The sequence below is a fragment of the Vigna unguiculata genome, chromosome 4 (assembly GCF_004118075.2).
Source record: "Vigna unguiculata cultivar IT97K-499-35 chromosome 4, ASM411807v1, whole genome shotgun sequence".
Lineage (NCBI taxonomy): Eukaryota > Viridiplantae > Streptophyta > Magnoliopsida > Fabales > Fabaceae > Vigna > Vigna unguiculata.
In genome coordinates this window covers 6,554,713-6,626,801 of record NC_040282.1, presented here as the reverse complement: position 1 = coordinate 6,626,801, position 72,089 = coordinate 6,554,713, and the positions used below count along the sequence as shown (strand labels likewise).

At 35.2% G+C, this 72,089-nt stretch overlaps 2 protein-coding genes, 1 non-coding gene and 2 pseudogenes across 3 annotated transcripts; 3 read left to right on the top strand and 2 right to left on the bottom strand.

Annotated features, from left to right (window-relative positions):
- Positions 1–14,191: 14,191 nt before the first annotated feature.
- LOC114180430 (receptor-like protein kinase FERONIA) lies at positions 14,192–18,677 on the top strand. Its single transcript, XM_028066749.1, has 3 exons — positions 14,192–14,254; positions 14,683–14,727; positions 17,718–18,677. The coding sequence occupies exons 1-3, from the start codon at positions 14,192–14,194 to the stop codon at positions 18,675–18,677; spliced, it is 1,068 nt and encodes a 355-aa protein (XP_027922550.1).
- An 11,152-nt stretch (positions 18,678–29,829) lies between these two features.
- LOC114182794 lies at positions 29,830–29,936 on the bottom strand. The gene has a single exon (XR_003604230.1). It is a non-coding gene; the product is annotated as a small nucleolar RNA R71 (small nucleolar RNA).
- Positions 29,937–42,141: 12,205 nt separating this feature from the next.
- Positions 42,142–50,674, top strand: LOC114180981 (annotated as a pseudogene).
- A 7,529-nt stretch (positions 50,675–58,203) lies between these two features.
- LOC114180429 lies at positions 58,204–59,433 on the bottom strand. The gene is made up of 2 exons (XM_028066748.1): positions 59,392–59,433; positions 58,204–59,307 (listed from the first exon to the last, which is right to left on the bottom strand). The coding sequence occupies exons 1-2, from the start codon at positions 59,431–59,433 to the stop codon at positions 58,204–58,206; spliced, it is 1,146 nt and encodes a 381-aa protein (XP_027922549.1).
- Positions 59,434–64,020: 4,587 nt separating this feature from the next.
- Positions 64,021–66,952, top strand: LOC114180979 (annotated as a pseudogene).
- The last annotated feature ends 5,137 nt before the right edge of the window (positions 66,953–72,089 follow it).

The window sequence follows — 72,089 nt, the reverse complement described above, 5'->3', positions numbered from 1 at the left end:
TGGTTTTTAATTATGGTTGTTGGACTATATTGGATATAATAAAAGTTTTAAATTTCCCACGTTTTTGGGAAATGATGTTTTATTAAATGTTGAGTATTTTAATATTTTCTTTATTTATTATTTTAAAAATTGGTAATATCTGATCGGGATGTTACAAAATGCACCAAATTTTGAATGAAAACATGAGGTGGTTTTTGCCTTTGTAACTACTGCCATCTTCCAGAGTACACTGCATCTCGCACAAAGTTCCAAAAATTGTGTTCTACCACTTCAATTAAATCTCTTTGAGTTTAGAATCCAACACAACAAGAACCAACGCATTTAGAAACCTGTAGAGAAAGTTATGATCAAAACAATAGACAAAGGTCAGTGCTGAAAAATCAACATTTTTCCGCTAGCGCCTAGCGGCAGTAGGCTAGTGCCAAGCGGCAACGTGACAGTGGAAAATTCTCCTCTAAGACGCGCCGGGCGACAATAAATACCGTCGGGCGATACTGCAGCTTCTGAAAACAACCTAAAATATCACATATATAAGCTAAGATTGAAAAATAAAAGAAACTAAAATGCCAAGTGAGTGCAATAAGCTTCAATATGAAGGTATAAATATGGAGTTATCAGTGCATCACATCCCAACGTTAACTGAGAAGAAAAGAAGAATAAAAGAACCTGATTCCAGAACAAAGATAAAAAAATATATTTTATTACACAATACGTAACCTTCAAGAAGAAGAATAACTTAACCTACAAGAAGAAGAACTGCAAAATTTTTCATGCACGAAAACATATAAAAATAAACCTTTAAAAAAATAGAGAAATAATAAAAATTATACCTTTTGAAAATGAAACCTTTTAGAACTGATATCTATCCTTTTGCTTGAAAACATCATGTTGATCTTCAAGAGCTATTTGGTCTTCTCTTCAATAGCTTTTAAAAAATTTAGAAGAATAAATCAAAGAAGAAGAAGAAAAAATTGAATAAAAGTTTAAACTTGAACATAAGTAGGAGAACATAAGTGCATACAAAAAAACTAGTCTACAAAAAAAATTACAAAAAAATCAATTACGAAAGAGAAGTAGAACAACATCGGAAACTTTTTCTTTACGAACAAACACTCTAATCTAACGTTGGGTTAAAGAATACCTAACCTTGAAGGTGATGTTTACTGAATAAGAAGCATTAGAAGATACTTTGATGAATAAAAATTGCAAATATGAAAACAAAGTTGGGTTAAAAAATGAGTACATACAACCTTTGATAAATAACAATTGAACATATGAAAACAAAAAAGTAGAGTAATAGCCTCTTTTGAAGAAGATGAATAGAAAAGTTGAATTTTAAAAACAACTTTATACAAAAAATTAGAATCATAGTATATTCTCATATTAAAAAAAGAACCTTTGACCAAGTAACCTTTTGATCCATAAGAATCATCTCCATGTGTCCTTTTGATATAGAAAAATCTTTGTTTCCCACAACCCAGAGATCAATAATTTTGACTGCTAGTTTCAATGTTTCCCTATTTCCATCAATATCTTTGATCATATCAAGTTTCCTAGCCATCTGCAAAAGCAATATATATAGACATGAGATCCAATATATAACTAATAAAAGAACAAACTTTGACAAAAACAAAATCAAGAAAGGTTGAAGCTTCAAAGTTACAAAATAAAAATACTATGACAAAAAGAAGGAAACAACTTTAAACCAAGAAAATAAATGAAACCTTGCAACTTCAAAATAACAATATACAAAGAAAACCAAAGTAACCACAAACATAAGGTTGAAGCTTTCAACCACAAAAAATGAAGAAAGGTTGAAGCTTCAACGTTGAACCAAAAAAAAACAAGAAAGGTTAAGAAAAATATTATGATAAAAGGAAGGAACTAAATTTAAACCAAGAAAATATACTACACCTTGCAACTTCAAAATAACAATATACAAAGAAGATTAAAGCAACAAAAAACATAAGGTTGAAGCTTTCAACCAAAAATAATCAAAGTTGAAGTTTTAAAGCAAGTTGAAGAAAAAATAAATTTCAACCAAAGAATATCAAAGCATCTACAAAAGTAACCTTTCAACCAAGAAAGGAATGAACTATCTTTCAAGCAAGAAGGAAGAAGATGAATATGAACACAGGATGTAGAAAGCTTTGAATATTGAAGGAAGAAGATGAGTATAAAAGGAGGTGAAAATAAGGATGAAGTGAATATGGAGTATAAAAAGAAGGCGTACATGTGTCCAGCAAAGAATTGATGTGCAAAATTATGTAGAATGACCAAAAAACCACAAAAATGGACATGTGTCAAGAAAAGAAATTGTGGTATTGAAATAATTTCATTAGGCTTAAGTTTTCTTAGTTATATAGTAGATTTCCAAATTTTGATTTAATAAATTTATCTTCTTTGTTTCTATGTACTACAACTATAAGAAAACAAATTGGTAGGGATATTACCCAAATACCCCTATCTATTATTTTGACACATGTCTAAAGTACTGACATTTGGTCATTTAGTAACTCTATTTAGTATTTTGTCACGTGTCCAAAAATTCTGACTATTTTAATATTGATGTTTCTGTTTCTGCAGTTTCCCATTTCGAAATTCAAATTCTTTCAAATTGAAATCCGTAATTGAAGGGGAACACTATGGATGAATGACCGTGATTCGACTTTGGCTTGGTTTAGAAATATTTTTTTTCGTTATTGGAGTCAATTTCCAAAGTGGTTTTATATTACATTATGCATTGTGCTTTAGAATTCTTTGTTTGCCAAACCGTGGAAGGAGGAAGATGTCTCTCTGTTATTTTTTTTCAACATCTAAGATTTTCATGTTCTTTATGTTTCTTGGGAGCTTGAAGAATGAAGATTATGTTGTTCTTCTACTTATTTCCAATCACCATAAACTTGAAGGTAAGGTTCTTCCTACTCCTTCTTTGTAGTAGCGGAGGATGGATTAACAATGCTTTTGCATTTTGGGCCTCTACACTCATACCTCTTACCAAACTTAATGTAACATCCCGATTGGATATTACTAATTTAAATAAAAAGAAATCAATATTGAAATTTAAACCACATTTATTACAACATCTTTCCCAAAAAAATTGGAAAATTTAAAACCATACTTTGATAGTATAATAATATTAAGGTATAATTACTGATTTGGTACCCCAACTTTTTCGTTAAGTTCAATTTGGTACCCAAACTTTTGGTTTGTTCAATTTAGTACCCCAATTTTTTAAAGAGATTTAATTTGGTCATCTCCGTTAAATTGAACCAAAAATTTAAATTGGGTACTAAATTGAAAACAACTATTACCACTGCCACGTGTCATGATTGTAAACTGCCACATGGCACGATGATAAACTGACACATCACAATTTTTAAAATTTTTTGAAAAAAATTAATGTTTTTGAAAAAAAAATATTTTTAAAAAAATTAAAAATTCCATGGCTTGACATGTGTCCTGTACGGGCACGGTGTTAACTCCAACTTAACGGAGATGACCAAATTGAATCTCTTTAGATAATTGGGGTACTAAATTGAACAAACCAAAAGTATGGGTACCAAATTGAACTTAACCAAAAAGTTGGGGTACCAAATTAGTAATTATACCTAATATTAATAATTGTAGAAAAACTCCAAGTTTTTACATTTCCAAAACTGATAAATTAAATTCGGTTACAATATGAACAAAATCAATGATAAAATAAAATCCCCAAGCAGCTCTGCTTCGACGCTATACCTCACCAGTACCACCTGCAACATCCTCTACTCCCGTGTAACGAACTACACGGTCATTACCAAACACAAACAGATAAGGTGAGCTAATATATAAACATATATACAATTCAAAAATATATGCATACACTCATCAAAGGAACTTTATCCTTTGATTCCATACCACATGGCCACCACCATGTTATCCATGTTTTATGTGTTTAGATGAATACCTCAAGGTGCACCTACTTCCACACCTACAAGCCATAACTTGTAGAACACGTGCGGGAAACCTGCTACGGACCACACTCTATAATGTTAGTTGGAGTTCCCAATACAAACCATAGTTTGTATTTGTCCCAAGACTACCAAACTCGCTAGCAAACGCCGAAGACGACAATCTTCCTGGACCTATCCGTACGAGCCACAACTCGCACACTCACACCAGCAACACTCGCTAATCCGAGCCACAACTCAAGGAATGCTCGTGTCCATCCGTCATCCCGAGCCACAACTCAAGAGGATGCCATTCTGAGTCACAACTCAAGCAATGTCACGTGTTTACCCTCCATCCCGAGCCACGACTCAAGGGATATCATTCTAAGCCACAACTCAAGGAATGCTCCAGCAAAGTCTATCCTTAAGGTATCACCCAAAGCCTTGTAGACCACACACATCCAAAGAAACAAGCCACTAATCGTGTCAAACTATAAATCTCCATTGTCAAAGGAAACCACTATTCCAAGCACACCATACAAATACTTGGCCATGGACCCAAGATATATCATGCTTCCACAAACTTGTCCACTCATGGTCCTCCTCTACGAACCTTCCCACTCGTAGTCCAACTCTACAGACCTCCCCGTCCATAGTCCAACACACGTGATCAAACAACTATGAACCTCCCCGCTCATAGTAGCCCTCAAGTATGAGCACGAAACATACGAACATCCCCGCTTGTATCCTCATACGAGAGCATCATAATATGAACCTCCTCACTCATATTATCATGTGTTCACCACCAACCATGAACATAACCGCTCATGACACAATCAAGCAGCTCCTAGTCCAAGCCCAACATCACAAACACGCAAAACACAAGCCAATAGAACACATTGCTCTTTACGCTATCGCCTAGCGCTGCCTAAGCGCCGCTTGGCGACATTCCAACACAGATCGCTTGGCGAATACCTCTCGCCACTAGGTGCCAGTCAAATCCTGACCTACTATTTTTAAGGCTATTGCCTGGCGAGTCACTCCTCACCGCCAAGCGCCATGCATTCCAAGGATATCCATGATTGTCCTATCACCTGGCAGCCCCCCATTTGCCGTCAGACACTATACCATTAGGAAAACCATATTGGTTTTAACACCCAAAATAGAGTAAAATCAATCCTACTATTATAATTATGCATATCAACAATCAAGAATATAGACTTCCAGAAATCAACATGACTCACATGCACAATCTCAATTTAGATGGCTTTAGCATACTGTACACAAGTATCACCATATATCATATGCATCAATCCCTACATATTTATATATATACTCTACAATTTAAATCCATTCTAGCATTCAATTCCAACTTATGAATAATGTATGGAATTCAAACATAAAGCAATAACACTCTAACAACTTAAGCACATGATTCTATGCACCAATACAAATTAATATAGCACTTCACACCTCTTATGCAACAATTTAATTTATATTGATACACATGCATTCACAAATAAACCAATTCTCAACATGTGACTAACCCAAAGAAACATTCAAATTCATAAAGAGTTACAACATAACCCAATCATGCTTCGAACTCATGCCACATTTGTAGTTACTTGAAATTATCAAGAGATTATTCATGCATTTTAAAGACTTCCAAACCAACAATCATGAGTAACATATATCTTTACCTATAGCCCCCCAAATCAAATCTTCATCGTTCAAAGTAAAGAACAACATGTTATGGATCACTTGTCAAAATTACACCTAAATTGGACAGTTAACGAACCGGGAAATGCAGATTTATGAAAATTGTGTACACCAGAAAATCGGTGGCGCCCAATGCCCAGAAATCAGGGACCTGGCGCTTGGTGGTATACAACTAGCGCCCAACAGTTCCTACTGCACGAAAATACGAAAAAAAGCGTTTTTCATGAAAAGAACACCAATACACATGGCCTGGCAGCAGCTCTTCGCCGCTAGGCGGTTCTTAACAGAAACCCAGAAACTGAGTTGTTTTAACATGAGTCACCTGGCGGCTTTGAAGACTCACCAAGCAGTTTTTGGAAAATTTTTAGAAACGCAATATAACCAAGAAAAATTCACAACTAGTCATCTAGGCTTATCATATAATGAACAATTACGTAAATAAATATTTAGCACGAGGTACAACTCCCCTAACCTGGAATCCAACTCCAATTGCACTCCTAAATCTCCCCATTACACAAAATGATTCCCTTTGGTTCCTCCTGCTTGGCACTCACTTTGCCTTCTAATTCTCTCTTAGTTCAACCTTTTTATAGTTTTGTTTGTTGATTATATGAAAGGTGCCTACTCCCCCCCACCAAACTCACTCTTCCTCTCCCTTTTTAGCCCTTTAATTTTAGTTAATAAAACTAAAACGAAAATTGAATAATATGCCATCAATAGCCATTACTCTGGTGGTTTCAGCTCATCAAGGTCCATAATTTCCACCCTTCTGACTTCTCCACAGACGACTAGGGTTTTCCTTAGGGTTTTTCCTAGCTTAGCAAAAATAATAAACCTAAAAAGGAACTATTTAGCACTAGCCAAGATTCGAGAACTCACATCCATCCCATTACCAAGCAAATGCACAACCATCAAACCAATTCGTATTTCATGATAATTCTTACTCATTTAAGAATATAATATCACGCACCATGGTCAAACATATTATTTAAAATAATGAAACAATTAAATAAGCATATTAATGACTTACACATGACTCAAACTTAAGTCCTCCTGACACAATTAAGTACTCTCAACCACTTAAGCTAGTACTGTTCCACATCATATAAACTAGCATTAATTGTCATAAAGTCTCTCACTACCCGCATTTATTGATTAATTATTTATTTAATTAATTAAATTTCTCGGGTCTTACACCTAACCCCTCATCGCAACCCTACTAAAAAAATTCATCCTTTTTCATATGTACTATGCCATTCATCCTCATGCTGCCACTAAAGAACCCTTCAAACCCTCTTCCACTCTTCTCCATTTTGAACCCTAAGAAACACTCTTCTCCATTGTTTCATGTTATAAGGTTGAAACTTGTTTTCAAAGATCTATAACCATATTTGGTTTTTTTCATTTCATGTTTGTTCTATTTTATGGTTTTCTTACTCCCCTTACTTTCATTGTTTTTTGGTTATGTTGGTTTCAGATAGGAGGACCCTGATTGAGGTAAAATAGTAGGGAATTTCGTCTTGATTGTTCTTTATCTATATTTATATAAATTTTCCTTCTTTTAATTTTTTTTTAACATACCACTATTGTTATGATTGTTTTTACTCATTTTTTTCTTCTATAATTCATTGACCACTCTTTTTTTCCTATCTCATTATTATGAATATACCATTTATTTACTATGTAGGGTGAAAAACACAAAAGTAAGTATGTTATTTTTTTAAAGCTTACGTATGAGTGTTTCTTCATTCATGTTTAATTTTTATTTAATTCACATTTGATACATTGTTATTTCATTTTTTTTTTTGTATTTAGTTAAAAAATTACTTGCATGTATTTGGAATTTGGTAATTGCTTAGAAAATGAAATTTAGCCTAAAATCTCAATAGAAGTGTTTCTTTCGAATGATTATGCACTCTGACACTATGTACAATTCATTAGATTTTGGCCTTATGTTTTATTGTGTTATGAAATTCATTGGTGCATAATGTATGTTACTTATATACTTATGTTGTTTTGTATTAAAGGTGTTTGTATTAAGGTATAACAGTACGTGTTTGCTAATTTATGATTTTAATTTATTCTTCTACATTTCTTCTGCTTCTCTTTGTATTGTGTGTGTGTTCTGCAACGAGAAATTAAAACACCAAGGATGTGAAGATAGTGAATATTGACTAATATTGATTTGATGTAGAAGCCTCACCAAGGATGTGAGGAAGAAGGCATGGTCGTGGAAGGGGTCGAGGTAGAGGTATTGCAAAGTACTTTGTTTCACTAATTGACTATACATGCCCGTATTATATATAGATTATGGAATGATCATAAAATTCTTTCTTTAGCTTTTGTTGGAGTTTCTCTAAAATGTAAAAACTACTTATTAGGAAAAACCATGTTATCCTAAAGTAAGTCAATTCTCATTATGACTAAAGGTTGGTCATTTTCATGGTGCAGATTACGGTGCTAGAAGATATGGCAATGAAAACACTCCTCTTCTATTTAGTTAATAAGTTTGCAAAGACAATTTTTTTGAAGTTATATGGTTTTACTTGCAATTTTGGCCTATAGTTGGTTGAGTGAATTACCAGTATTTTGTTATTGTGCTCACAAGTTTGTTTGTTTATACTTGGGTTAAATATGTTTTTGGTCCCTCAAGTTTCATTGAATTTTGGAATTAGTCCATCTTCGAAACTTTATACCAATTTAGTCCTTCGAAACTTTGGTAGCATGTCACTTCCTGATATACTTATGTGGTTGAGCACCAAGCAAACGTTAGTATATTTTTTGAATTTTTTGAATGCTTTAATGTTGTTGCATTGTTTTTTAGTGTGTTTTTCCTATTAACTTTGAGTTTTTAGTATATTTTTTGAATACTTTAATATTGTTGCATTGTTTCACAATGTGTTTTTTTTTGTTAACTTTTGTTTTAACTCCATAGTGCATTGAATAACTAAGTTACAGGTTTTTTTTACTCTGTTATTGTATTGTGTAGTTTCTTATTAGTTTATTTTCATACATGAATTTTTATGGTTTTAAATTGGTATTGAATTTATTATGAAGTTGGTATTTTAGTATTTATGTATTCTTTGTTACTGTGTTTCATCTATTAACATTTGTTTGTGATTTTTTTAGTCAATATTAAAATTTTTTGTTCAATGTTTTATGGTTTTAGCTCCATAGTGCAAACAAGCAAGTTACAGGTTCTTTTATTTTGTTATTGTATTCGGTTAATGATGGTATGGTTTAGTTGTTCAACTACATTGATAATTAATAAGTTATGGATTTAATTAAATAATTATGAATGGATGGAGTTTATTATTCAAAGAACGTGATTACAATATATAGTTATAGAATTTTTTATGAAAATATGGTGGTATATTTGTCATTGTACATTAGCTTGTACATTAGCTTATGGTAGTTATTTTTGAAAAATGTTAGTCATGGAAAAAAGTTATATTTGGTATTTCTGAATATTACATGCTTGAGCTTCATATTCCGGTGAAAAAACAAGTTATAAGTTTTTTTATTCTGTTATTATATATGATTAATAATGTTGATAGGAAAAGGAAAATATACGTATAGTTGCTTTGAAGGTGATTCCAATAAACAAATGGAAATGATTATGCAAGCAAATGGGTTTCATATGCATGACAAAATGATTAAAACTTCTAACAATTTAGACTCTAAAAATTAGCTAAGAAAATAAATTAACTAGTTGAAGAATATTATCAGTGATTGTTTCTTTTTATTTATATTTCCCTTTATTACACTCCTACTTTTCTTTTCAGCTTTGGCAAAAAATAACATTTTTTCCATCTGCAAATTGGATCATGTGAAAGAATTGAACACTCTTGGTATGATTAATTATACCTCCAATATGATATTTTCAGCAACTTAATGGTGGGATAAGATTTGGTTGTTAATTATTTATCATTTTATTGTGTCATATGTCTTGGCTGATGTTATGGTTTTTTTCACAAAACTCAATGGCTACCTACTTATTAGTTATTGTTCCTGGATGAGTAATGGTATTCACTCAATCACAAAAACTCCTCTGCCCCAACTAAATGTATTATAATATTTATTCCTTTTTTAAATATTATAGAGCTATAGGTATTTATTAACTATAGAAGATATTTATGTTTAGCATAATTTATTTATTGAAACTTTTTTCATAGACTATATTTTAAAGAAAACGTCTTTACTTAAACGGCTTCAACTTAAAATTTTAAATTTGTATACCTATTCTGTTTTTAAAAAATTGAAATATAAAAACTAATTACAAATTTCGAAAACAATTATAATATAACTATTCTGTTTAAATAATTTAAAGTAATATTCAAAATTATTTAGTCAAACTTTTAAGTAGATTCTAAAACAATTCAAAAATTTAATTGTTATTTTTATCTTTTAATCACAAGAAATATTCATTTCAATTAATTATGTATGTTACCATCATATAATAAAATTTCTTGAATTCATAATTATACATCTGCTTAACTATTATTATATATTTTAATATGAAAAAAAAATTGCATATAACAATACAATTGTTTAATTCTATTTTATAGTATTCAACTTTTTATTTCTATATTACACCTATATTTAATTATAACATTTAAATATAAATATTTGAATAATATTTATTCATTAATTGTTTTTAATTTTCTAACTATGAATGAAATGTTTTTTTTCTTTTTTCTCTTTACCTTGAAATCGTTTAAATTAATGCATTTACAATTAATAATCGTAAGATTAATTTCTAAAGATTTTTTATCAATTAGTTGATTTCATTAATTATTTTAAATTTCTCTAATTATGAATATATATTTTTTATTAGTAATTGGTAATACTATTATTTTTGTTATTATTATTTGAAGCTATAAATATATTTTGTTATAATTATTCTTCTAATTATTATACATAATTTTAACCCTTAGATATAATAATATAAATAAATTATTTATTTAAATATAATAATAATTATATTAACACTTTTAATATAAATTAAAAAAAAATAACGATATGTGTGAATTTAGAAAACAATCAATAATCATATGATTTGTTTCTAAAAATTTTTCATTAATTAACCAATTAATTTCGTTCGTTGTTTTTAATTATTTAATTATTAATGAATTTGTTTTATTTCATATTGAAATCCTTTAAATTTATACATTTGTAATTAATAATTATATTTTAAATTTATACATTTATAATTAATAATTATATGATTAATTTTTAAAATTTTTTATCGATGTGTATTTTTATTATAATACATATCTTTTTTAAATAATATTAGTATTAGTGTTAGTATTTGTATAATTATTTTTTAAATATTATTGTTATTATTATTATTGTAAGCTTTTTATTATTAGTATTACTATTATTATAAATTTTAATATTAATTTTATTTTTTTTTAACGAATCATATTTTGCAATATATCTACGTTTTTACTTTAACAACAATTTTTAATACATGTATATTTCTTTAAAGTTATGTGCATCTATTTACAAATTTTAATATCAATTTATTGAATTTGATTTATGCATGCATTTACTTTCATTTTCTATTAGATTATCATATTTCTAATTATTTGCATTTTTTTTCTTTGATTGATTTTTGTATATTATTTTAATATGCAGTGCAGCATTGAAAAGTGTTCTGTCATGATTGTTATCTGTATATTTATTTATATTTATATTATATTTGTATTATTGTTGTTATTGTTATTATTATTATCATTGATTTTTGTATGGCATTCGTGATGCATAATATTAATATGTCCACGTTTATTTTAACAATGACTCTTGTATATGCATTTCATGTCATTCTAACTTTTTTAATGGAAATTACATGTCACATATTATATATATATATATATATATATATATATATATATATATATATATATATATATATATATAGATGTCAACCGGGCGGATAGAGTACGGGAAGTATCTCCTCCATACTCTAATCAGTAGATAAATATCTGTCCCGTATCCGTTCCCATATCCGTCGAGTATATGTTATGTGGGTACCCACGTATTTTTTTCATATCGCATATATCCACGGGTACCCGTGGGTATTTACAAAATTATTTAAAAAACAAAATATTTAATCATAAATTTAAATAAAATAAAATAAAATACATTATTGTCATAAATTTTAAACAAAGTTCAAATAAACTCAAGTTCATACAAGTCCAAATAATTATAAAAGTAAATATAAAATGATGTTCAACACAATGAAAATCCTTTAATTAGGGCTTTGATCAACAAGTTCATTTCTCCGATTGATTCCTGAAAACTAAACAAAATAAACGAATAATAAACTTCAATTGCCACGTGCCAAGTATTCTTATTTTGATTATATCATTTGACAACAAGCATACCATAAACGTCATTGTCTATATAGGATTTGATGTATATGTCCAATTTCAAAGAAACGAAAGAGATGTGTAACACCCTCTATTTTATATTATTTATATTTAATTTTCTTGTTTAAATATATAGTATGAAGTAATTTTATGATTTCATAAGTAAATTGACAAACGGCTTTATACAATGTAAAAGATGTTATCTTTTGGGTTCTAACTACTTCTTATTTTGAGTTGTGTAAGTAAAATTGTGATTAAGGCTTCATTAACCATTGGATTAGGTTGAAATTTTTATAGAACATTCTTAAAATATAGTTCTTCAATATGAACGGTGAGATTTTGAATTGGAGGTGTATGCAAGGAGCAGTTACTTTCGCACTTTAGTGTAAAAGTAAGATCTCCAGCTGCTGTCCAGTTCTGATTTACCTTGGTAAACATTTTATTCCCGCTTAGTTAACTATTAGATCAAGATGAAATTTTTACACAGAGTTAATAAGACATAGTACTAAAGTTTGACCGTTTGGATTTGGATTTAGAGGTCTGTGGTTAGAGAAATAATTCTTGCAGTTTGAACTAGCGTCAGTTACGTCCTGTTTTGGGTTATTTTAGTAAAAATTTTATTCCCGTTTTATTAACCGTTGGATTGATCTTCAATTTGTTCGACCTGTTTTAGAGACATAGGTCTTTAGTTTCACTGTTTGGATTTACAAATAGAGCTGTTTGATAAGAGATATGAATTTTACACTTTGGAGTGAAAAGAAGTCTTCTAGAAAGTCAACAAGTCTTCTTGCAACTACCATGAAGTCTCCTACAATGGGAATTTACCAAGCTTCTCTCTATGGTCAAAATAAACTTATCCTCACTAAGGAATCTCATAAATTTACCATCAATACATCCTTATCCCTTTGTCCAAGATTTTTCCTATAAATAGGACTTCACTTTACACATCTTCTTCACATAATCCAAAACAATAGAGAAGGAGAGGTCTAAACTCTTGGGAGAAAATTGAAGTAGGATAGGGAAATCCAGAATATTGAGGTCTTCATTTTCATCTTAGAGTATAATTAGCATCTCCAAGATATGGGGGGTCTATCTCAAATCTCTAAGTCTTTATCTTAGCAAGTTTTCTTTAAGTATACAATCTATATTCTTAATTCTTAAATTTTTATACATTATCTTGAAATTTTGAGTTGAAAAATGGATTCCTTGGGTACGAAAACCTAGGGTTAGGTTCAAGAATCATCTCATTTGGAGTTTTACACAAAAAGTTATAAATAAAACAAGTTTGCTATTTTACTTATAAAATTTTATACGAAAATTATGTTTTAATTATGATTACTGTTTTGATTAATTTTCTGTAAAGTTATTGTGAAATAATGATTTATGCTTGGTTGTTAATTTTAAATTCTTTTTAACTTGGTTGTTTTTACTATTTTGAAAATTGTGACAAATAAAAAACGCAGTTGTTATGCTGCCAAAATTTTGTGAAAGTCTCAAGAATTATAAAGATAATGCGAAAGGATGATTGTAAATTAAAGTACAGAAATAAAGAATAAAAAGGACTGTATGGATAGTACAGAGATACACTGGGTATAGAGTCCAGAGAAAGGTCTGATAGACCTAGGAGAATCGAGGGTGGTGATATAGATACCCTGGATTAACATATATAATTAGCCGGGTATTCGAAAATTCACAAGCCTCACACTCTATTCTCGACCGTCCTCTTGACTATACTTTAAGACCAGGAAGGTGGAATAACGTACACGTTGTATCCGTGAGAACGTTTAGCCTGCTGGCACTATCCATATTGGCGTAAGACCATTATGATTCAGAAAAGTCTAATGGCAGTGTTTGGGACCCAAAGTATATAGAGAAAGAATATGAGATGAATATACTGATGAGTTGAAACTCGAAATTCTACGAATATGATTATTAAAAGATTGATAATGAGGATTTTGATATCCTAAATTTAAAACATATGGAAATTATTATTATATTGTGAAAATTATGAAGATTTAAACTTTGTGAAAATGTTTCATTCAATTGAAAGTTTATTCAAATGATCATATTTTGAAATGTTATGATGAAGCTTCAGACTTAAGGGAAAGACTCACCCTTACTTTCTTTATTTTTCAGAGGAAGAAATTGCAGACCTAGAATGTAATAATGAGATTGTCTAGTTTAACTTTTCATGCAAATTTGGATTATGTTAAAGCTACAACTGATATGGTGTAACTTGTTTGTTATGTATTTCAAACTAAAAGCACCTTTAGTTAGTTGTAAAAGTATAAACAAACTTCTATTACAAACACTTACATGTATGTTAACATTTTATTCGCATAAATATCATGTCTAACATATGATACATTAGACAAGTAAAGAACATCTAGTAGCACCGGGTTTTAGTTGGGGTGTTACAAGATGAGTGTCAAGGGGTGTACCGGCAGTGGTGGAACTAGGATTAAAATTGTAGGGGGGCCAAATTAGATTTGTTATATATAATTTTTCTTTAGAAAAAAAACTATTCATTTTTTTTCTCTTCATTTCCTCTCCTTAAAACAAACACACATAATAGTAGAATTCAAAAAAATATTACTATCATTCGCTATTATATCATGCTATTATATCATGATACCAATTCATGAATACTATTTTAGATAAGTCATTTGTATCTCATTAATTTGATTTGGTGGTATTGTAAAATTTGATGTCGTTTTTCCAGATCACGTTCTAATGAATTTTTAAATTCATTATATGTAACTCTGAGAACTTTAGAGATTTGTTTTATATTGTCTTAAATTCTTGGTTCTTATTAAATTTCTGGTTTAGTTAACGTAAATGCATCTCTTTTTCATCTTCATCACAAACCTTCCTCTTTGAAAAAAAGGAATCATTTTTTTTACTTTTTATCATAATCTTTCTAATATAAATTTATCACCTCTCACCTATTTAGAAAAAATAAAATTTATATTCACAAATCACAATTATCACACTGCAAAACATAACAAAACTCATACTACTTTAATTAAATAAGAAATATTGTATAAATTCAAAACTTAAAAAAAAATTACCATAGATGGCGAAAAACACAAAATCCCTAAATTTCATAATTAAGAGTTATAATAATTTAGGAAAAAATTATAATTAGGTTTCATACCAATTTCATAAAAGAATCCCTAAAATCATAATTAGGGTTTATATTAATTTGGAATAAACTTAATTTGGAAGAAACATCCTAAAAAGTATCATAAACTAATTAACATACATAAATCATAATAAGATACTAACCTTCATTTGTGAGAGATCATGCAAGAATGTATACATGAATCTCAATCTATGTGTTTTCAACCTCTATTTCCCAATCTATCTCTTTGTATTTATCTCTCTTCACACACTTTCATGATAATTTACATGGTGGAAAGATCTTATAGTTAGAAAAAAAAACCCTAATCTTTTTTATAAATTAATGTCTCTGTTAAAATTTTTTATTTTATCTTTTATTATAATTTTCCATAATATAATCTTAATATAAATAATATATAATATAATTTTAAAAAATATATAAATATATATAAAAAAAATTCAAAAAAAAAATGGGGGAGTCGTGGCTCCCCCTGTCATAACATAGTTCCGCCGGTGTGTACCGGGAAGCAGACAACGTACCAATTCTTGAAGTTCGAAGAATGAAGACAGAAGACAAGATGTGCAACTTAGAAAAAATTAGGTCAGAATGTTTTTTATTAATATATATATATATATATATACATATATATATATATATGTATATACATATATACATATATATATATATGTATATATATATATATGTATATACATATATATATATATATGTATATATATATATATATATGAGGGTATTTTTTTGAATTAAAGTTTAGCAGGTACGGGTATCCACGAGTACGGATACTATGATATCCATTTGATCTGCAGATACCCATAGGTACATATTTTTTTTTTACATCCCATATATATATATATATATATATATATATATATATATATATATATATATATGTGTGTGTGTGTGTGTGTGTGTGTGTGTGTGTGTGTGTATGTGTGTTTGTATTTTCTTATTCTTTTTGCAACTAGCTTACCCTTTCTCTCTATGTTTGCTTCTTGCTTGGCTTTTCTTTTTGCAACAATCACAATCTTGGTGTGAGCAGATGTGGAAACTTGTGGTGACCGTGCGGATGACAGAGACAGTAATGTTTAGTGTAGAAGGTTGATTTTCATATATACATCAGTCGCATGCTCTAATTTATATTATAATATAAAATGTTTTATTTTAATAGTTTTATACTACTAAAATAGAATGTTATATTAATATATATATATATATATATATATATATATATATATATATATATATATATATTCATTCATATGTGTGTCATTCTTTGAATCAATCACAAATAAATCAATGAAATACTCTTAATGACTACTTAAGATTAATATGATTTATTACATTATTATTAAAAAGTTCTACTTATTTATAATTATATGATTAATAATTATAAAAATATGCCCAAAATTTCAATATTTAACTTTCATATTATATGTAATTCCAAAATTTAAATATTATATCGATAAAAAAAATATAATTATATCATTTCATAAAATTACGTAATTAGACCATCCAAGCTAAAAAAAAGTTTTGTTCACTTTGGAATATGTGTTCCATTAGGAATTTATCTTTAAACATTTTGGAGGGTGGAAGGAGGAAGAGATGTGTAAACTATCTTAAACCTCGACTTTTAAATGATGTCCGACTAGAGGTTGTTAAAGTGAGCCAATCCGGCTCACACTGGTTGGCTCACCACGAGTTGAGATAAAAATGAATTAGCTCAACCTAGCTCACTTTTTTGCTTAACCAAAAATTTTGTAACTTGATGTGACCCACCACTGGTTGATAGGTTAGTGGGTTGACTCACTTACAAGATTTTTTTTGCATTTTATTATATATATTTATTGCATTACAATGAGATTGAATTGACTAATTCATTTTTTATAATAGTGAAATCAAAGTGTTCACCTAATATTCTCAAATATTATAATAAAGATAATAGTTAAAGATTAAAGTATCAACATACATAACTTCACAAAAAAAATTAATTAAACATTCAAACTATTCAAATATTACACAAAAGAATTTAAAAAAATATTGGTGGGTTAAGTGGATCAACTCACCTTCAATCCAACTCGAACATATTTAATTCGGAAATTAAGTGAGTCGGGCTCAATTCAACCCACATTTGAAAGAAACTGATTTTCTCTCAATTCAACCTGGCTTGAACCTATGTGGTGAGCCGGATTAGCTCACGGGTTAGAACCTATTTTAACATCTCTACATAGGACTATTGGGTAAGGTCAAAGGAAAAATATTAATTTTTTATTAAATATTAAAAACTGTAAAAAAAAATGAAAGATAAATGAATGATTATATTTTTTCTTTTATTACAACCAGAGATAGGTAGTAGTAGAGTAGTGTATCATTGAGTGTGAACTTTCTTTCAGGCTGGCTTTCGTAGCAAGGGTAACTTATCAAGGATGATAATAAGTCTTGGTTCTGTCACTCTCACAGCAAACCATGAGGTTCAGCGCAGTCATATTCTTCCTTCTCCACCTCTTTCCACACATCCAGATCATTTTCATCCCAATTACCAACATGATTCAAAACGAGATGATAGTGGTCTACGATTTCATGGGTCGTGGCACCCTAAGCGATCATCTCTACAACACGGATAATCCCCCTCTCTCGTGGAAGCAGCGCTTGCAGATATGCATCGGCGCAGCGCGTGGGCTGCACTATCTCCACACAGGCGGGAAGCACACGATCATCCACCGCAATGTCAAAACGACGAACATCTTGTTAGATGATAAGTGGGTGGCGAAGGTTTCAGACTTTGGTCTTTCAAGAATTGGGCCTACAGACACAGACAAGTCCCACGTGAGTACCCATGTGAAGGGAAGCTTTGGCTACATAGATCCCGAGTATTACAAACGATTTCGCTTAACGGAAAAGTCTGATGTTTACTCGTTCGGGGTTGTGCTCTTTGAGATACTGTGTGGTCGTCCAGCTTTGATTCACAGTGCGGAGACGCAGCAGGTGTCGCTTTCTAATTGGGTGAAACATTGTGATCGAAATGGGACCATAGCAGAGATTGTAGAGCCCGCGTTGAAGAAGAAGATTGCACCAGAGTGCCTGAAGAAGTTTTGTGAGATTGGGATGAGTTGCTTATTGGAAGATGGAACGCAGCGGCCGTGCATGAAGGATGTGGTTGCAATGCTGGAGTTTACGCTCCGGCTACAAGAAAGTGCAGAGCAAACGGCAATTGAAAAAGGAGAGGAAATTAGTGAGGATAGCTTTTCTACTACTAACTTGAATGTGACTACTACGACCAATTCCACCAGTGAAGGCAATGGCTACAGTAATAATACGGTGTTGTCTTGGACCCCTTTCTTGGAGATTATGGATGGATCCACAGCCGCGCTGACCCAATCCATTAAACGCAGACCTCTCACAGGGATAATAAAAAACAAAAGATGGTGGGATTACGTACTAAGGTTAGACTTCGCCATTATGAAAGAAAATCAATTATACAAAGTTTTGTATATTTATACAAATATTTAAGGGTTAAATATGTTTTTAGTCCATCAAGTTTCAGCGAAATTTAGAATTAGTCTCTCATCAAAACTTTTGACTAATTTAGTCCTTCATATTTCAAAATGCGTGAATTTAGTCCTTTTAACCAAATTTTGTCAAGTGTATTTGACATTTCAAGCACATTTCTTGATAGTATTTAAATTATTTACATTGTTTGACACATTTTTGCTTCAATGTTAACTTAAATACTATCATGAAATGCGCTTGAAACATCAGATAAACTTAACAAAATTTGGTTAAAAAGACTAAATTCACACATTTTGAAAGATGAAGGACTAAATTGGTATAAAGTTTTGATGAGGGACTAATTCCAAAATTTACTGAAACTTGAGGGGCCAAAAACATATTTAACCCAATATTTAATAATACAATACTAAGTTTTGTATACTTATCCAAATATTTAAGAAAAGAACTCCCACATACTAAATACTGTCCAGCATGATATTGAAGATGAATAGAATGTTCAATGGCTTAATACCTACGACCTAAGTTTTATAAAAAGTTTTGATTTAATTAAGAGATCTAATCTAGAAGATATTTTAACAAATGATAAAGGAGATTATATTTTATTATCATTTTTGTATTTTGTAATTTTCTTTTTAAGAGATACATAATTTGTAATCACTTTATTTTATAAATAGAAAGTCACACCCAAAACTAAATTGCTTAGATTTTCTGACTTAAAATTATTAATTTTTAAATTAAATTATTCACATTCTATATTTAATCTAGTTTAGGGCATTCAGCTTTTTACTTAAATAAATCAACATTCATAGTGAAGTTTTGTAAAACTTGATCCCAGATCTTGACAAAAAAAATTTGGAGAGGCCAAAATGATATAATTATTTGATTGTTAATTAGTATAATGCTTCAAAAAATAAAGCTCATATATGAAAAATTGAATCATTATTAGTAAAATGATTCAAAAGACGTGAAGTAAAATATATCTTATTTTCATCTTCACCCATATCTTTCTTTTTATTACTTTTAAAAAAAAAGAATCTATTATTTTATTCTTGATCAATATATCTATTTTTAAAAAAATATTAATATTAAAAAATAATTTATCATGATGTAATAAGGAATTGAGAGACATAATTATTAAAAGAAAAATATATTACAATCAAGTCACAATTAAAAATTGATTATGAAAAAACACACAATACATTATTTTTTCTTTTATATTCATAAAAAATGAATATAGAAAGGCTCATGAGATAAAAAATAATATTAATAACTCTTAAACTAATATTTTATTATCAAGTGAGACAATAGAGTTACAATTTTTTTTAAAGAAGAAAGAGAACAAATGACAAATTAGAGCAAAAATAATGAATTTGTGTTTAACTTTCTTTTTTTCTTTAAAAAAATAAAAAGAAAACATATAAGAGTGAAAGATGAGTACAATTGTGTGAAATGTTAGACAAATGGCATCAAGAAACGGGTTGAATTGATGTTTTACAAAAAATTGTCTTAATGTCTATATATACTTAAGAAAATATCTTTTTTTATTATTATTAATTAAGTGCGTTACCTGAAGCGAAAAAAAAAAGTAAAGGAAAGAAGAAATTCACACTGTAATTTATACTAGTCCAAGTATAACCAACCCTACATCTAGTTCTCAGTCACCTCAATGTGAGAATGACAATCTCAATTCACTATCTTTAGAGTATTTCAATTACATCCACAATGACCTAGTGAAACATGCAAAAGAAAAATTCTAAAGATTGATAAACACTATCTTGAGCCCTCTCAAGATATGGCAACACCTCCCTTGAATCACACAAGGGATGAAACATCTTCTATGTACAAAATAAAGGATGAAAATTACAATTAATAGTGTGTTGTGCTTTTTCTCGTTCTCAAATTGGGTTATTTAAATAGTTTTACTTGAGTTTGCGGTAAAAAAAAATAATTCAATTAATTCAAAAATAAAACCAAATAAATTCAAAAATCAATTTTTATTCTATGTAGAAAAGATGATATTTAGGAGAAGATATAGTCAGAGGATACTTGATTTAAAAATCATTTTCAATTCAAAAGATATTTTTATTTTTGAAAATTGGTAGAAACATAATTTAATTAATTTAAATAAAATCAAATAAATTCGAAAATCAATTTTTATTCTCTACAGAAAAGATGATTTTTAGGAGAAGCTATAGTGTAACATCCTGTCAGGATATTATGGATTTTAATAAAATAAAGAAAAAAATAAATAACACATCGCATTTAATAATACCTCATTTCCCAAAATGCGGGAAATTTAAACTATTAAATAAATAAAAAGTACTCAAATCCATAATTCTCAAAACCAGAGTGTTATAAAACAAACACTCGTATGGGTTTACAACTCATTTCAAACCATTAAAATAAAATAGAAGATTCCTGAGCTATCCCCTCTCCGCAGCTAAGCTCCACCAGAATCACCTGCATCAACATCATCTGTTCACGTGTACCACGTACACGATCATCGCCAATCTTAACAGATAAAGCATATAAAATAGCATACACATATATAACACACACACACACACACATATATATATATATACATATATATATATATACATATATATATATACATATATGTATATATATATATACATATGTATATATATATATGTATATATACATATATGTATATATATATATATATATGTATGTATATATGTATGTATATACATACATATATACATACATATATATATATACATATGTATATATATATATATATATATATATATACATATGTATATATATATACATATGTATATATATATATATACATATATGTATATATATATATATATATATATATATATAGACAACACATTCTTCCCAGATGAATTCCAACCCATCTAATTCATTCCACCTGGTCACAACCAGGTTATTCGTGTCCTACCTTTTCTAGTGATTACTTCAAGGTGACTTGCTGCCATACCTATCGGCCACAACCGATAGAGCACATGTGGGAAACCATGTTACGGATCATACACTGTAACGCCAGGTGGAGTTTCCAAATACGAATATAGTTCGTAACGTCCCAAGACTTCCAAACTCGTTAGCTAATTACTGAGGAGGGCAATCCATCTGGACCCATCCGTACTGGCCACAACCAGCACACTCACACCGGCAACACTCGCCAACCCGAGCCACAACTCAAGGGTTCCTCGTGTTCATCCACCATCCCGAGCCACAACTCAAGAGATGCTATTCTGAGCCACAACTCAAGGAATACCACGTGCTTTAACCCCTATCCCGAGCCACAACTCAAGGGATACGTTCCGAGCCACAACTCAAGGAACACCAGCAATCCCACCTTTGAAGCATCACCAAAAGCCTTGTAGATCACGCCTACAGAATCAACAACCTAGAGCTGCAACAGTAAAATCGCCTAGCGAGGGACACGTGCCGCCAAGCGCTGCTAGCTCCCAGACCGCCTGGCGGGGGACGCGTACCGCCAGGCGCCAAACGCCCTGTTGCTCATTTGTTTCACCGTCATCGCCTGGCGCATCATCCATTGTCGCCAGGCGCCACACCCTCTGATACTCACTGGAACTACAACTATCGTCTGGCGGTTTAAACCCACCGCCAGGCGCTGTATTAGTACCTACACAGTTATGGTATCTGAGTATTTCTGCACAGATTTAATTCTTCACTCCAAGGATCAATCCTCACTTTGCCTTTCATCAATCCAGTTGAATCGCTCTCCTAGTGGCTAACTTACTATCCAGTTTCCTACTTCTATCTAAGGCCAACTATCCAAGTGCACAAAATTGGTTTTCTTAAGAAAACCTTATTCATCACTCCATAACACAATGTGCCCATAATACTTATTACTTACTATCACAATTGCCTCAATGCCATATTCACTCTCACAATTATTCAAAATCCTGATTCTCAATGCACCACACATTAGCCTGGCTAAGTCTTAAATCTCTAATATCAAACAGTTTACTTAGCAATCATTTTCATCCCATTGAAAAATACATTCTTTGTTCCCTCGAACTGTTTTCCCACCTGGTTATACCCTTCATTACTTTAGTCATCAAATTTCCAATATATCATGGTTAGGCTTTCGTAATAGTTACACTAGATACTCTCACTTACACACATCTCCTCATCCATCCATCATTCTCAAGACTATACACTACCAACCCCAATCAATTTCCCAATATTCACTGCACATCAAAACCTCCAAAACAGAACTACACCTCACAGCCACGCAGAGGTGTTATCCCTGCGCTGGCACCTGGCGACAAGCCCCGTGCCGCCAGGCGATGCATGCCTTTTTGTGCAATTCCCAGGATTTCATCACCCTGTGCGAACTCTACAAAAATTTCAAATTCCCAGTTCATCAATCTTCCCACTCAATTCCCCTCTATTATATATTTAAGATTAATAATTCTATGTTAAACATAAAATACACAAAATTTCATTGTGTTGACTTACATAATTCATACCAGTATGAAAACCCCAATTCTCGAACCCGAAAGTCATATTCTCAAATTGTTCATTCAATTAATTCCCGAACGCAATGGTTCCAGGTTTATATGATACCCAAACATTCATGAATCCTTAGAACATGATTTCTCCACGATCAGAATCCTTCCAGAACACGAAAAACATAAAAATCGAGTCAATTCAACTTGCATCGCCGAGCAGGTGTTCATCACCGCCAAGCAGCTCATCCAAAAACCCAGAATTTTGGTACAACGTCATGCGTCGCCTGGCGGCCGGGAACCCAAAACCATATAAAAGTGCATGTGCCGCCTGGCGACTATGAATTCCTTACTCAACCTCACCAATCTCTATAACTCGTGCTCTCTTTTCAGCCCGTTGGCTTAACGTGGCGGTTAGGGTTTCTACATCTTCTCTTCTTAGCCAAGAAAAGAAAGCTTAATTTAGGTTTCACCAAGGTTTGAACCCATAACCACCTAATCACAAAGCAAGTGCACAACCAATTCAATCGATCATGTTTCATGCAAACTAATATAATTTATTTATTATATCATTCCAAACATGATCACATATATAATCAAAACAAAATAAAAAAAATAACACGTAAATGGCATACATAGGACTTAAACCCAAGTCCTCTCACATAATTAAAGTACTCTCAACCACTTGAGCTAGTACCTTTCCACATCATACAACTTAGAATTTAATGTCATAAAGGCTTTTCCTACCCGTATTTATTAATTATTTATTTATTTAATTAATTAAATTTTACGAATCTTACATATAGTCAGAGAATACTTGATTTAAAAAAACAATTTCAATTCAAAAGATATTTTTTTTAAATGTAGAAACATAATTTAATTATGTTTTAACCTTAATTTATTATGTGCGTGAAAAAATGATTTCACTTGTGAAGAGAAATGATTTGGCTAATAATTCCTCTTATGCTTCCTTTTTATCTAGAGTGACTTGACACCCCAAATACTCTATATCTTTATCTTGAACTTTCCTTAATCTTGTAGTATTTTTGCTTGAGTATCCATCGAAATCTCTAGCTTTCAAAGAGGTAGTGGTGACATCATTTTTGCTAACATGAAAAACTAAATAGACAATGAGAAATAAAATAAAAAAATATCTTAATTGTTATGAATTAATGATTGTCCATTGATTTGATACATTTACTCATATGATTGATACTCATATGATTCATTACTCTTTATGTAAATATTTGTATTAACTAAGTTGATTTGTTTCCTTTATGGATTACATGTTGTATCTATAAATATGACTCTTTCTTTCAATAATAATATACAGAACAATTGCTCCCTATTCTTTCATTGTTTATTCTTCCTTCTATTCTATTTTCTTCTCTCCTTTATTATTAGCTTTATTTCATAACACGTTATTTGTCTCAATCCAGACTTTTCCTAATCCTTTCTCTATTTACAATTTTACCTTATATTCTTCTTCATGTGATAAGAATTGTTTGACTTTATCAATTTTCTTCTCTGTCTTATTATTATTATTTTTTTATTATGATGGTGATTATTATTATTACTATTTTATGTGCTAGTTCTAAACATGCGAAACATTGCAAAATTTGGATTTGTGACCCTTGATATTACAAAGAAGAATTACTTATATTGGATATTAAATGTTGAAATACTTATAGATGCAATGGGTCTTGGTGATACCATTAAAGAAAGAAATAAATAATTTGAGCAACTAATTTTTTCCTACGAGAACAATATAGTGAACAGAGATTTCACAAATATTATGAATCTATTTCATGTCTTTGTATGGCTGAACAAAGCAATGAAACTTTTGATGAAAAATCATGAGATCCATCCAATCTGCTCCATTCCCATAAGTGAATGCAGCAATAAATATTATGAATTTATTTCATGCCTTTGTACGGTTGAACAAAGCAATAAAGCTTTTGATGAAAAATCATAAGATCCATCAATATGCTCCATTCCCAAAAGCAGTGGCGGATGTTTGTGGTAGCAGGGAGGGGCCATGCCCCCCCCCCCAAAAATTTGATTTTTTTTTTTAAATTTTAGGTATTTTAAATTTTTTTATATTATAAATATTAGATAATATATTATAAATTAATGATGATTAAATTAAATATTTTATTTCTTTTATAAATATAATAATTAATGTTAATAAATAATAAAATATAAAATCAAATATAATAAAGAATAAAGAATACAAAGATTTATCAAGATGTTTTTATTATTATTTTTCATTATGGTTTGAGCTTCTTATAAATCGTTTTCATTTCTTATTCTTAAATTTTTTTTCTTTTGTTTTTGAAGAGAAAAATATCTATTTTTTGCTCTTATTTCTCTTTGTTCTCTTTCATTCACGAGGAGGAAAAGAATTAGGTAATTCTTTTATCTTACTTGATAGTGAAATATTAGTTTAATAAATTATTTAATAAGTCTCTTTTATATTAATTTTTATTTTATGAACATAGAAGTAAAAGTATCTTACTGTGTGTTTTTTTTATAACCGGATATTGTGGTTAATTATATGACTTGAGTTTCTCACAAATTGTTCTTATCTCCCATTCTCACCTATTTTCTTTTGTTTCTTAAGAGAAAAAGATCTACTATTTTTGCTCTCACATATAAGTTGTTGTCTTCCATTCTCGAAAAAATAAAGAAGAATGTAATTCTCTCTCGTATCACATGATAGTGAAATATTAGTTTAATAATTATATATTAATTTATTTAATGAGCTTACATATTAATTTTTTATTTTATGAACATAAAAGAAAAAATATTGTACTGTGTGTTTTTTATAACTGGATCTTAAGTGTGGTTTGATTATCATCGAATTTTCTTTTGGTATTTACATCTCTAAGTTTTTTATTAGATTATGAAAAATTATTTTTTAGTCCTTTTTTTTAAATAGGTATACAAAGTCTTCCATATATTTATTTGTAATCTTTTTTTTAGTTATCGTTATACTAAATTATGTATTCATTTTTATTATATTAGTGATAATAATTAAATGTATAAATTTTGAACGTATTATTTTGGCTCCCCCATCATTGTTGGTCAAGATCCGCCACTGCCCAAAAGTGAATGCAGCAATACATATTATGAATTTATTTCATGTCTTTTGATAGAAAATAATGAAACCTGTCCAATTGGTTCTGCTCCATTCCTAGAAGTGAATGCAATAATATTTTATTTATATGATCATGATATTGATTATGGACATGGTTATAAAGCAAAATTCAAAGACACATTTTTTCACCAAAAGTGACACAATAATGTGAAAAAAGGGAAAAGAAAAATGTGAAAATATTGGCAAATAAGATGAAAGTATATATTATCATTACGATAGTAAAAGCCATTTGAGTTGTACTTGTCATACACCAAAGCATCTTACAAATAATAGAAACACATTTTGCTTATGGTGATTCTGATTATGGCTATATGGATGTTACTCATCTTGATATTATTATTTTCTTTGCTAAACCAAATGGAAGCATTGATCACCTCATTGGTTATGAAAGTGTTAAAAAAATCTCATATTGATATTTACGTTTATATAAAGAAAGGATGTTTGCACTAGTACCAAAGGATATGTGTCTTATTGATAGTGCAACAACTTATACAATTCTCAAGAGTAATAAATTTTTATCTTCTTTGGTAATGCGAGATATCAATGTTAGTATTATTTATAGTACAACAAATATATTTGAAGACTCCAGAAGAGCTATTATACTTCTACCAAGAAGTTGAATAGAAACTTATTAAGTTTCAAGGATATTTTTCTAAATGGAAATCATATTGAGACAAGAATGAAAAAGATATGAAATATCTTTATGTCTCTACGATTGAGTTGAAAAAAAAGTGTATTGGAGAAATTATCAACATTTTCTTATGGTTTGTACTATACATATATATTAGTACAATTGAAATGCATGTCATGGTAAACTAGAAGTTTATGAGATCAAAATGAATTCCTTTTTGACATGATCAGTTGGATGATTTGTACTACACATATATTAGTACATTTAAAATGCATGTCATGGTAACCTAGAAGTTTACGAATCAAAATGAACTCCTTGTTTGGTATGATCAGTTGGGTCATCCGGGATCTATTATGATGCAAAAAAAAAGGTTGAAAAACTCATGTGGACACCCACTTAAGAGTCAAAAACTTCTTCAAACCAATGAGTTCTCATGTACTATACATTCACAGAAATTGATAATAAGAACATTACCAGAAAAAATAGAAATGAGTTAATCGCATTTTTAGAACGAATACAGGGTAATATTTGTGGTCCAATACACCCACCATGTAGATCATTTATATAATTTATGGTTTTAATTGATGCATCAACTAGATAATCACATTTGTTTATTATCAACTCGCAATCAAGTATTTGCAAAGTTATTAGTACAATTAAGAGCTCACTTCACAGATTATTCGATTAAGAAAATTTGTTTTGATAATACTGGTGAAGTTACATCTCATGCTTTTATGAGTATTGTATATCAATTGGAGTTGAAGTTGAGCATTCAGTAGCACATGTTCATACTCAAAATAGACTTGTAGAATCATTACTAAAACATTTAAAATTGGTTGCAAGACCATTACTTAGGAGAGCTAATATTCCAATGGCTACTTGGGGATATGCAATTTTGTATGTTGCATTATTGATTCGCATCAAGCCAATAAGTTATCACAAATACTCTATTATGTAGTTGGTTTTTTGTTAGTGACCTAATATTCTCATGTAACAATTTTTGAGTGTGATGTATATGTTTCAATTTTCCCACCAAAAAGGACTATGATGGGTCCTTAGAGACGATTAAGAACATATGTTGGATATGATTCTCCCTCAATAATAAAATATCTTGAACTATCAATAGTTTGACTTATTTATAGTTTGACTTTTCGACTATCACTTTGATGAATAAGTTTTTCCAACATTAGGGAGAGAAAGAAAACAATTGGAAAAGAATATTGGTTGGAATGAATTATCATTATCTTATCTTGATCCTCGTACAAAAGAATGTGAACTGGAAGTTCAAAGGATAATTCATTTACAAAATTAGTCAATCAATTACCAAATGGTTTTACTGACAGAAAGGTAATCAAATCATATATATCAATTGTTAATGCTTCAAGTATATTTGATATTAATTCATAACATGCCTGAATCGTGGTAGGCCTGATAGTTTCAAACACATGTTTGAAGCGTGGTAGGCCTATTGGTTCCAAAGATAAAAACTCTTGAATGAGAAAGGGAGCTAAAATGCAAGATGACCTAATCGAAAAGGTTGAAATCCTAAAAGATTCATTTGACATAATTAATGATTCAGTTCCAGAAGAACCTCAGGTATCTAAAATTGTTGAAAATGATGAGATGTCAATAAATTATGTCATGAATCATATATTATGGAACCAAAATAAAGTCAACATTGACGAAACTTTTACATATAATATGGCGATGAATGCTATGAATGACAATGAGGATCAATAACTAGTGATCATCGAAGATTGCCAACAAAGAAATGATTGGCCAAAATGAAAATATACAAAAAACATAATTATATTTGCTTGCTAAACAAAATGCTTTTAGACCGATACTTCGCACACCTAAAGGTGTCAAACCCGTTGGGTACATATGGATTTTTGCGCAAAAATCAAATAAAGAATGATGAAATTGTTAGATACAAAACACAATTGGTTGCTCAAGGTTTTTCACAAAACCCATCTTATTGAGTATTATTAAAAGAAGGATATAGAAATGATCCTATGTGTGCTTGTATTTATATGATAAGATCCAAAAATGAATTTGCCATAATTATTGTTTATGTAAATGGCATAAATATTGTTGGAACTCCTAATGAGCTCACAAAGGCAATTGATTTCTTAAAGAAAGAATTTGAGATGAAGGATCTTGAAAAGGCAAAATTTTTGTTGAGATTACAAATTGAGTATTTAAACAAAGGTGTTTTTTTATACATCAAGAGACTTATATAATTAAGGTGCATAAAATGTTCTAAATGGACAAGTCACATCCATTATGCACTCTAATAGTTGTGAGGTCGTTAGATGTTGATAAACGCTATTCTTATTCCTTAAGAAAATGATGAAGATCTTCTTGGTCCAGAAGCACCGTATCTTAATGTCATAGAAACACTAATGTATCTTGCTAATTATACTCGATCTAATATTGCATTTGCTGTAAATTTGTTAAGCAAGATATAGTTTTCAACTACAAGAAGAAAATGGTTTGGAGTAAAACATATACTTCCTTACCTTAAGGTTACTACTAATATGTGCTTATTCCATCCAAATGATTCAGATTCAGACCAATGGGTTATGTATATGCATGTTATTTTACATATTCTCACAATGTCACAATGGTTGATCACAATAAGATGTTTGTTCACATGTGGTAGCACAATGGTTTCATGATGGTATATGAAACAAACCATAGTAGTAACATCGTCTAATCATACATAATTACGAGAAAATCATGTGTACTTGAAGGCCTTTCCTCATTCCTTGGAGGGCAATGCAAAAGATTAGTTGTATTACCTTGCACCCTAGGTCCATCACGAGTTGGGATGACTTGTAGATATTGTTCTTAGCCAAATTCTTCCTTGTGTCCAAAACCACAACCATAAGAAAGGACATTTCTAGCATCAAGCACCAGTCTAGGGAAAGCCTCTGCGAATATTGGGAGAGGTTCAAGAATTTGTTTTCTAGTTGCCCCCACCACTAGATATCTAAGCATATGCTTCTTCAGTATTTTTATAAAGGCTTGCACCATATAGATAGAAGCATGATTGATGTTGCGAGTGGTGGTGCTCTTGGTAATTTGACCCCAACAGCAGCGAGGCAATTGATTGAGAACATGACCTCTAACTCTAAAAAATTTGGTGCAAGACATGATGCCATAGTTGTTAGAAGGGTTCATGATGTAGGAGTTGTTGAGTACACTAAGAAGTTGGAGACCAAGATTGATGCTCTTACCACTTTAGTCAATCAACTTGCTACGAATCAGAGGACTACACCTTTTACTGCAAGAGTTTGTGGCATTGCACTTTATTTAATCATTTCACATATTCTTGCCTCACCTTGCAAGAGGCCAGAACTTGTACACCTCCTGATACTCCTCAAGCCTATGCTGCCAACATTTTCAACAATAGGCTGCCCCATCAACACTAGCAGAACCATGATTTGTCCACTAACAGATACAATCCAAGTTGGAGAAATCACCCCAATTTTAGATGGGGCAATCAGCAACAACAACAAAACCAATAGGTACAAAATGTGCAGCCACCTCACCAATAACAAAGAGTTACACATGCACACAATGGCCTAGTTCCACCTATTTCTGGTGGTACCCCAACTCCTGTTGTACCTTCATCTTCTACTTCATTGGAGGAGGGTGATGATCCTTCAAAATATGCAATTCTAGTAGGATACAAGAGCTTTAATTCAGAGTTTGACAAATCAAATGAGGTAGATGATCGCCCAGCTAAGCCAAGCACAAGCTCAGAATTTTGACAAGTTGTCATCACAAAAAATTGAGATTCCAAGAAATGTGAGTGCTATCATATTGAGATCTAGGAAGAAGATTGAAGTTCCCACTCCTTGGCCTACACCTGAAACAGAAGTTGACCCTGCCACACTTCAAAGAAAACATGATGCTCGTGCAACCGGTCCTTCCACATCTAGTGTGTCTTCTACGCCTTCCACCTCTATTATTGGCCTCGCATCCCCTATTCCTTTTTTACCAAAAGCCATTTCAAGCAAGAAGATGGAAGAGGTTGATAGAGAAATTCTAGAAACATTCAGGAATGTGAAGGTGAACATACCTCTGTTGGATACCATTAAACAGATTCCCAGATATGCAAAGTTCTTGAAGGAGTTATGCACGGACAAGAGGATGCTAAAGGGAAATGAGAAGATTAACATGGGGAGAAATGTGTTAGTGTTGATAGGTAAATTTGTTCCTCATATTCTTGAGAAGTGCAAGGACCCAGGTACATTTTGTGTACCTTACATCATAGGTATTAATAAATTTGAAAATGCAATGCTTGCTCTTGGTGCTTCAATAAATGTAATGCCTATGTCTATTTTTAATCTCTTTCTCTTGGACCCCTGCAACCTACGGGTGTGGTGATTCAGTTGGCAAATAGAAGTGTTGTCCACCCTGTAGGTTTGGTTGATGATGTTTTGGTTCATGTTGGTGAATTGATTTTTCCTGCTGATTTTTATATTCTTGATATGGAAGAAGGATTTTCACATGGTTCTGCACCAATCAAGTTAGGCAGGCTATTTTTGAAAATCGCACGAACCAAGCTTGATGTTCATGCAGGTACTTTGTCTATGAAGTTTGATGATATTGTGGTGTGATTTAATATTCTAGATGCCATGAAACATCCTTCTGAGGACCACTCTATTTTTCATGTTGATATCATTGATGATTTGTTGATGGACATATTTCTAATTTATACCCTTTGCATTGCATAAAATATTCATCTATGTTTGAATTGTCTGAATTTGCATGCATTGGTGTTGATTCTGATTTATATTGTGATTCTGATTCTGATTTTGATGTTGATTCTGAGTTTGACTCTCTACTTACTGTACCATATGATTTTGATGTTACACGGTCAGAGTGCACTAACCATGTTGCATGAAGTACATATGCATCTGATTGTTATGTTGAGGTATAGGTTGTGGAACCCATTTCCCCCTCCCCTCTGGTTCCTGATATTCAGCCAGCACCCAACACTCCATAGTTAAAACCTTTACCAAAAAACCTCAAGTATGTCTATTTGGAAGATGAGAAAAGACTACATGTGATCATCTCTACCTCCCTCACTCCTGAGCAAGAGCAAAGGTTGTTGTAAGTGTTCAAGAAGCACAAGAAGGTCATTGGGTGGAGATTGGCTGAAATTCCTGGTATTAGCCAATCCACGTGCATGCACATGATATTGTTGGAGGATGGAGCGAAGCCAGTGAGATAGCCATAGAGGCGACTCAACCCCATCATTCTGGAAATTATAAAGAAGGTGACCAAGCTTCTACAAGTTAGGATCATCTACCCAATTTCAGACAGTCAGTGGGTCAATCTCATCCATATGGTTCCTAAAAAGATAGACCTCACAGTTATTAAAAATGAAAGGGATGAGTTGATCCCAACTAGGGTGCATAATAGCTAAAGAGTTTGCATTGATTATAAAAGGCTCAATCAAGCAACCAGGAAAGACCATTTCCTACTACTATTCATTGACCAGATGCTTGAGCGCTAGGTAGGTAAATCTCATTACTGTTTTCTTGATGGTTTTTCTAGTTATTTTCAAATCCATATTGCTCCCGAGGATCAGAAAAATACCACATTCACATGCCCCTTTGACACTTTTGCCTATAGGAGGATGTCTTTTGGCCTATGCAATGCCCCTGGCACATTCCAACAGTGCATGTTTAGCATTTTCAATGATTTTCTTAAAAACTGCATAGAGGTGTTTTATGGATAATTTTATTGTGTATAGATCCTTTTTTGATGCATGTTTAGACAGTCTGGACAGAGTTCTGAATAGGTGCATCTTGTAAGACCTGAAGAATTTAAATAATTAAATAAATAATTATTTATCAAATGCGGGTAGTAGGAGCCTTTATGACATTTAATGTTAATTTTTATGACGTGGAAAAGTACTAGCTCAAATGGTTGAAAGTACTTGATTATGTTGAGAGGACTTGGGTTTGAGTCCTATGTATGTCAATTGTATGATTATTTTGATTGTATTATTTTTATGGTGCACTTAAGTATGATAAGTGATTTTAAATTCCTAGATTTATAGGAATTATCACGAAACATGAATTGGTTGAATGGTTGTACATTGATTTGACATTGGCATGGTTGTGGGTTTGAACCTTGGTGGACGAGAATTGAAAGTCCTATGTATGTCAACATTGGCATGGTTGTGGATTTGACATTGGTATGGTTGTGGCATTAATGTGAAGGAGTTGAAAACCCTAGCCGTCAGAAGGCAACTAGGAAGGTTGGAAAATCATCCTAAACAGCCATTGAATGAGCATTAAGCTCAAGTTAATGTAATTTTCATTTTTCTCATTAAGGCAATTAAGAGTGGGGTGGTAAAATGAAAATAAGAGTGCAAATAAGGTGAGAGAGTGCCTTTTGATGAACACCTGAAAAGCCACACTGAAAATAGAGAGTGGAGGGAGAATTAAAGGCTAATTGAAGGGAGTTTAGTTGGAGCAAGGTAGAGGAACATGTTGCTATCACCACAGGATCTAAGTGACGCAAATTTGAGTTAGGAAAAGAGGTTAGGGGAGTTCCACTTTGTCTATTAATTTGAGTTATATGATCGTGTATTATGATTGATGATTGAGGTGTATTTTCTGCTATTTTTACCTTTAGTTTTCGCATTTCTAGAATTTTTCCAAAAATCGCCTAATAGCGTTGAAGACCCGTCAGGTGTTACACGTTTCCAGAACCCAATTTTTGGGTTTTTCCTATGAACCACCTAGTGGTTGGAGGCTTCCCGCCAGGCAATGCGAACTGGCTTGCCTAGTTTTCTGTTATATTAAAATGTTGGTGATGCTTGGGAGGAATACCCATATGGAATTGCACGATTGTCGTTGTGATTGATTGTATGAGATTACATCATTTGATGACAATTATGTGAACATGTCTACATTGGGAATTTGGGTTCATGTTAGGGTTGGGGATGAAGAGATATGATTTTTGGTCTTTGATAAGTGTGTGGTTTTTGTGAAATTAATCTTAATTGGAATATGCCAGATATGTATAATCGATTGAATACTAAATGAGTATGAGAAATGCATGACAGAATTGACATTGGGGGAATTGGGGTTCTACAAATGTGGGAAATATCTTAGCATAACCCAGAAATGTATGCACCGCCTGACGACACATAAATTGTCGCCAAGCGACACATCAACATAGCAGGATGTTTTGATTTTTGTTATGTTATTCGCATTCTTACGGAGTTTATCTGGTAGTTTTGTGTCTAATATGGATAATTGGACAAAAGGTATGGGAATAAAGTACTTACATATAATAGGATTGTGTCCATGCATAATGGTGGGATGCATGTAAGCAAATGAGTGTAAAGGTAAGCTTGCATGAAGTGAAATGTGTATAAGGTTTGTTCTGGAAATTTGTCATAAAGTGCTGAAGTGAATGTGGGATGAAATTCATTGTGGTATATTTTAATTGGATAAAAAATGGTATAATATGTGTTAAGTGGGATAAAAGAAAGTAATTGGAGTTGTGCTATGTGTGACTGTAGTGTGGTAACATGGTTTGCTTGGGATATTGTATGGTTGTGCAAGTTGTATATGTGGTAGGAATTTTATGACATGTTTTACTAGATCAAATGATAGTGTAATGAATTCATAATGCTTGTGAGTGTGTGTGGACTGTATTAGAGTCATGATTATTATGATTGAATAAGCTTTTGTGATGATGCCTAACTTTATGGGAAGTGTTGGGCTCCTTGGGACCATCCCCAAAATGCATAAAACCAATAACACTTACGCTACTAGTATAGCGCCTGACAACGCGGGAAAGGCCGTCAGGCGGCAAGGACTCAAAACAGTGGTAGTGGCCACTAGGATCACGTGGCGCCTAGTGGAATGGGTGGTTCGGCCAGGCGAAATTGGTCTGGCAGAAGTACTGGAAGGAGCTCGTCGCTTGGCGACGTGAGGAGACTGCCGGCGGTCTGGAACTAAGTTCTGCCTAGTGACGTGAGTGATGCGCCAGGCGGTTTTGAGTGCAGAGTTGGATTGCGAGGAGGATTCTGCACGGCTTTGGATGAGGTCTTGATGCGATGCTTTGTTGGGGGCCCAATTACGAGTGCAACTTGTATTGGGGTAACACGTGGCCACTCGAGGTTGTAGCCTGGTGGTTTTGGAAGTTCAGTGGAATGTGCGAGATCGTGACTCGTACGGATGGGTTCCGGAAGATTGCCCTCCTTGGTGTTATCCAACAAGTTTGGTAATATGGGGACAAATACGAACCGGTGTTCGTATTGGGGAACTCCACTTGGTGTCGTAGATCGTGGCGGTGGCAAATTTATTACCGCGTGTGGACTATTAGGTGGTGGCCTGTAGTCGGAGAGGTGAGTAAATACTCGTGGCAGCAAAGATTAATCAGTGTAATCATCAAATGGTGTAGAATCAAGGGGCGTCCAATGGAAACTTTGAAAGTTGAGGATTAAGGATTGGGGTTCTAACACGGGTCATGGGTTGAATTGTATTTTTTTAATTTATATTATATTTCCTTTTATTTGAGCTCACCCAATTTGTGTGTGTTTGGGAGTTTTACATAGATATGTTTTACGAGTTTTATGAATGATTTTGTAATTTGCGTTATGAACAGTTTAAATTTGTAATAAGTGAATGCTTTATGGATTTTTGCATTGGCGTGTTTGAAATAATGATTTTAATTTTTTCACGCATTTTGGGAAAGTGCTTTAATAGTAAATGCGATTTATTATTATTATTATTATTATTATTATTATTATTATTACTTTCCTATTTTAATTTTAAATAAATAATTTCCGGCAAGGATGTTACACATTCAATCTAATCTTTTTCTCAATTTTGAGAAGTGTCATTTCATGGTAGAACATAGTATAGTTTTGGGGCACATCATCTCAAGTAAAGGCATAGAAGTTGACCCTGCTAAAATTTATGTTATTTCATAGTTGCCTTATCCCTCTTCTGTGTGAAAGGTTCATTCTTTTATTGGTCATGCAAGGTTTTACATGCGCTTTATCCATGATTTTAGTAAAAAGGACTTCCTATTGTCCAAGTTGCTGCAAAAGGATGTTGACTTCATCTTTGATGAAGGATGCAAAGAGGCTTTTGATTGCCTCAAGAAGGCCATGACCACCACTCCTATCATTCAGGCGTCAGATTTGACAATCCTATTTGAGCTCATGTGCAATGCGTCAAATTATGTCATGGGAGTTGTCCTAGCACAAAAGATTGATAATAAGTGGTGGCTCGCACCACCGTTGGCAGTGGTGCGTGGCTGATAGCGTCGTCGACAATCTTGGTAGTGAGTAGTGTATGTGGTTGGTGGCAACATGAGGTAGAAGATGAAGTTGGGGCATGTTCATTTACGGTGTTGTTTTAAAGAACATGAAGTTAATTGGCTTAGGATTTTGAGACAGATTCAATATTTTCTTCATGCACCCCATAATTTACTCTCAAACCACTATTTTAATTGGGTTATTTTAATTGGGTTACTAATTTTAATACTTTCTGCACCTTTGTGGTTCATCTTTTCACCCTTATTCTATTTTGGGCTTTTCATTTTTATTTCTTCATACACTTCCAAAAGTAAAAACCCCACACTCCTTGCATTTAGTTTTATTTTAACTTATGTACCTGCATTTTCACTAAGCACACACCCCACTCCTTTAATTTCCTTTTTTAGTCTAGAATGTATTTACTTTATGAACCACGCATTTCTCTATGTGCACCCCATTCCCATGTGTGTAGTTTTTCTCATTGCACCCACATACTCACTTATGCACTTCCATTTTCTATTTTCAATTTTACCATTTTCTAATTAAATCTCACATTTCAATCACATCATTTTCTAAAATAATAAAATATTTTAAAGTAAAATAAAAATTAAAATAGTTTTTGAAAAATGATAAAAATAAGAATAAAAAAAATTAAAATTATTTTCTTTAATTTTTCTTCTAGTGTCTAATCGACAGTTCTCATCGCACGACACTTCGGTTTTTAAAAAATACAAAAATTATAAAAATAATTTTGTATCTAATCGACCGTTCGCGTCGCACGATGCTCCTTTTCAAATTACAAAAATTATAAAAATAGTTTTGGTGTCTAATCGATTGCTCGCGTCGCACAAAACTCCTTTTCAAAAATATAAAAAATCATAGAAATGTTTTGGTGTCTAGTTGAGCACTCGCATCACACGACACTCTTTTTCAAAAATATAAAAAAAAAATTTGTGTCAACCCGGCCGCACGCGTCGCTTGACACTTATTTTCAAAAATGTCAAAAGACAACTTTAAAAATTAAATATTCTAATCAAGTTTTATGAAGAACTACGTGATCCCTGATTTTCCATTGTGAATTGAAATACGTAGGAGCGAGGTCAGACCTTGTCAAGTTCACTTTCAAAATGTCATTTCCAAATAGTTTTACAAAGAACTACGTAACCCTAATTTCTCATTTTTAATGAGAATACGTAAGACCAAGGTTAATGCTTGTCGGGTCCTTTTCATTCCAAATATAATTATATTCAATATTTTTTTATTTGTGGGAAACATAAATATTATAAAATAAACACATCTCTTTTGCAAATTTAATTAGAGGTACCACCTTTGGATGGGGCGTTGTAGGGTGCTAATACTTTCCCTATGTGTAACCGACTCTCGGACCCTTAATTTGGTTTTCGCAGACTTTATTTTATTTTTATAGTTTTCCGTAGTTTTCTAGAATAAATTATGGTGGCAACTTCAAATTTCTTTTTTCAAAACCAATTTCTTTTTGGTTCACCGTCCCGTCATGATTTAGGTTGCGACATGTTCCCTATCTTTTTCTTGTTGTTCCCTCTCCTTTTATCTTTGTTCCCTTTCTTTTTCTCTTTGTTCCCTCTCTTGCTCTAGTTCTCTCCTATCTTTAGACTCTTGTTCAACTCTTATTTCGAACTCTCTAAATTCTTCAACATATTATATTTGAACACTTCTTTTACTATCAGACCCACTATCACTTTGCTTAGAAGCACGTCTTCTCATCATCTTTTAATTTCAAAAGTTCTCTTAAAATAAAAGTCTGTAGTTTTTCACAAGTTCCCTCCTAAGTAAGAAAGGTGATTCACAAAGGAATGCTTAAGTATCAAGTCTTATCTAGCCAGAGTTTACCTTGTTACTTACTTTGCTACTTTCACAAAAAGATGTGCTCTTGAACTTATATAAGTTTTCACAAAGCTTTTGACTAAAAAAAAACAAATCATCAAAGTACCACACTAAAGACAAACTCCTAAGTTGGAGAGGTTTTAGAATTTTATATATTAAACCAAGCCACTAAAAACGTGAAAGGTAAATTGCAAACTAGTCGAATTCCTAATGGTGAGGCTTGTAGCTTTGGCTAGCGACACACACTCACCATCTACACCAATTACTAACAAGTTTAAATATGCCAAAAAGATGGAAGAACACCAAAGGCTCTTCCAAGACATTTGGTGCAATGGTTTTACAAAAGAAATGGAAAGAACAAATGTTATAAGCCAAGTGTGGCTAGTTTTCTCGAGGCAACTCTCTTCGTGTTTAGGCTCTCTTTCTCCCCTCACTTTGAATATGGTAAGCTCCTTTGAAAGGTCCTTAGCATGGAGTTTCAATTGAATATCCACCCTCCAATATGCTACTTCCAAAGATGGGTTCATTGTGGTAAAGTTCTCCTTACACCACAATTCAAAGCACACCAAAGAGTAGCCAAGAAGAGAAAGCAAATAAAAAGCTTAACACAATAAAAGTCAAAGTCAAAGGAATGAATTGAAAAAAAAAGGAAAGATTATCCAACAATGGACAAGCAAGAAATTAAAGGCAATGAAACAAGGAAGCACAACAAAATGAACCTATGAATGGCACTAGAATAGAGTGACAAACTTAAAACAGAAAGCAAATGTAATTGAATGGCAAAGATGTGTGTCTTAATCTCAAGATTTAGTCGAAAACAAGTGAGTTAATCCATTAGGGCCAATTAAAACTAGATTAAAATAGCCTCAAAATTGCACTTAAATTTGATTTATCACTCATTGCAAGGCTAGAAAATGTGAAAACAAGCCTCCACTTCAACTATTTTTCATTTTTTCATTTCGCAACCTTTTTCAATGATTTTTTTTTCTCTTTTTCCGTGAAGGTCTTAGATAAAAGAGGCAAAAATCAGAATTGAAATTGCACTTACCAATTGTTCATGATAAATCAAAACTCGAGAGTGTGCATGCATATCCAAATGCATAAAAAATGAGATGTGAAATGTCATGCAAATGAAGCTAGGCATTTGAACCATGTGAATCAAGATCTATATCTAGATCTAAAATTTGTAAAGTGTGGATCACTTGCCATGTGTCCTAGTCACGCCACTCTTGTTTAACACATGTGTTTAATATGCAATGCATGGCTTATTCTAGATGCAAGCTCTGGACCTAGTCTTTGTAATTGGGTTTGAATTGACCCAATTGAAAAGCTAGGTGAAATGTACTTCACAATTTATTTTAGAAGCATGGCCTAAACATTTGGCCCAATTGAAATCTACTCTACTAGGCTAGGATAACCCCATCATATCTTAATATCCTCTTTGGCCCAAGAAAATAGCATTTGAAGTCCATGAATTACACTGGGTCCTTGAAGGTCCATCTTCTAGTCATTGGGCCTTTGGATGGGCCCAAGTCATCAAGGGATATCACCCAACCACTCACAAGGTAAGTCCTCTTCGTGCCTAGGACTTGATCAATTCTAGTGACTAAGACCTCCTTCTTCTCTTCCCCACATAACCTACTCTGCTCTACTTGAGTATGAGTAGTTATTTAGAGAAATGATACCTCCATATTGAATCCTTAAGTCAATGCATATACTAAAATACCACCATCATAGAATTTCTCCTTAAAATCTTGACAACCTCATGATTTTTCATGTTCACAATCATATAATAAATCTAAAATTAATTAGACACACCAACCATTACCTAAGTAATAGTCCACACTTGCTACAATACACCAAAATTTCATATAAAGATGACTACTAGACTATGATACATTTGCTCAACGAGACCATCCACTCGCAAGGCGAAAAGTGCACAAAAGTCCACTCGTTTAATGACCATATGGCTTGCCCAACAAGTGAATCCTTAGAACTCTCAAAGGTAAATTCCTCCAAAATTTGGTCAACAAGCGTTTTCTCAACCAACGACGACAAAGTCAGTAAGCTCTCAAACCATGGAGTCGTTCAATAAGCATAAGTCAACTAACAACTCTCAATTCAGTGAGCCTCTAACTTTGGATTCGCTCAGTGAGGATATACTCGCTTAATGACTACCAAGTTAGAAACTCCCTAACATAGGATTCGCTCAGCTAGTTCACACTCGACCAATGAGTCTACATAATTTTACAAGATCTGATTTTGCATAATTGTGTCAATCAAGTCCATTCTATGTAGTCTATAGTTTTCACAGATGCCCAACTCATACCAAATTCAGTTTCACACAAACATCAGTACCAATTGGTATAAAAGAAATATCAAATCAACAAATGCTTCTAAATAAGCAACATCAGAATTAACACCCAAATTCACACATCATGAAACATGCAACAACTCAATTGCACAAGCTAATCTCAGTAAAGTCATGCAATTTACCAATTCAGTATTTATACAACTCAAAAATAGTGTAATTAGCTTCCCTTACCTAAAGGATGACTCAAAGTGCTCAAGGAGTATCAAATTCCACCTTCAAGCTATCAGAATACACAGACACAACCTAGGAACAACACAAACATGATCACGACATACCATTAGAACCATTGATCAGTAGAGACTCACAATAAGGACTTACAAGCCACATGCAAGCAAGAGATTCTCACATGCATGTCTAAGAATGAATGCCCAAAGGAAAAAGAGTAGAAAACCAACTTACTCAATTGAAGAAACTAATTAGAAAAAAGTGGAAAGCTCGCCACATGGATCACTCTAGCAATCTCTGATCTTCAAAGAGATGAACGAAGGAAGAGAAACTTTAGAGAGAAGGGAGAGAGTTCTTAGAAAGGTGTTTTTAGAGAGATAGAGTGTTTTCTAAGTAATGCGATCCTTTTATGAAATTTCTATTTATACATAAGCTTTTGTTATTAAAATCATAGGATCTCATTATTTTAAAATATAACCACTCTTAAAACTCAATTTTGTAAGTCTTCACATTCTCCCCGACAACAAAAATTTTCGACCTCGAATATTGACTTATTAGAGAACAGATATGGGTATGACTGCTTCATATCCTCCTATAACTCTCAAGTAGAACCATATGTTCTCCTATCCCAAACAACCTTGACAAGGCTTATGGATTTTCCTCTAAGGTGCTTTGTTTGGTGATCAGCTAAACCAACAGGCGGCACCTCTATTGAGAGATTTTCTCTGATTTGCAAAGCCTCCACTTCTAGCACATGAGAAGGGTCAGACACATACTTCCTTAACTAAGAGACATGAAATATTGAATGAGGATTCATTAACAAAGGAGGTAGGACAATCTCATAAGACACTTTACCAATTCTTTGGCAATATAGAAGGATAAAAATTAACTTAAATTATAATTTAATATGCTATACACACTTATAACACTATTGTCTTCTTTTTAACTTTCATATATTTTAAGTATGATAAAATGCTTGAAAGCATAATCTGTTTATTATTAGTGAAAGTAACATGAAAGGTTTGGAATATGCGTACAAAATGTAGGAAGCTTGTTTAAATTTGAAAACCTATATGGAGATTGTTCCAGCTAATGGAAAAGTTATGTGTTGAATAGTGGAGAAGCTTCTTGTCTCGTGTTTAAACACTCCACATTTCCACAATATTGTTCCAGCTATTCCACATTGAAAATTTCCAAATTTAATTTAATAAATTTATCTTCGGTGTTTATTCTTTTTGAAAAATGAAATTAGCTATCTGTGTTATTTCAATATATATAATTTATAGATTTATAGATATAATTTTATATATATACTGTATAATAAACAATAAAACATAATTTTAATTACCACGGTATTTAAGATCTAAATACTTTTATACGGATGATACATAAATACCATATCTTTCATTTTAGAATTATTCAAAATTAAAAATTATTTTTTATTTTAAAATATAAATAAATTGAAGTGAATGAAGTAAAAAAGAAAATATTAAAAAATGTAAAAAAAAATAATTTAAAGATATATGATTATAATTTTTCTTTTATTAATTACAATATGTGGTATGCAGCAGCAGAGAAGTCAATCTTTCACTGAGAAGTTTGTTTCAGGCGGACTTCCAGGCAACTCTTGTCAAGGATGATAACAAGGTTCCAGTCACTCTCAGTGCAAACCATGAGGTTCAACACTCTCATCTTCCTCTTTTTCCATCTCTTCTCACACCTCCAAGCGTACACTCCAGTGGACAATTTCACCATCAGTTGCGGTTCCTCCGGAACATCCTACGACGGCCAAAGGACATGGACCGGGGACACAGGTTCAGGGCTCTTAATAAACGAAGACGCCACCGTTTCAGCCAAAGCCACAACGCAATCTCCTTCGACAAACCACGTCCCCTACGCCACAGCCCGCCTTTCTTATTCCGAATTCAGATACTCCTTCTTTTTCTCCACCGGAGGCCCAAAATTCCTTCGACTCTTCTTCTTCCCCGCTTCTTACCCTTCCTTTCACGCACCCAGGCATCCTTTTCTGTTCACTCCAACCAATTCATTCTCCTCCAAGATTTCAACACCTCTCTCAACGCCGACGCTCAAGCCATCGACACTATTTTCAGAGAATACGTGGTCAACGTCAACGACGCTGAGAGCCTTATCCTCACCTTCACTCCCTCGGAGCCAAACTCCTACGCTTTCATCAATGGAATCGAGGTGCTTTCCATGCCAACCGATTTATATTACACGCCACTAGATGATGTCGGATTCACGCTCGTGGGACATGGTACGCAATTCAGCGTCCAAAGTAGCACTGCCATGGAAACAGTGTATCGTATTAAAACCGGGGGCCAGGAAATTGTTAGGTTTTACAGAGGGGGTTTCACTAGGGAGAACAACACCAATGAGATCTGAGCCTAACCACATAAGACACTGACACCACTCTCAACCCAAAACCTTAAGGCAATAGGTTTATGGGTCTTGATCCTTATATAGTGCTCTACTTTCTCATTTCTGGTCAATGTGGGACTTAGACTCACACTTGGATTCCTAACAATCTCCCCCTCAAGGGTGAGTCCCTTCAACCACATTGGTACACTCCCCCTCCAGCGGAAGCATTCCCAACCACGAGTACTCCTTTTTCTGTCCTTTTTTGTACCGCCGTTATTCTTAACGGGACACGCTTTACCTGGAACCCTTACCTGGGACCCTTGCCAGGAAGACTTTCGATACTAGGACCATAGTGGTACTGCACTCGTCTGAGCCGGTATTAACCATCGGCTCTGATACCACTTGTCAGGTTGCTTCATGTATATCTCTTCCTCCAAATTACCATGAAGGAAAGCTGTCTTCACATCCATCTGCTCAACCTCCAAATCAAGAGTAGCAGCTAAACTTAGCACAGTTCTGATGGATGACATTTTCACCACAGGTGAGAAAATCTCATTGAAATCAACACCCTTTTTCTGTCTGAAACCTTTCACCACTAATCTGGCCTTGTACCTTGGAAGTGTAGAATTTGAATCTTGTTTCACCCTGAAAATCCACCTAGTTTCCAATGCCCTTTTGCCCTTAGGCAATTTCACCAAGTCGTAAGTGTGATTATCATGCAAAGATTTCATCTCATCTTGCATTGCATCCAGCCACTGTTTCTTCTCTTCACTATCCAAAGCCTCTTCAAAACACTCAGGTTCTCCACCGTCAGTCAAGGTTATGTACTCATCACAGGAATACCTTGTAGAAGGTTGTTTTTGTCTATTAGACCTCCTGAGTTGGACTTGAGGTGATTCAGGTATATCACCAAGATCGTCATCATCATCATGTTCCTCTTGAGCATCATCAATTGGAACCTCTACTCCACTTCCAAACTGTCGATCATCAACATCACCATGTTGCTCATTGTCTTGAGCTTCCGTTTCAACATTCTCCAAATTGTGAGTGGGCAACCTCATCGGATTACCATCAGTGAGATTACTGTCTTTCTCGGGTGTGGTCTTCTTCACCTTATCAATGTCTTCAATGGTCTGATCTTCCATGAATTGTACATCACGGCTTCTAACAAGCTTCTTCTCAACAGGATCATAAAACCTGTAGCCAAATTCATCCTCACCATAGCCAATAAAGATACATTGCCTTGTCTTTTTATCTAACTTGGATCTTTCATCCTTAGGAACATGAACAAATGCCCTGCAACCAAAGACACGCAAATGATCATATCTAACATTCTTACCAAACCAAATTTTGTCTGGCACCTCAATATTCAAAGCAACTGCGGGACTGAGATTAATAACATGCACAGCTGCAAGCAATGCCTCTCCCCAAAAGTGCTTAGGCAACTTTGCTTCTGAAAGCATACATGTAACCCTTTCAACCAAGGTCCTGTTCATCCTCTCCGCTAGACCATTCAACTGAGGAGTTTTAGGAGGAGTCTTCTCGTGTCTAATACCATGCTGCCTGCAATAAACATCAAAAGGTCCACGGTACTCACCACCATTATCACTACGGATGCATTTCAGCTTCTTGCCTGATTGCCTCTCAACCATAGCATGAAATTCCTTGAACTTTTCAAGTACTTGACCTTTCCGCTGAAGAGCATAGACCCATAGCTTCCTGGAACAATCATCAATAAAAGTAACAAAGTAAACTGCACCACTAAATGACTTTACCTTTAATGGGCCACAAACGTCAGAATGCACCAATTCAAGTAATTCTGACTTCCTTGAGGGTGGATGCTTCTTAAAAGATACTCTGGTTTGTTTACCAGCCATGCAATGAGAACATTTCTCCAATTCTGCATTTCTCAATCCCATAAGCACATCCTTTTTAGCTAAGCAGTTAAGCCCTTTCTCACTTATATGACCAAGCCTCCGGTGCCACAAAGATGCCTCCATATACATAGCATTCACACTGTCTTTAGCAACCAAAGCTTTAGTCCAATACAATTTAGATTGTTTCTCCCCTCTGGCCATAACCAAGTTACCTTTAGTGAGCTTCCATTTACTAGAACCAAAGTGATTGTCATAACCACAATCATCAAGCAACTGCACAGAGATTAAATTAAAACGGACATCCGGAGCATGTTTGACTCCTTTAAGCAACAACTGCACTCCCATGTTGGTTTGCAGGCAAACATCACCAACACCAATCACTTTAGACTCACCATCATTACCCATCTTCAACACTCCAAAATCACCAGAAGTGTAAGATGTGAAGAACTCCTTCCTAGGTGTAACATGCAGTGTAGCACCACTATCAATAATCCACATGCTCTCATCAGATACAAGATTAACGGACTCAAAGTCACGAAGAAGAACAAGATCACCATCTGTAGCAGTAGTGACACGATCATCATCATCATGATCATTCTCTCTCTGTTTGCCCTTCTTGTCTTTGTTCTCCTTTTTCCACTTAAAACAGTATTTCTGAATGTGTCCAGTTTTATGACAAAAATGGCACTCTAAATTCTTGTATCTTGACTTGGACTTGCTCCTACTCTTCTCTCTACCACCTTTATGTTCCTTTTTCTGACTTCTCCCCCTAGCTTCTGTAACAAGCATCTCAGACTGAGATGAAGAACCATGTGCCTTCCTTCTCATCTCTTCATTAAGAGCACCGCTCTTTGCCATCTGAAAAGAAACAACACCATTCGAGGCAGAGTTCGTAATTGAAACCCGAAATACCTCCCAAGACTCTGGTAGAGTATTAAGCAACCATAATCCCATAACTTCGTCATCAAACTTTATGCCCATTCCTGACAATTGATCTAGGAGCCCTTGAAACTCATTTAAGTGATCAGAAATAGAAGAATTCTCCCTGTACCTCAAATTCATCAAGCAATTTAACAAATACAATTTATTATTGCCCGACTTAGAAGCATACAAAGACTCAATCTTCTCCCACAAAGCTCTGGCATGTGTCTCATTAGCAATATGATTATAAACATTATCTTCAACATATTGCCGAATAAAACCACATACCTGTTGGTGCTCAAAGTCCCATTCTTCTTCAGACATAGAATCTGGCTTCTGTGTAGCAAAGACCGGAAGATGCAATTTCTTGACAAATAATAAATCTTTCATCTTGCCCTTCCACAAATGATAATTTGTACCATTCAAAGCAACCATCTTTGCATTTGCCTCCATCATTCAAGCAAGTAAATATAGCCCAACCAAGAGCTCTGATGCCACTCTGATGGGGAAAACAATAACAAACAATATACCAGAGAATGCAGCGGATATAATTTCCCCTAACTTGCAAGAATCTATGAGGAGCAATAATCAAAGAGCAGCAATAATAAACCACCAAAAGCACAAATAAAGGCACCAAGATTTTTAACGTGGAAAACCCCTCAAATCAAGGGTAAAAACCACGAGTCGTCCAGACCAAAGAAATAGCTTCACTATGATCAACAAGAGTACAAAAGAGTCTTAATCAATAGCACAAATTAGTGCCAACACCCAACCAAATAACAAAGCAACAAAGCTTTCAAATAGAGAAGAACAAGAGAGGAAAACCTCTACAAATCACTGCTGCAGTGCGAAATTAATATCTCCCAACTCAGACCTCGTATCAAAGATCCGACCGGTCAGAATGAAGAGCAATGAGTTCCGAACCTGCTGTAAAAATTTCAGCCCGATCCAACGGTGAACGAATCCGCAGCGCCGAATTTACTGCGACAGCTCTATGAAAAACGTGAACAGAATTTTCCCTCTACCTCTCCCTCTATGTGTTAGGGCTTTCAGTGTATTCTGACTCTATTGTTCTGCCTCTCTCTTTATTTTATAGCCTCCTCTCCACTAGGTTTAAGTGAGACATGGGCTTCTCAAATTTTTTGGGCCTTTTCTCCACATAGGAAGGGAGCCCAATACCCAACAAATCTCCCCCTCACAACTATGTGGAGATAACCGCCAAACCGGCGATCTCACAACAAACTTCAAACTTTCCTCTTGGCAATGCTTTAGTCATCATATCAGCACCATTATCATCTGTATGAACCTTTTTCAACTCCAACAACTTAGCATCCAAAGCATCACGTATCCAATGATACCTCACATCAATATGTTTGGATCTAGAATGAAAAGTTGGATTCTTACCAAGATGGATAGCACTTTGGCTATCAACAAACAATGAATAGTTATCTTGCCTAAAACCAAGCTCCTGCAAGAATTTCTTCAACCATAACACCTCCTTGCATGCTTCAGTAATAGCAATGAACTCTGCTTCTGTAGTAGACAACGCTACACACCTTTGTAGTCTTGATTGCCAAGCCACAGCTCCCCCTGCAAACTTTATCAAATAGCCCGAAGTGGACTTTCTGGAATCAATATCCCCAGCCAAATCTGAGTCTGAGTAACCCATCAAAGTAGGTTTATCACCTCCAAAACAAAGCTTCATATCAACTGTACCATGAAGATACCTCAAAATCCATTTCACAGCATTCCAATGCTCTCTACCTGGGTTTGACAAAAATCGACTAACTGTACCAACAGCATGTGCAATATCTGGTCTTGTACACACCATCGCATACATCAAACTGCCCACCGCAGATGCATAAGGAACTCTACTCATATTGGTCTTCTCAACTTCATTTGAAGGACTCTGTTTAACACTCAGTTTAAAATGAGTAGCAAGAGGAGTACTCACAGCTTTAGCATTTTCCATCTGGAATCTCTGCAACACCTTCCTAATGTATTGCTCTTGTGATAGATAAATCTTCTTTTCTCTCCTATCACGTGAGATATGTATGCCAAGAATCCTTTTAGCAGCTCCCAAGTCTTTCATGGCAAAAGACTCGCCAAGTGTCTTCTTTAACCTGTCAATTTTGGAAATATCTTTTCCAACAATAAGCATGTCATCAACATATAATAACAGGATAATAAAGTCATCATTAGAAAAACTTTTAACAAAGACACAATGATCAGAAGTAGTCTTCATGTAACCCTGCTCACACATAAAAGACTCAAACTTCTTATACCACTGCCTTGGAGCCTGCTTCAAACCGTATAGACTCTTCCTTAAGGATCAAGACCCATAAACCTATTGCCTTAAGGTTTTGGGTTGAGAGTGGTGTCAGTGTCTTATGTGGTTAGGCTCAGATCTCATTGGTGTTGTTCTCCCTAGTGAAACCCCCTCTGTAAAACCTAACAAGTGGTATCAGAGCCGATGGTTAATACCGGCTCAGACGAGTGCAGTACCACTATGGTCCTAGTATCGAAAGTCTTCCTGGCAAGGGTCCCAGGTAAGGGTTCCAGGTAAAGCGTGTCCCGTTAAGAATAACGGCGGTACAAAAAAGGACAGAAAAAGGAGTACTCGTGGTTGGGAATGCTTCCGCTGGAGGGGGAGTGTACCAATGTGGTTGAAGGGACTCACCCTTGAGGGGGAGATTGTTAGGAATCCAAGTGTGAGTCTAAGTCCCACATTGACCAGAAATGAGAAAGTAGAGCACTATATAAGGATCAAGACCCATAAACCTATTGCCTTAAGGTTTTGGGTTGAGAGTGGTGTCAGTGTCTTATGTGGTTAGGCTCAGATCTCATTGGTGTTGTTCTCCCTAGTGAAACCCCCTCTGTAAAACCTAACAGAAATCTCACCGCAAAACGACACCGGTTTGTTCAGGGATTGGGCTGCCGAAGAAGGTTATTTTATCAAAAACAATCCAAGGAATGATGATCTACCAGCTGACTTAGATGGGAAAATGAACATAACCGTGAATCCCGATTACTTGGCACCAAAGGAACTGTTTAGAACAGCACGTAGCTTGGGCACAAACGCCACTCTGAACAAAATGAGCAACCTCACTTGGGAGTTCCCCGTTGATGCTGGTTTCACTTACGTTCTCAGGCTCCACTTTTGCGAGCTTGATCCCAATATTACTGACATCGGTGACATGCAGTTCTACATTTACATAGCGAGCCAGTTGGCTGAAGCACGTTCAGATGTAATGAAATGGAGTCAGAAACAAAAAGGTCTGGCTGTGCACAGAAACTACGCCGTTTTGATTCCTGAGAATGGTGGTCAGAAAAAGTTTAATCTCTCGCTTCAAATGCATCCTTACGAAAGCAGTGTGGATACGATGTACAGCGATGCTATCCTGAACGGTCTCGAGATCTTCAAAATCAGCGACCCTAGGACTAACAACCTCGCCGGACCTAACCCGGACCCGATTCAGACACCACATCAAAAGAGAAATAGTAAAAGCAGAAGGCAGATAATTGGTATCACGGCGGCGGTAGTTTCCGGTGTCATTTTCATCACGTTTGTCCTTTACTTTATCCTGTTGTTGACCATTTCCAAGTGGAGGAGTGCACTGTTCTTCTCAACGACCAAGTCAACCAAGCGACAGATTTTTTCTCTGCCTTCTAATCAATGCCGCCGGTTTTCTCTAGTCGAGATCAAAGCCGCCACCAAAAACTTCGACAACGTCCTTATCGTCGGCGACGGAGGATTTGGACACGTGTACAAGGGCTACATCGACGACGTCTCAGTCCCCGTCGCTATCAAGCGCCTTAGACACGGTTCTCAGCAGGGGGCTAGCGAGTTCGTTAACGAGATTCAGATGCTCTCGCAACTCCGCCACCGCCATCTCGTCTCACTCATCGGTTACTGCTGCGATAACAACGAGATGATCCTCGTTTACGACTTCATGGGACGTGGAAACCTCCGCGACCATCTCTACGGCACCGATAACCCCCCCTCTCTCGTGGAAGCAGCGGTTGAAGATTTGCATTGGCGCTGCGCGCGGACTACGCTATCTTCACAGTGGCGCGAACCACATGATCATCCACCGTGACGTGAAAACGACGAATATCTTGTTGAATGAGAAGTGGGTGGCGAAGGTTTCGGATTTCGGGCTATCCAAAATTGGGCCGAATGAGATGTCGAAGGCCCATGTTAGCACCGCCGTGAAAGGCACCTTTGGGTATTTGGATCCGGAGTATTACATTCGGCAGCGGCTGACGGAGAAATCTGACGTGTACTCTTTTGGCGTGGTGTTGTTTGAGGTACTCTGTGCCCGTTCTCCTCTTATCCATACTAAAGAAATCGAACAGGTGTCACTAGCTAATTGGGCCAGATATTGCTGCCAAAATGGGACAGTAGGGGAGATTGTGGACCCCATATTGAAGGAGAAGATCGCTCCCGATTGTTTGGCCAAGTTTTGTGAGATTGGGGTGAGTTGTTTATCACAAGAAGCGATGAAGAGGCCGTCCATGAACGATGTCGTGTTGATGCTAGAGTCTGCACTGAAACTGCAAGAGAGTGCCGACGAAGGCGCAAAGGAAGATATTAACCATGTGTTTGATCCTGAAAAGCACCAGAATAGTGACAATGACAATGATAAGTTGATGTTGAAGCTGTTTTCTGATATTGTCGACCCAAGGCCACGCTGAAGTAATTCAATAATGTTCATGAAATGTTTGCTAAACAGTAAGATTCGAAGACCTATTATTATTTACATGCTTCAAATTTATGTATTCAGTGATTGTAGTGCTAAAGTTTCTCTGTATATCAATCAGGCTTCTTCTATCTCTTGCTAGTGAATGTGAATGACGACACGTGCAAGGTTTATTGATAAATTTACCTATTATACACTAAAATACATGAAACAGTATTTTTTTCTTTTTCTTTTATCAAAGTCTATTCATACTCTAATATTTAATAGGATAATCATATTTTGATAATAATATATTCTAATATATTATAACTCGTAGTTATATTATGTTATATAAATAAAAATTATATATTTTTAACGAATAACATATTTGTTCATTTTTTTTAAAATACTTTTTGTTATTATTATTTTATTGATTTTACTTTTTTTATTTAAATGTGTATTTATCTACTTCTAAGCATATGTAGGTATTCTAATTGTTACTAATCATGGAATTGTTATTATGAGACTCAATATAATCATTTAGAACAAAACGAATTCATGAAATAAGTCTTATATAAAAAAAATAGAAGAGCTATTAATAAAATATTTATATATAAAGTTTAATTATTCTTTTGATCTTTGTTTTCATTCAAGATTATCAAGTTGGTCCTCCTGTCTATTTTAATTTCAATTTGATCCGATTTTTAAAAAATTAATGTAATTTGGTCTTTATCGTTAAATTTCGTAAAATTGATCAATACTTTTTCATCAAAATTGACATTAGCATTATGTTAATTACACCAATAAACAAAACAATTCTTATTAAAGACTTTAATTTTGATACAAAAATTCTTTGATTAGTCTTACAAAAATTAACTAAAATGATCAAAATCAATTTTTTAAAGTTGAGACCGAATTGAAACTTAAAAAAATTGAAGAACTAAGTTAATAATTTTGAACGAAAATTGGAACTAAATCAATAATTAAACCTACTTATTAAATACTTTTTTTTTCTCTTATTTAGTTTTATTAATAGAGACTAAAATATCTAAGAATCATGTTAATAAATTTAAGGAAGTATTTACTCATTTTTTTTCTTCGGTTTACAGTTATTACCGATTAAATTTTTAGTGATGAACATTTTTTAGTAGATTTTTATTGAGTCTCTAACAATTCAACTAAAGATCATCTTTATGAGGAATTCACATAATTACAAACAAATTGTCACTGTCCGTAAAAAATGGGACAGTGGAAACGCCCTTTGAAAAGAAATATTTGTTCTTTCTACACGTCCAAAAACACTCCACCTCCTTATAATAAGGACATTTGATATCTTTTTATTTTATAACTTGATTTATATTTATTTTAATTTTTTATTGAAAATAAAGTTAAATTTATTATGTTTATTTGTTATATCAGATTGTAATATATCTAGAGTTGTCAAAACGGATAACCCGGTCCAACCCGACTCGACCCACCACGGGTTGATCATTTAGTGAGTCAACCCAACCTTGCTCATTTTTTAGGGAGACAAAAAATTCCAATCTGGCTCAGCCCACCATGAGTTGGCAGGTTAAACGGGTTGGCTCACGGTTCACTTAATTAAAAAAAATACATTTTTTCATTTTTTTTTTCAGTCAAAACTAAATTATAATTATAATTAAAATCTAAATAAACTTTAATAGAATCTAAATACAAACTAAAATCAACAAAATACAAATTATTTATATGTTGGCTGAAAAAAATAACCTAACATGATCCAAATGTAAAGTCCAACTTAATAAAAGAAACGCTTGTGTGACCTTTTTATCTGCGGGTTGGTGAACCAACCCGGCTTACCACGGGTTCAACTTGGGTGAGCCGAGTTCTAGATGAACCAGGTCAAAAATCGACCCGTATTGAAATTTGTAAAAAATTTCAACCCAAACGGGTCCGAATTCGTGGTGAGCCAGATTGACTCGTGGTTCCAACCATTTTGACAACTCTAAATGTATTATGACAAGTGAAATAAAAATTATTAAATTTATTGTATTGACTTGTGATATAGACTGTGATGTGCAATCGCTAGTGGAATAAGGAATCCGTGTTTGTGGAAAACAACATTCCTCGCGACTCATTCCTAAAATTTCAGGAACGAAAAACCAAAAATCATCACATGAAAACAATTCAATGGAAATGGCTGGAAAGGGATCACTGTAGTTTCTTTATATTCCGGAATCTTCTTTTTGAAATTGAAAAAATTATTATATCTTTTATAGGATTAAATTTTATCACCCTCTTTAAACTCACAAAATCAATTATGTAAAATTTAAAACCTTTTAAATTAGAAGTGTTAAAATATGTGTTTATTTTTCAAAATATTCAAAATTTAGATTTAGTCTATTTAAAAAAAATCATCTCACACTAAAGATTATTATTATTATTATTATTATTTGTCTTTAGTTTTCCTAATTTTAAAATGTATCACTTTTAATCTTTTAAATGATATTGATGATGTATCATAAAGGTATAAAGTTAAGAGAGATAAAAGTAAAAAAGTTTGAATGTTGTTTTCACCTTGAGTTTACGTCGGGAACTGAGTCTTTTATTCATACATGATGGATAAATTCATTGGCGCAATGAACATGATTACAATTATTTTTAATATTATACTACAATATCGTAGTATATTTAAACACAAAAAAAAAAAAAAAGAAGATGGGATATAAGTGGTAAGATCTTAATTTTATTTTTAAATGAGATAGAACTTTTATGATTATTTTATTATGAAAAAGTTTTAGTATAAATGGAGTTTATTCTTATAAAAGTTATTGTCTCTTGTTCATGCGGAAGGATAAATAAGATATGTCAGACACAAGCGTTATCTTATTCCAATCCGTAATTTCTTCAGTAGGCTTCTTCCTGGCTAGTATATGTCATCTGTGGATATCTCGATGTGGACCGGTTTGGACCCGAGAGGGGTTACCTGCGAAAGAGACTCTGATGCTCAAGTCAGCAAAAACTCTCAGAAAGTCAAATCTCGTGATTAAGGGAGTAATGAATACGTACCTTTAATTGCTGGGGTCCATACATATTTATAGATTATTAATTATGCTTAGCCACGTCATGGGTTGGGCCCCTGTTTGGGCCGTAGGTGGGCCAGGCATCTTAGAACGATTATCGTGGGCCCTTAGGGGCCTTGCGGGTAGTGCTATGAATTTGTCAAGTTCTTGCTTAATTATCCTAAGTTAGCGGCTTAGGCCGGTTACCCTTTAACAGCTTAGACCGGGTACTGTTAATCGTTCATACATGGTGATTACTTGCGTCTTTGGGGGCTATGTAGGCGGGTTTTATGGCTATAGTCGGGTTAAACCGGCTAGGTGTGGTACACCTCTTTATAAAGGAAAAAAAAGGAATCTTCTTACATTTACCTTCTTCCTAAAATATTTAACCTTCTATCCATTTTTTTTAAGAATGGAGAGCATCGTGGAATTCTTGACATTGAGACCTACTTTTCTATCTGTTCCTGCAAAGAACAAATAAGATCAGTTAGGCACAAGTATCACCTTATCTATATCCGCTATCTCCTCGGTTGGCTTCTTCCCATTTGGCATATATCAGCTTGAACCCGGGAGGGGTTACCTGCAGAAGGGATTCCGAAGCTTAAGTCAGCCAAAGCTCTCAAAAAGTCAAATCAGGTGATTAATGGAGTAATGAATGCGTACCTTTAATTCGTGGGGTCCATGTGTATTTATAGATTATTAATTATGTTTGCATATTCCATTGGCTGGGCCTTGGTTTGGTAGGTTAGTGGGTTGACTCACTTACAAGATTTTTTTTTTCATTTTATTATATATATATATATATATATATATATATATGTTCTTGCCGAATTCGTTCCGATGTGTTATCGAACTCAATCCAGCAAGAGCCACTCAAAAACAGTGTATCCTCTCGTTTCCCCTGGTCCCGTCTTATACCGACTTCTCCCTGTGTACCTACAAGCACGCCAACTAGCCGAGTTGGTTTCGTATCGAGGGGGATTAACTAATGTCGTGGCCACTTTTTGAGCTGAGGGGGTCCTAGTTTGACTTGACTATGCTAACGCGTAGGAAGTGGGCCATTCGGTACTTTACTTGGGTCGATCTATAGTTCACTTAGGCCCGAAGGTCAGATTGATCTCGGGCGCGCCGGGATATTACACTAACCCTCCGACCTTGCGGACAATTTATTGGACGAGAAGGTCGTCTCACTTTCCTGGTGCGCGTGAGACCCAGCTGTTTCAGTCTTTTCACCAAGAGCGAATGGATGAGCGCCACGTGGCCCATGTTTCCAGAAGATTTCAACTGCCAAAAAACCCAAGTTTTCCCTCTTTAACACTGGCTTTTTGTGACTCCGTCTCTTCATTTCTCTAGCATTTCTTACACTCTTCCTTTTCCACTTCTTTTGCCTCTGTTCACGCCGCCACACCTTTCGTTCCCATCGTTGTGGTTGCTCCGTTCATTTTCTCCTTCAGGTATTTTATCCTGACCCTTGCATTCTCCAAACGTTTCCGTTTGTACTTTGCTTCAAAATATCTTATTTGATGCTGTTTAAACTGTCTGAAAACTGGGGTTTGCGTAATGATCCATGATTGAGACTTTGAATGGGTAGTGATGAACAACCTAGGAATGGAAAAATACTTACTTTGACTGTGAGACCGTTAGTTTCTTAGGCTGCATTTTGCTTTTTAGAGGATACTTCTTTGCCCTAGTGAGTGGCTTTCCGGTTTGCCTTTGGAGATTTCGCCTTTCTGAGTGGTTTTCCGTTTCTGGTTGTGCGAGGGAATCCCTAGGTTGGAGTGCTTGGTTAGAGTTTGGGTGGCCCAATGACGACTTATGACGAGTTATATCCTTGGGCGTCTTTAGATCTCCGCCGAGAGATGTCAGGCTTTACTTCCGATCAAGTGATAGATCGGTTCCGTCACGGGCAAAGACTATGTCAGAGTAACGAAGCTAACACAACCGTGGTTCGTTGTGCCTTAGATAAGCCCATGTGTGCTGACATTGAGGCCGATTTAGCCTCGGGACATTTCTGCTTTTTCTACTCTACTCTGTTTTCTAAGGTCGGTCTGAGGTTACCTCTGAATTCTTTTGAAAAAACCTTACTAACCGAGTTGAACGTGGCTCTTGCACAACTCCATCCTAACAGTTGGGCTTTTGTCCGAGCCTTCCATATCCTTTGCACACATTTCGGATTGGTGCCGAACGTGAATGTTTTCTTATATTTCTTCGAAATGAAGAAGTCAACCAAGAAGGTATGGTCCTCCTTGAGTGGTGTGGGGGGTAGAAGTCTCCTAACTCTATTCCAATCATCCTACAAGAATTTTAAGGGCTCTTTTCTGAAAATCCAAGCGTCGCCCCAAAAACCCGACCTGCTTGAGGGTTTTCCATTATACTGGACTCAGAATCTGAACCTTGTCGGGGCGAGACAACTCGGAGATCTTGAACCACAAGAGCGGGAGCATTGTTTGCTGTTGGAGAAATTAAAAACAATCTTTGAAACAAAACAAGTACTGAGTTATGAATATCAGCCGGCAAACCTCAAACTTTACATCGGTTTGTCCTCGGATAATTCACTTTCACATGTTAGCTTATCATTGTGCTCCTAATTTTTGTTATACTTTTGCAGAATCGAGAATGGGAATGTCCAAACAGGATCTGGTAAGGCGTCTGAAGAGCATCTGTGCGCCCCTTCTTCCCCGACCAACTACTGTGGAGACTTCAACTCGAGCAACAGAGGCTATGCGGGTCCCTTCAGATGATGAGGAGACTGTGTCTGAGACGGGGTTAAAACGCCGTAGGAGGGAAACAGTGCCCCGAGCAGCTGTAGAGGAGATAGCGACGTTATCCCATTCTCGTCCCGAGCAGACTACGTCGTCTATCGGAGCGTTGCAGCTCGAGGGGTCGAGCAGTGGTAGCCAGAGTTTCTGGGACGCAACCTACCGACATGTGTCTCATTCTTTGGCACATAATGTTTTCGAGGGTGACCTCCAATGCTTGCTGAATCAAGATCCTTCTTCAGTCTAAGAGGAAATCTGTGCCTTCCTGCATAAGGCAGAGGTGTCCACAATCGCGCTGTGCAAGAGGTTGAATCAGATAAGTCTGATTGAGGAGAGAAGAAATAAGGAAATCTCTGCTGCCAAGATGGAGATAGCTAGGCTAACCGCCGAGCAAGCTGAGATGGAAAATTTGAAGAAACGACTGAAAGACGAGGAGACTAGGTCGGTAGAGCTTGGAGTTGCATTGAAGGAGGCTGTAAAGAAATCTGATGAACTTGAAGTTTGGTTTCTCCAACTAGAGGTTGACGTTGCAAAGAAAGAGAGATCCTGGAGGGAACAAGAGGAGAAAATGGCGAATGAAGCCGCCACTACGTACGGTGTAGGATTTGAAGCTGCCTTGGAGCAGGTTTGGCTTTTGTGCCCCACAACGGACCTCTCCGGTGTGGATGCGGAAAAAGTTGTGATTGATGGAAATTTGGTGGATGGGTGAAGGACTGCTCACGGGCAACCTATGTTTCAGTTATAGAGGCGAAATGAACTTTACGTATTAGCATTTACCTGTTTTGTAATGGACGTCTTCTTTGTTTTTGCTGAACATAATTTGCTATGTTTGAATTTTGCTCTTAATATCCAATTATGCTGACATCGTAACCCTTAAGCCAAGACTTACATATTTGTTTGCCACTTTCACCGTCCCTAAGCCGAGCTTAGGTATCACCTTTATCGGCTCTTCACCGTAGGTAGTCGCTTTTAGTGGCTCTTCACCGCCCCTAAGCCGAGCTTAGGTAGTCGCTTTCAGCGGCTCTTCACCGCCCCTATGTCGAGCTTAGGTAGTCGCTTTCAGTGACTTTTCACTACCCCTATGCCGAGCTTAGGTAGTCGCTTTCAGCGGCTCTTCACCACCCCTAAGCTGAGCTTAGGTATTTTGACAAGCAAAGATACATCAAAAGTTAGGAACAAAAATAGTCTTATTTAATAGCAAAATTCTGACCTCGTTAAAAAACCCTCCTGTTCCTTATGAGGGAAAAAAGTGTCAGTAATACAGAAATAGCTAGCTGAAATAAAAACGAAGGTTTGCTGCATTCCAAGTTCGGGGGATCTCTAGTCCATCTAAGGTCTCCAGTATGTATGCACCATTGGTGAGCACATGCTTAATACAAAAAGGTCCAGTCCATTTCGGGGAAAGCTTATCTTCAATTTGCAGGGGATGTGCCCTTCTTAAAACGAGGTATGCTTTTATGAAAGAACGGGGAACTACCTTGGTTTTGAATTTAGACTCTATTCGCCGCTTCATCGCCTCGCTGGTAACCCTAGCTGCCTCCCTAACTTCGTCTATCATGTCCAGGTTTGCCCTCGTGCCCTCCTCAGTCAAGGAGATGGAGAAAGTCCTAAACCGGAAGGAAGGTTGCTTGGTTTCCAAAGGGAGGACCGCATCAGTACCATAAACCAAACTCAAAAGGAGTCTCGCGCGTGGTGGACTATGGAGTGGTGTGATAAGCTAACAAAATCCCGGGTAACTCCTCGGGCCACTCGGATTTTACTGTCGTTATGCGACGACGAAGTGCCCTCAAAATCACCTGGTTTGCTGCCTCTGCCTGACCGTTTGTTTGCGGACGTTCAACTAAGGTGAACACCTGACGAACTCCCCAATCTTTGCAAGCTGCTCGGATAATCTATGCGGTGAATTGTGTCCCATTATCCGAGATTAATCGGTGTGGGACCCCGAATCGACAAACGATTCTCTTCCATAAAAAGGCCCGTATCACATTTGCTGAGATGGATGCTACTGGCTCGGCCTCGATCCACTTTGTAAAATACTCAATAGCCACCACCAATAACTTCCGCTGTCTAGTAGCCACAAGGAATGGGCCTAGGATGTCAATACCCCAGGTGTGAAAAGGCCATAGGGTACTTATGGAATGCAATTCTTCTGGTGGGGGCCAGTAATAGCCTGCGCGTAAGACTCTGAGGGACAACGCCCTGTCGCCAACATGACTTCCACATATTCCCTCATGAAGCTCGGACATCAACCGCCTACCGACCTCAAGTGTTACATAAATAAGCAAAGGTCGGCTAAATCCTCTCCGAAAAAGCTTTCCGTCTATTAGGGTATACCTAGTGGCATTCCTTTTTATTATTTGGGCCTCTGCATGGTCGGAGGGAAGGCATCCGTCCGCTAAATATGTAATATAAGGGACTAACCATGAGCTTGTTTGTCCTTCCTCCACTGTCAAGAAGTTTAGTGTGCAGACTTGTACATCGGATCCGACGTCTGATACTTTAGGGGCTACCAACGTCTCGCGTATTACCGATCTTTGTCTGCCTGGGCGTGAACAGCTTGCCAATTTGGATAACAGATCTGCACGTGAATTCTGCTCCCGTGGTACATGTATCAATCGGAAGGACTGGAAGTGAACGGCTAACGTTCGGACAAAGTCTAGATACCGAGCTAGTAAAGGATCCTTAGCTTGGTATTCTCTTGATACTTGTCCTGTGACCAATAAGGAATCGCTTTTTGCCAAGAGGTTCTGTATTCCGAGTTCCTTAGCTAGCAACATTCCTGCTATAAGAGCCTCGTATTCCGCTTGATTGTTGCTAGCTCGGAAAGCAAAATGGAGCAATTGTTCAATCAAGGCACCCTGCGGATCTTCCAAAATAATTCCTGCCCCACTTTCTTTCGAGTTTGTTGCTCCATTAACTAATAATACCCATCCTACAACCGTTTCCTCCTCCTGGGCGGGTGATGATGTCAACTCAGCCAAGAAGTCTGACAAAACCTATGCCTTGATCGAACCACGCGGTTCGAACGAGATGTCATACTCGGAAAGCTCAATTGCCCACTTCACAAGTCAGCCAGAGACCTCGAGCTTCTGAAGGATTTGCTTTATGGGCTGATCAGTCATTACCGAGACCGAATGTGCCTGAAATAGTGGTGCAACCTACGCGTCGAGAAGATCACAGCGAGCATAACCTTCTCAATTTTCTGATCTCCGGTCCTCGAAGTGTTTTGCTGACAAAATAGATCAGCTTCTGATCTTCCCCTTGATCTTGTATCAAAGTAGCACTTATGGCCCTATCGGTGACGGTTACATATAACTTCAACGTTCTCCTCGGATAGGTTGGCATAGGATCGATGGGCAGCTCAAATGTTCTTTGAGTTGCTGGAAAGCTGTTTCGCACTCGTCCGTCCATTGAAAACTTTTGCCCTTTCGGAGACAATCGAAATAAGGGTGTCCACGATCACCGGACCGCGGTAGGAACCGAGATAGGGCCGCAATCCTTCATGTCAACCTTTGTACCTCTTTCACGTTAGTTGGACTTCTCATGTTCATGATTGCTGAACATTTATCCGGATTGGCTTCAATTCCTCTTTCAGTAAGCAAGAATCCCAAAAACTTTCCCACCTTTACTCCAAAGACGCATTTTTCGGGGTTGAGTTTCAAACCATAACTATTGATAGTTGTAAAGAGTTCCTCCAAATCTGCAGCATGCACCTTAGACATACTAGATGCTACCACCATGTCGTCGACATACGCCTGAACCTTCTGCTTAGATAACGGCTTTAAAATCTGATCCATCAAGTGTTGGTAGGTGGCACCCGCATTCTTAAGGTCGAAGGGCATGACCTTGTAACAGTAGGTGGCGACTTCCCCCATAAATAATGTTTTCTCTTCGTCCACCAAGTGCATGCTGATCTGGTTATATCCAGAGTAAGCATCCATGAAACTAAGGAGACCACATCCCGAAGCATTATCGACCAACATGTCGATGTTAGGCAAGGGATATGAGTCCTTTGGACAGGCACTATTTAGATCAGAAAAATCAACGCACATTTGCCACTTCCCGTTTGATTTACACACCATGACTACGTTCGCCAGCCACTCCGGGTATTGGATTTCCCTTATATGTCCCGTCGCGAGAAACTTGCTAGTTTCCTCCTTGACCGCTACCAACTTTTCCGGCGCTATCTTCCTTCTATGTTATACTCGGGCTTTAACATTTGGATCAACGTTCAGCCGATGCATGATTACACTGGAATTTATGCCCACCATATCATGTGCACACCACGCAAAAGAATTGCTATTTCTCTGTAAGACTCTAACGAGTTCAGTTCGGACAGTTCCAAATTCCCTCCAATTTTAACTTTCCTGTCACCGCCCAAGCTGATTTCCTCCACTTCACCCACTGGCTGGGGTCTTTTGTCCTCCCCGCCTATTCGAGGATCGAAGTCTAGGACATCACTTTCTTTCGGGCCGAGCAAGGAGAGGGCATACATGGATCTCCCCACCTTCAAGCTGTTCTCATAGCACTTCCTTGCTATCGTCTGATCAACCCTCAGCGTGACGACCCGCCCCGTGTCTGTTGGGAATTTCATCTTCAGATGGGACGTTAACACAACGACCTCCAATCGATTTAGTGATGGACGACCCAAGAGGATATTATACGAGGAAGGTGCCTTCACTACTATATATCGAACCATTATCGTCTTTGCTGCCTCGTCATCCGAGAAGGTCGTTCGCAAATCGGTGTACCCCCTAACTTCGACAGTATCTCCTGTAAATCCGACCAACACCCCATCAAATGGTCGCAGCTGGTCCAATGGCACTCCCAATCCAATGAACGCGTCTCAAAACATTACGTATACCGAACTCCCCTGGTCAACCAAGACCCGGTGAACCCATCGTCCCATGGCGATGACGAAAACTACCACCAGATCATCTTCATGCGCGATAACATCCCCTCGATCTTCTTCAATGAATGTGATAACAGGTGTGGATTTGCGCGACAAAATGGCCAAGGTCATCACCACACTCCTTGCATATCTTTTTCCGCTCATTGAGGTTAACCCTCCCCCTGAGAATCTGCCAGCTATAGTGTTTAAATCCGCAAAGACTGGCGACACATGCTCGAACTTTTCTTTGAAGGGAAAAGGTTCCTTGGATTGATCCCTTTCTCGGACCTATTTCCCTCCCAGCGATTCTCTTCTCAGCCTTTGCAGCTGATTGGCCAAGGTGACGCATTGTTCGGTGTGATGCCCGTATGTTCGATAAAATTCACACCATTCTTTAATATCTCTGCCGAGGATTCTACTTGTGGGATCCAGTCACTTGAGGGCTTTTGCGATGTCCTTATTTGCTAGGGCCTCTGTTTGAGCCCCGACCTTTATGGAATCCCACAATACCTTTTATCTGTCCTTTTGAAAACAGGGGCATCGTTGGTACGCCGAGCATCGCACGTTTTGATATCGCCATGCACACGTTTCTCCTGTCGACGTTTCTGCCTCATTACGTCCTCAGCTTCTATATGAGTGGTAGCTCGAGATCGTATCTCTGACAAAGATAAGGCTGGGATTCTAACAAGGGACTCGCTAAACGTGTTAGCGCGCAAACCTTTTACGAAAGCATCTACTAGGATCTCCTCATTTGGGCTCGAGATGGTGGTACATGCATCATAGAAACGATTTAGGTATTCCCTCAGCGTCTCATCTGAACTTTGCCTCACGTCAAAAAGGTCAGCCATTTTAGGTAGCTTGATTCTATTGGCCGCGAACCTTTCTACAAATGTACGGGCAAATACAGCGAAAGTGGGGATCGAGGAGCGAGGTAGGCTGCCGAACCATTTCTTGCCAAATTCGTTCTGATGTGTTATCGAACTCAATCCAGCAAGAGCCACTCAAAAACAGTATATCCTCTCGTTTCCCCCTGGTCCCGTCTTATATCGACTTCTCCCTGTGTACCTACAAGCATGCCAACTAGCCGAGTTGGTTCCGTATTGAGGGGGATTAACTAATGTCGTGGCCACTTTTTGAGCTGAGGGGGTCCTAGTTTGACTTGACTATGCTAACGCGTAGGAAGTGGGCCATTCAGTACTTTACTTGGGCCGATCTATAGTTCACTTAGGCCCGAAGGTCGGATTGATCTCGGGCGCGCCGGGATATTACACTATATATTTATTGCATTACAATGAGATTGAATTGACTAATTCATTTTTTATAATAGTGAAATCAAAGTGTTCACCTAATTCTCAAATATTATAATAAAGATAACAGTTAAAGATTAAAGTATCAACATATATATCTTGACAAAAAAATTAATTAAACATTCAAATTATTCAAATATTACACAAAAAAATTAATTAAATATTCAAACTATTCAAATATTACACAAACGAATTTAAAAAAATGTTGGTGGGTTAAGTGGATCAACTCACATTCAATCCAACTCGAACATATTTAATTTGGAGGTTAAGTGAGTCAGACTCAATTCAACCCACATTTGAAAGAAACTGATTTTTTCTCAATTCAACCTGGCTTGAACCTGTGTGGTGAGCTGGATTAGCTCACGTATTAGAACCTATTTTGACATCTCTATGTATGACCATTGGGTAAGGTCAAACGAAAAATATTAATTTTTTATTAAATATTAAAAACTGTAAAAGAAAATGAAAGATAAATGAATGATTATAATTTTTCTTTTATTACAACCAGAGATAGGTAGTAGTAGAGTAGTTTATAATTGAGTGTGAACTTTCTTTCAGGCTGGCTTTCGTAGCAAGGGTAACTTATCAAGGATGATAATAAGTCTCGGTTCTGTCACTCTCACAGCAAAACATGAGGTTCAGCGCAGTCATATTCTTCCTTCTCCACCTCTTTCCACACATCCAGGTCATGTTCATCCCAATTACCAACATGATTCAATATGCAAGTACTTAACAATTCTTTTAAGAGACTAATCATTCTCTCAAGCTATCCATGTTTAAAAATTATCATTACTCTTCAACTATTTTCTAAATTCTCATCAAAATTCCATTAGGGTTCATAACTTTTTTAGTTATTATCTTTATAAAAACTTGAAAGTACTTGTAGTTCCTATAACAATCGTAAAATTTAATTGTAGTTTCTATAAATTTTTAAAATTTATTCTTCCTAAATTTTAAATTGGTATTGTTAATCCTTAATATTCATTTTAAAAGTAGACAAGTGTATACTTTATATTATGAATCGAGAATTTTTTTTTAAGTATTAGCACGATAACATCATTTTTTTTAAGATATAAGCAAGTAATCTAGTGCCATGTAGAAAATAAAATTAATTATTTTCAATTTTAGTAAGATTAAAAATATATTTACAGAAATTAAAATTAAAATTTATTCATTCACATAATTTAAAGTATATTTAATCCAAAATGAGAGTTGTAAATGTAACAAAAGGCAATAAAAATAACAATAAAATAACTAATCCTACGAAAAATAAATTAATCTCCAGTACCTTTTATAAACGCGAGAATATAAACAAAATACAATTTCATTTTTTGTGCAGTGACATCATACTTGAGAGGAATATCTGCTCTAAAATCTATATAGCGTTCAAGACATAGATGCGTGTTGGAGGCAGTGAGATGAGTTTGTGGCTTTTGTTTTGGTCTACGGTCATAAATTAATTTTCTTAGTTAGAGAGGAATAGATTGTTATAAGAGAACAAAATAGGAAATAGAAAATTATACTATCAATAAATATTATGATATGACAACAAATAGACTATTCAGTGAAATTTGAAGTATGTACAATTCTTTCAACTGAACATGTTTTCTACTTTGACTGGTCCAAGTTATTCACGAACAAAATTCCCAGGTACCAATCATCATAGTAATAAGCCCTTGCAACTTCACTCACTTGTTAACCGCAGACCATGGCCTTCCTCACTTTCACCGCCTCCTTCATACTACTGTTCTTCCTTCTGCACTTCGTCACTCACCTCCTAGCTTACACCCCAGAGGAAGTTTTCACCATCAATTGCGGTTCCACCGGAAATTCCTCCGACGGTCAAAGAAGGTGGACCGGCGACGCAGACACAAAGTACTTATCTTTCCAAGACGGCTCCGTTTCAGGCAAGGCGACAACGCAGTCTCCTTCCACCAATCAAATCCCATTCTCCACTGCACGCTTGTCCCGTTCCCAATTCAACTACTCCTTCCACGTCTCAGCAGGCACGAAATTTGTTCGCCTCTTCTTCTACCCTGCAGAATACCCTTCCTTTCCCCGCACGGACGCATCCTTCTCCGTTCAATCTAACCAATTTACTCTCCTCAACGCTTTCAATGCCTCTCTTAACGCCGACGCTCAAGCCACCGACACTATTTTCAAAGAATACGTGGTCAACGTCAACGACGGTGAGAGGCTTATCCTCACCTTCACTCCCTCGTATCCAAACTCCTACGCTTTCATCAATGGAATCGAGGTGCTTTCCATGCCAACAGATTTATATTATACAGTAGATGACACAGGCTTCACGTTCATCGACAGTAACACGCTGTACAGCCTTGGAACCAGCTTTGCTCTTCAGACTGAGTATAGAATCAAAGCCGGAGGACCAGAAATCCCGCCACAAAACGACAGCGGTTTGTTCAGGGATTGGACTGACGAACAAGGCTATTTTATTAAATACAATCCAAAGAATAATGATCTACCAGGTGACATGGATGGGAAAATGAACATAACAGTGAATCCCGACTACGTGGCACCAAAGGAACTGTTCAGAACAGCGCGTAACATGGGCAGAAACGCCACTCTGAACAAAATGAGCAACCTCACTTGGGAGTTCCCCGTTGATGCTGGCTTCACTTACGTTCTCAGACTCCACTTTTGCGAGCTTGATCCCAAAATTAATGAAATAGGTGACAGGCAATTCTTCATTTACATAGCAAACCGGTTGGCAGGACGAAGTGTAGATGTAATGAGTTTGAGTCAGAAACAAAAAGGTTTCGCTGTGGAAAGAAACTACGCCGTTTTTATTCCCAAGAATGGTACTCAAAAAAAGTTTAATCTTCTGCTTGAAATGCACCCTAAGGAAAGCGCTGCAGAAACGAAATACAGCGACGCCTTCCTAAACGGTCTGGAGATCTTCAAAATCAGCGAGGCGGGCTCAAACAACCTTGCCGGACCCAACCCTGACCCGGTTCAGACTCCACATAACAGCATTTCCGGCCAAAACGTAAAGGCTCACAGCGGAAGTGGAACGACGATAATTGATGTCGTCGTAGGAGTGGGAATCAGTGTCGTGTTTATCTCTCTTGTCATTTTGTTGGTTATTGTCTTGCGACGAAAGAGAAGCACTAAAACAAATTTCAAGGATTACAAATCCAAGTCCTTCACAGCCACACAGAAAGCATCCCTGCCATCAAATATCTGCCGCAACTTCTCCCTAGTAGAGATTGAGGCCGCTACCAGGGACTTCGACGAAGTCCTCATCGTCGGCGCAGGAGGATTCGGTCACGTGTATAAGGGTTATATCGACGGCGGTTCCAGCCCCGTGGCCATCAAGCGCCTGAAACCGGAATCACAGCAAGGTGCGCAAGAGTTCTTGAACGAGATCGAGATGCTCTCCCAGCTTCGCCACTTTCATCTCGTGTCCCTCATCGGATACTGCAACGACAACAACGAGATGATCCTGGTCTACGACTTCATGGCGCGTGGAACCCTACGCGATCATCTCTACGGTACGGATAATCCCCCTCTCTCCTGGAAGCAGCGCTTGTAGATATGCATTGGCGCGGCGCGTGGGCTGCACTATCTCCACACAGGCGGAAAGCACATGATCATCCATCGCGACGTGAAAACGACGAACATCTTGTTAGATGATAAGTGGGTGGCGAAGGTTTCGGACTTTGGGCTTTCCAGAATTGGGCCAACAGACACGGACAAGTCCCACGTGAGTACCCATGTGAAGGGAAGCTTTGGCTACATAGACCCGGAGTACTACAAACGATTTCGTTTAACAGAAAAGTCTGATGTGTACTCTTTCGGGGTTGTGCTCTTTGAGATACTGTGTGGTCGTCCGGCTTTGATTCACAGTGCGGAGACGCAGCAGGTGTCGCTTTCTAATTGGGTGAAACATTGTGATCGAAATGGGAGCATAGCAGAGATTGTGGATCCCACGTTAAAGAAGAAGATTGCACCTGAGTGCCTGAAGAAGTTTTGTGAGATTGGAATTAGTTGTTTGTTGGAGGATGGGACGAAGCGGCCGTGCATGAAGGATGTGGTTGCGATGCTCGAGTTTACTCTGCGGCTACAAGAAGGTGCGGAGCAACGCGCAACTGAAAAAGGAGAGGAAATAAGTGAGGATAGCTTTTCTACTACGGACTTGAATGTGACTACGACCACTTTCACCAGTGAAGACAATGGCTACAGTAATAATACGGTGTTGTCTTGGACCCCTTTCTCGGAGATTATGGATCCACATCCGCGCTGACCCAATCCATTTAACGCAGACCTCTTCAAAGGATATATAATATAAAAACTAAAAGATAGTGGGATTGCGTACTACAGTTAGACGTTGCCATTATGATTATGAAAGAATCAATTATAATAAGTTTTGTATACTTATCCAAATATTTAATAATATAACTCCCTCTTAGTCTATTATTCCCTGTTTGAAGATGAATAGAATGTTCAAAGGCCTACACCCAAGTTTTATAAAAAGTTTTCATTTAATTAAGAGGTTTAATTTAAAAGATATTTTAACAAATGATAAAGGACTTTATATTTTATTATTATTTTTGTATTTTATAACTAAATATTATCATTTTTCTAAAAGATACATGATTTGTAATTTTTATTTTATAAATAGAAAGACACACACACAAAATTTAGTTATTTAGATTAGATTTTGTGACTTAAAGTATTATTAACTTTAAATCAGATTATTTATTTTCTATGTTTGTTCTTCGATTTATGATATTCATCTTTTTACTTAAATTTCTACTCATTGTCACGAGAAGGAAAATTATACTATAATAATTAAGTCCTGACATCTTATAGGAATCATTATCCACCATAAAAGTAACATCAATCAATCATCAAGGTGACTATGAAAACGACAATAAGTCAACAATACAACAAATTTTATAGATCATTTAGGAGTTGCGAGATGGAACAATGAGAGGTGTGTCAATGATACAAGGCTCGTGCTCAAGCAGAACATGAACAATTGCGTAAAGAAGCACATGAGTTGATGCAATGGATTCAAACTCCATGAACATGCTTCCAAAGGCTTTCTTTTCTTCGAGTTTTGATTTAGAAAGATGATAGTTTGATAAAATTTTGTTCGATAAACTTTAAAAATAATTAATTTTGATAAAAAAATTCTTAAATTTTATTATTTTACTTTTTTGTAAGTTTCATAACAAAATAAAAAATTATTCTATTTAATAAATTTTTTATCAACAAAGTGCTTATAAAAAAAAATTTCATTTAGTTTAATACGACAAACGAGAACAAAAAACTCTATAAATGAGAATATATAGACATTTATACTCGTCCCAACAGGATGAAGCTTCTAAATAAGCAAAGAATTCGAGATGTCAGGCACAATTACGATAACATATTGTTTAACAAATCTAGATATTAATATATTTAATATAATTTTAATAAACTTAAACATTTTATAGTAATTTCCTAATTTAAATATTTTATAGTAATATCTTATTTTAAACAACTTAAATATTTGATGGTAATATTCTATTTTAATTAACCTAAAAATTTTATAGTAATATTTTATTTTAACTAACTTTAATATTCGAGAGATATTTTATAAATTTTTTTTTATTTTCTCTTTTATTTATTATAGTGTTTTATAAAATAAAAAATATTTTAGTTTACCCAACTTAAATATTTTAAAATAATAATGTATTTTAACTAACTTAAATATTTTATAGTAATATTTCATTTTAACCAAACTAAATATTTATAGAAAAATTATTTACCTAAATTAAATATTTTATAATAATATTTAATTTTAACTAACTTAAATATTTTATAACTATATTTTATTTTAAGCAGATTAAGTATTCTAGTGATATTTTGTAAAAAAATATTTTTTATTTACTTTTTTATTTAAATATTTTATAACAATATTTTGTTTTAATCAGGTTAAATATTTTAGTGATATTTTATAAAACCTATTTTTATTTACTTTTTTATTCATTATGATTTTTTACATGAAAGTTCTCGGCAGATTAGGAAGACGGAAGAATAGCAAGTGATGCTTGCAAGACTAAAGTGAGTTCATAGCAAATTGGAAAAAACACTTTCACATAATGAAAGTAGTTGGTAAGGGGACATATCAGTTGAAACATTTATTTGGAACTAATATATCGGCCACTTGGAACGCATCTCATTTAAAGTTTTATTATGGTTATAATGTAATTTTTCCTACCTTGGTTTTTTATTTTTAATGGGTAACGAAGTTTCACCATTCGAGATAATCTCTCTCAATGCTTGATTTAATATTGGGTAAGGAAGTTTCATCCATACCAAAATGATCCTCTGAATACTTTAATTTAATGGGTAAGGAAGTTTCATCATTCGAGATGATCATTCCCAACACTTGATTTAATATTGGGTAAGGAAGTTTCTTCCATGTCGAGATGATCCCTCCCAATACTTTAATTTAATGGGTAAGAAAACTTCATTGTCTGATATGATCCCTCCCACTACTTTATAAGGAAGTGTCGTCCATGTTGAAATAACCCTAAGTCGGAATGATCCCTCCCAATACTTTAATCTAATATGTAAGGAAGCTTCATTGTCCAAGATCATCCCTCCCCCTGCTTGATTTAATTTATTAGGTAAAGAAGCTTCATCATATTTAGTTTCATCTAGTCAAGTACCTAGTGTTATAGTTTGAAGGAAGTTATTTATGAATGCTTTTGAAGATGAAGAAGACATTGTCTATCTAGCCGAGGTAAGAAAGATTCATCTAGTCAAGGTAATCGCATTCAACAACAAAATAAAGGAAATTCATAACACCCAAAGTTTGTCCATATAGTTGATTCCACCAAAAAGACCATAAATATGGAGTATAAGTACTAATCCTATATCTATGAAGTTGTCAAAACAAAACACAACAAGAAAGAAATTCAATTACAAAGAATTCATTTTTACTCAGGCGATGGGATCTTTTTGGTACCCATCAGAGTATCTTTAGCTTCATTAATGTCATTGATGGGTATTTAAGCCCCATTATGCACATCCTTGTCAATATCAAATCTTCATTAGTCAGGGGGACATCAAAGAGATATGATTCTTGGCAAAGAGCTCTATGGAAGCCTTCTTCATAATGAGAAAGAATATAACCATCCAACACCTTCACGTTCCTCTCGGCCTCCTCTTGACTAGCTTTCATGACTGCCAAGTCTTCACGTTCTATTTCTTATCAGCTTCAATTCAACAAGTCTTCCACGAATTATATTCTTTTAGAAGTTGAGATCTTGTTGATGGCCCAAGTGAGGGTCCAACGTCTCCAACAATTATACTGGGTTTGTTGTAGTGCAACAACATCATATCCATAAGGATTTGGTAACCAGATCAATAGTCTATAATTTCATTCAAAGTTTGGCAATGGAATAGTATATGAGTTTTGGTTTTTATTTTGTTAAAGATAAACTATAGATAAACTAAGTAAATATATGTAAGAGGTGATGTTGATTAGGACGTTAGGATTAAACTTGGCATCTTAACTTCAATTGTTTGCCCTATAATTATCTCTATATTATGTTCTTTATCTATATACTTGATTGGATCTAAACACTAGAGCATATGTCTCTACATCTAGTGTCGATGAGGTATGATAATTGGCCAAATCACCACGGAGTGAAATACAAATCAAGTAACCAACACGTAAAGCAAGAACACAACATATATATCATCAAGTGCAATATAGAGAGAGTTTAGAAGTTACATTTAATCCCAACTATAGATGAATTAGTTGCTTATGATGATGAATACAAGATGAACTTGGAGTAGCATCCTTCCTTCCATAGCTAGATATTATGATACTATAATAACTAAGCTAGACTAAGAGTATCTCTATCTATAATAGTATACAAAACTAGCATTTCAATCAGCATGAATAAACCAGGGGTCATGCTCTATATTTATAGAATTTCACAGGCGGCTCTAGCTTCCAAACTTTGAAGTTTAGCCATGGAGGTTTCCTTCCAAAGTGGGTTTCTTCCCAAGCTTGGGCATCCATCTTTTGTAGGTTAACAATGGAGGTTTCCCTGCCATGGAGGTTTCCTATTCGTGCTCAGCTTCAAATCTTGAGCTTCATGTTTTTTTGTAGTGAAGTTTTCTTAAAATGTGGCTTAAGCGCCAAATTTTGTTGCTTAGTTGTAGGCTAAAAATTTAACCTTCTTAGTTCATCTTTTGGCTTGAGCTGCAACTTTAAGGGCTCACCACCAACTTTATAATTTCCTTCGTTTTACCTGCAAAACAACACAAAATGTATTAAATTCCACTTTTTATACTTTCTCATCTCCATATTCTGTAATTATGTAAAATAGGACAATTCTACTAATTTTTACATTGATTTAGTGCAAACGTCTAAATGATATGCAATTTAACTAATAATAAACACTTATCAGATCTCCTTTTCTTCACCAAGTCAAACTTACTTAAGGTATCTTTTTTCTCATTGTTGGCAATAGTTAAGGCTTTCTTTAAATCCTCATTTTTAGCAAATAATTTGCTTGTGTCTAGCATCTTACTAAGCTTGTTGTCCATGTAAGATCTACGGAATTTAATTAATTAAATAAATAATTAATGAATGAATGCGCATAAGTAGTGCATTTATGGCATTGAATTCCGATGGATATGATGTGGAAAAGTACTAGCTCAAGTGGTTGAGAGTACTTTGGTTGTGTGAGAGGACTTGGGTTCGAGTCTTATGTATGCCATTGTGTGTTATTTAGTTATTATTATTTTAATAATATGTTGGAGCATGTTTGTATGATATAATACTTGAATTGTGTGAGTTAGCAAGAAACATGTGTTGGCCTAATGGTTTGTGTTGATTTGGCTTTGGCTTGGTTGAGGGTTCGAACCTTGGTAAACTCAAATTTGCTTTCTTTTTGCTAAATAGTTAATATGGCTTGAATATGAAAGGGTAGAGACAACCCTAGCAGAAAGGGGCAGCCAAGGGGCTGAAAATAACTAAATGATGGGCCTTGAATAGAAATTAAAATACCATTAAGTTTATTTTCGTTTTTGCACTTACCACCACTATTAAGGCACCTATAAAAGGTCAGAATTTTGTGAAAAGAGGGTTTCTGCAGTTCTAGTTTTGTATCAATTGTGGGTGGAGCGAATTGGAGAGGATTGAGAGATTTCCTAAGGCCAATTTGTGGCAGCACTAAGGGATTTTCGTGTTGGGCAAGAAGAGGAGCTGTAACCTTATACTTTTGCAAGGGGAAATTACAGGTTAGGGGAGCTGAACCCGAAATTGTATGCCTTTGATCATTTTGCATGATTTTTATGAGTATATGCTATGGATTCTGCACTATATCTGAGATGAATTGGGGATTGGGGTGTTTAGGCACTGTTTTATACGAATTCATACCTAATCATATGATTTTAATGAGATTATGCAATGTATAAGGGTAATTGTGCAAAACTTTGGTTTTGGGGGTCTCTATTATGTCAAAATTATGTCCATATGTGCGTGCACTATTTTCCAAATGAATGGCATGGTTTGGTATGAGTTTTTGGCATGCTTACTGTTGGT

What these genes read in the sequence shown, in the direction of transcription:
- LOC114180430 (XM_028066749.1), top strand. Translation starts at nt 14,192, where the DNA reads ATGAGATTGTCTAGTTTAACTTTTCATGCAAATTTGGATTATGTTAAA. An exon ending in TTAAAGCTACAACTGATATG is followed by an intron (nt 14,255 to 14,682) that starts GTGTAACTTGTT and finishes ATACTATTTTAG; the next exon opens with ATAAGTCATTTGTATCTCAT. An exon ending in TGATTTGGTGGTATTGTAAA is followed by an intron (nt 14,728 to 17,717) that starts ATTTGATGTCGT and finishes ACCAACATGATT; the next exon opens with CAAAACGAGATGATAGTGGT.
- LOC114180429 (XM_028066748.1), bottom strand. Translation starts at nt 59,433, where the DNA reads ATGACTGATCAGCCCATAAAGCAAATCCTTCAGAAGCTCGAG. An exon ending in AAATCCTTCAGAAGCTCGAG is followed by an intron (nt 59,308 to 59,391) that starts GTCTCTGGCTGA and finishes ATCAAGGCATAG; the next exon opens with GTTTTGTCAGACTTCTTGGC.